The sequence below is a fragment of the Theropithecus gelada genome, chromosome 1 (genome assembly GCF_003255815.1).
Source record: "Theropithecus gelada isolate Dixy chromosome 1, Tgel_1.0, whole genome shotgun sequence".
NCBI classification, from domain to species: Eukaryota; Metazoa; Chordata; class Mammalia; order Primates; family Cercopithecidae; genus Theropithecus; species Theropithecus gelada.
The window spans coordinates 167,799,120-167,871,208 of NC_037668.1; the positions used below are offsets into that span (position 1 = coordinate 167,799,120).

The 72,089-nt window shown below is 40.8% G+C and overlaps 2 protein-coding genes across 6 annotated transcripts; both read right to left on the minus strand.

The window, feature by feature from the left end:
• Positions 1-26,809: 26,809 nt before the first annotated feature.
• LHX9 (LIM homeobox 9) lies at positions 26,810-48,830 on the minus strand. 4 transcript variants are annotated; one of them, XM_025403970.1, is made up of 8 exons: positions 48,693-48,830; positions 48,483-48,596; positions 48,168-48,238; positions 42,711-42,829; positions 40,534-40,736; positions 39,040-39,395; positions 32,914-33,116; positions 30,570-31,698 (listed from the first exon to the last, which is right to left on the minus strand). In XM_025403970.1, the coding sequence occupies exons 3-8, from the start codon at positions 48,193-48,195 to the stop codon at positions 31,441-31,443; spliced, it is 1,167 nt and encodes a 388-aa protein (XP_025259755.1). In that variant the 5' UTR covers positions 48,196-48,238; positions 48,483-48,596; positions 48,693-48,830; the 3' UTR covers positions 30,570-31,440. The 4 variants fall into 4 exon arrangements, with proteins under 4 accessions (XP_025259762.1, XP_025259755.1, XP_025259753.1 ...); XM_025403965.1 differs by lacking the exons at positions 48,168-48,238; positions 48,483-48,596; positions 48,693-48,830 and adding an exon at positions 37,774-37,777 and having other exon boundaries at positions 30,576-31,698; positions 39,038-39,395; positions 42,711-43,309; XM_025403977.1 differs by lacking the exons at positions 30,570-31,698; positions 48,168-48,238; positions 48,483-48,596; positions 48,693-48,830 and adding an exon at positions 26,810-28,794 and having other exon boundaries at positions 42,711-43,309.
• Positions 48,831-53,401: 4,571 nt separating this feature from the next.
• C1H1orf53 (chromosome 1 C1orf53 homolog) lies at positions 53,402-58,321 on the minus strand. Of its 2 annotated transcripts, none has more exons than XM_025357251.1 (3): positions 57,966-58,321; positions 54,858-54,959; positions 53,402-53,619 (listed from the first exon to the last, which is right to left on the minus strand). In XM_025357251.1, exons 1-3 carry the CDS (start codon positions 58,164-58,166, stop codon positions 53,548-53,550), a joined length of 375 nt encoding a protein of 124 aa, XP_025213036.1. In that variant the 5' UTR covers positions 58,167-58,321; the 3' UTR covers positions 53,402-53,547. The 2 variants fall into 2 exon arrangements, with proteins under 2 accessions (XP_025213036.1, XP_025213026.1); XM_025357241.1 differs by having other exon boundaries at positions 57,903-58,321.
• Positions 58,322-72,089: the final 13,768 nt, after the last annotated feature.

Consider the following 72,089-nt stretch of genomic DNA (forward strand, 5'->3'; position numbering starts at 1 on the left):
TACCTTCCTCTTTTACACATCTAATCATGTCCCATCCTCTTCTCACCACATGAAGCATACCACCTTGAAATCATATACTTCTTCCTAACGGCTCCCTTCTCATACTTTTCAGATAGGATTTTGTGAAAATGTTTCTGTAGGTACCTATTACGGCAGTAAATCAGGTAAGTTTGAGAATAATCAATCTTTGTTCTCACTTCTCTCTTGAATTTGGGACTATTTAGGCCCCTTTATTAAAAGGAATTTCCTTTTAAAATCTACTTACCTTTAATCAGAACCAGAAACATACCATCAACAGTTTGCAGTAACAGTAACGGCAATAGCAACAACTAAGAAGCAGTTGTTTTTCCCTCCACTTTGATTTCTGGTTAGTCTGTCTGGTGTGCGTGTTTCCACGCTTTAAAAAATAAAGAGAAAAGACTTTCTACCTGACTTTCCATATTTTTTAATGATTTAGCACATTGACCTGCCAAAAAGCCCAAGGCTTAAAAACCCTAATAAGGCCTTATAATAATAGAGTTTCTCCTCAGAACAAACTTCCCCTCAAGAGCACCTGAGTCAGCTGGTTCAAAATGTAACAAGTTCCCTAACAAGCCCTCCTACTCCACATCTCTGCAAAACCAGAAAGGAGAATTGTGTTCCCAGGCACAAACAGGCAATCAGAGAATTCCAAGTACAATTCAAGCCAATGCAAAGAATTAGCAAGGAGACAGCTCCAAACTCAGAAACAGTATGGACTTTAAAAATATATATATATTGACATTACAGTTTTGGAAACATAAATTGTATCTTTTTTTCAGATGTGGGGCTCACAGTTTTTCTGGCTAAGATGTCATGCTATCGTTGTAATTACATATAAAGGTCTCTCTTTTTTTTTTTTAACATGAAGGGTGGGACATTTCCATCTCAATGCACATTAACCAATTTTTTTGTCTCTTGCCATTAGAGGTCTTTCGCTACCTCTCTTCCAGGTGAAACCACACACCAAATCCGAATTTAAAATTGCCTTCTAATGTTAAGGGTTACTAAACAAATAATGTTGACCTGCTCTTCTCTCTCTTCCCTAAAGAAAATAAAAAAGGACATAGGATTTTCATTCAATACAAGTGTTTTACAAAATCTACAACCCTAACAAGAGTGCTCGGCAGCAAATGATCAACTCACCTGGGTGGTGGCATTTTCTTCCCCAAGATGTTCAGAATTGGTGGGAGAATGTAAAATCATCTGAACTAGGACCTCTTGAAGTTGCTTCCAGGCATGTGGTTTTATTATTCATTAACTTCCAGGAATACAGTAACATTTTTATTAGCCTGCCCTCTGCTTGTGGAAACAGTAACAAACAGAAGTTGCAGCCATGGGGGCACTTTTAAACTTTAAAACTCTCATTAATTAATGGATTTTACCTGTTAGTCAAAGGCCTTTCTGTAAATTGAATTTGAGGACTCAGGACACAGTGGCTACAGTCTCCATGTTAAGAATTTCACTTTCTGGCCTCCACCTCCTCTCACACCAGCTCACTTCCTCTGGTACCATGACTCCAGCAATCCTTTGCCAGCCCAGGGAACCTCGATCTGTTGATCCGCCACCTTTTCAAGGTCCCACAGCCCCATCGTGTCATCGCTCTTCTGTAACAGCTCAGCCTTCGTAGTTCATCATGATAATTGCTCCCTTGGTTAGACCCTTCACTCCATGGGCCCTCTCTCACCTTGTCTTCCTTGCTTGGCAAAACTCCAGCTCTCTGCCTAATCCATGCCTGCACCTGCTCAGCTGATTGTGGCTGGAGACAGGCCGGTCTCTGTTTAAATTCACAACCGTAACCTTAAAGGGGACCCTTCCAACTGGCAGGCAGTTCAGCCGTCGTTTCTGAGTCCATGCATTCTTTCTTTCCCAAACCATTGTTTCATATCTTCTTTTTCATCAAACCTCTCACACCCCCTTACCTATTTTCTCTCTCAGCTGTCACCTTTCTTCCTTTTTCACTGAAAAACTGAAGTAGTCAGTAGAGAATTTCCACAAGCTCCTAAACATCACATTTACCCACCCCCTGCATCTGTGCTACAAACTCCACCTTTTTCCTGTTAGTTTGAATAAATGCCTGAGTTTTGGGAGGGACACCACATTCCATCTCCTCTCACCTATTGGAGAATGTCACTCCAGCAAACCTCTCCTCTCCTTCTCCACTATCAGTTTTCCCATCTCTGAGGTATCTTTCCCACCAGCAGACACACATCATGTCATTGATTCCATCTTAACTACTGCTTACTATCTGCTCACTCAACATCTCCCCTTGAATATCAAATACATATTGCAAACTTAATTTGTCTAAAGCCAAGATCCTGGTGACCCATCCCCCAACCCCAGACCCTTCCTCCCACAGCTTCCCCACCTCAGCCGATGGCATCTCCATCCTCTGGTTGCTGAGTTTACAATTTTTGGGATGATTCTTAATTCCTTTCATTCACATCCATATCCAATCCTGTCAACAAATTGTTTGAATCTTACATTCAAAATACATACAAATGTGATCACTTCTTGCCACCGCCATTACTCTAGCCTGGTTAAATCCACCATCATTTCTCGACTGGACTATCACAATAGTCTCCTAAAAAGTTTCTCGGCTCCTCAGACCTTTCTCAACACCACAGCCCAGGTAATCATGTTAAAATGTTAGACATTAGACATATTGGATCACATCTTTGCTGCAACCCCCCCAGGCTTCACATCCCACACAGAGTTAAAACTACAGTGTGATGAATGCCCTACAAGAAAGACCCCTCATCATCAGCTTCCCCTGTACCCATTAAGGCTCTGAGCTCATCTGTTCAGGCTGTCACCCTTCCACCACGCTGACCTGCTTTCTGTTCTTTTCTGTTCCCCAGGTGCACTCAGGCCATCTCACGACAGGAATTCTCATTTCACAGATAGCTACCTGGCTCTCTCTCTTTCCTCTTCCAAGTCTTTACTCAACTGCCTTCAATTGTCATCGAATACTATTTTTATATTGTGCTTAGGTTGGCATTTAAGCTCTCTTTGACCATAATAGACAATAAACTAGAATACAAGCTTCATGTAGTCTGCCTGCTATCATATCCTAGCACATGGAATGGTGCCTGACAAATGGGAGACCCTCAAAAAAAAAAACTTGTTGAATAAATCAAGAATTATGTGATAGCTGCCAGGTTATTTACTACCCTGGCTTGCAGTGCATCCGTGTTTAGGTGGCACCCTTTTGTTGCCTTTAAAGCAAGGATAATTAAGAGTCACTCTCACTCTCTCACCTTCAGGCTGGTAGGATGCAGACTAATAAAAATGAGAAGAAAATAGAAGACAGCTAATAGAGATCAGATACGGCAGATTGTATTGGTCAGTTCAGGCTGCCATAACAAAACACACAGTTGTTGACTTCAACAACAAAAATCTATTTCTTACAGCACTGGAAGCTGGAAGTTCAAGATCCAAGTTCTGGCCAATTTGGTTTCAGATGAGGACTCTCTTCCTGGCTTCTAGACAGCCACCTTCTTTCCATGTCCTCATACGACCTTTCCTTGGTGCATCCCTAGAGAGAGAAAGAGAGCCAGCTCTCTGGTGTCTTGTCTTAGATATCAACCCCAAAGACCCACCCTTATGACCTCAGTGGATTTAAATTACTTCCTTAGAGACCACATCTCCAAACACAGCCACACTGGGAGTTAGGACTTCAACATATGAATTGCGGGGGTCACAACATTCAGTCTATAACATGACCCAGTTGAATTATCTTGCCTCAGGCTGAGCACAAAGTAAGCCAACTTTTATTTTTCTTCATGAGTATAGCATATATGGGATTCAATTCCTAGAATATCCTTCTGTTTGTCCTCACACATGATATTGTTTGATGTTGCATGATTATGCTTTTCCTTCCTGATATAATTATTGTTTAAGATACACAAATCTGTCACACTATCTCATCCACGAAAACAAAATAAAAGCATTACTTTAGTACTGACTTTTAAGGTTCTACTCATTATCTGATTCCCTAGTAACTAACAAATGGTCCAGAATTTACAAGTGCTTTTCTTAATTCGTTAATCTATCTATGTACAAGTATTTGCAATGCTCAGGTACAGGTACAGGCCCCAAAGACCATGAAAGAAGCATCTGGTGCTGTCCCCAAATGGAAGGAGCCTCCAATCTTAGGAGAAATTATTTACACAGAGCACACAGCACTAAAATAATAAAATACATGATAGAGTGACATGACAAGGTGCCACAGACAATATATGCTGTAGAATGTCAGAAGTTTTCTGTGCACTTTGAACTAAATAAAGCCTCTTGGTGGCATTTCTAAGTATGAAAATAGTGTTGGCTCATCCCAGTGAACTTTAATCAAATATGACAAATGAATTTCCAAAGTGAACACGTTGAAAGCCATCCTGATCAGGAGAAGAGAAACACACCACAACTCTGCTTTCTGATAGCCAGGGAGGAAAGGATACCTTCTCTTCTGACACTGGTCAGATTTAAGGGAGAGGAGGAAAGGTCGAGATACTGGTAGAAATGATTGCCTTTGAGTGTAGGCTCATTGCTTTTTAAAATCAAGACACAAGTGGCAGTCACCAGAAGGAATTTACACATAAGACAAACTGTTATCCTGAGGAGTAGATGTGTGGGTGGAAGAGAACTTCTTCTTAAATATTGTTTTCACACTGGTGAATGGATGATGAAGTGTTTGCATTCTTTTAGGGGTAAAAAATGTTTTCTCCTACCTAACTTACTGGAATGAGCACAAAACATTTGGCAAATTTCCTAGCAGAATGTTACTGTGTAACCAGCATGAGAATGTGAAATATAATATGCCTAAAATTATCTAATCACATTTTTAAAAAGCCCCAGACTTATTTCAGTTCAATTTTGTGAAATTTAATTCTATATCTATGGAGTATTCTTTACACAAATGAAGGGATACAAAATATTTTGATAGTTTGTTGTATTGAAAAATATTCTGTTTATAAAGAGACATACTCTAAAACAAAGAGTTTCCCCTGCATAGAAAATCAAGAGCTGTGTTTCTGTGTGTTTCCTGGTTGTTAATGAATATTGATGACAACTGGACTGTGCCAGGTTTGACACTCTGTCACCTGGTGTGAGCACGAGGGAAAGTCAGTCACTTTCAAGGCACAGTACTTCCCTGTAACTTAAGTCCTTATACTTTGAACAGTGCACATTCTATTGCAGCTCTGAGTATTTTGCAATTTATCTCTGAAAAGGATTTGATGCAACGGTAGTTGTAGAATCCTTTCAGACAATAGCGATGTTTTCGGCACCTTGCATTTAAAAAGTAGAATCTTAATGGGCTATGATAACTTGTTCCAGGACCTGGTTTTTAATCACACAAAAACCAAACATTATGAAAATTTTGACACTCTTTGTCCTGCTATTTGGGCTTTGTCAACATCATACTAGAGACTGTAGTGATAGAAATGGTGTAACCCCCTGACGGTTTCTTCCTGCCTGCTGCACAAGTAAAGACCACAGCATTGAAGTAAAGGAAGAGTTTAATTGACACAAGACCAACCACATTACGCGGGAGGCAGAGTTATTACTCAAATGAATCTCCTCAAAGGCTCACAGGTTAGGGGTTTTTTTTGTTTTTGTTTTTGTTTTTAGTTAGGGGGAAGGGGTGGGTGCTTAACTGCTGATTGCTTGGGGAGAACATGAAATCATAGGGAGTTGAAGCTGTCCTCTTGCATTGAGTTGCTTCTGGGTGGGGCCACAGAAAAGTCATTGGTCAATGGGTCCAATGGTGTCAGACATGCAAATGAGCCATGCGTGTCAGACATGCAAAAATCCTGAAAAGATATCTCAAAAGGCCAATCTACATAGTGAGGTTATAAGCAAAGGTAATTGGGAAGTTGCATATCTTCTGACCAGTCTACACCTTAGCAGAATTCAGATTCCTCTCCTCCCCACAGCCTGGGGGTCTTTCCTTAGCTTACAAAGTTGAGTTTTATCATTTAAACTATAACCTGAATGTCTCTCAAAGTTAGCTAGGCCCAAAAGCCCAGGAATAATTGAGGAACAGGCAAGATAGAGATTGGGTTAGATCAGATCTCCCCACTGCTGTAATTTTCTCACTGATACAATCTCTGCAAAGACAGTTTCAGTGGAGCACATATTAGTTTGGAATATGTGCTGCTGTACAGGAGGAGGCTTTGGTATTTCCCAGAACCATTGTTTCTTTTAAAATAAGACAGATAACAGATAAGGAACAAAGAATCAATATAGATATAATTTCATCCCCCACCTCCAACACACACACACAAATATTACTAGCCCACCACTTTTTATACTATTGCTCTCATGCTCAAAGCTTTCCTTTTTTCTCTCCACTTCCCGCCTAAATTTACATTCTTCCTTTGCATGAATCCCAGGTTCCAGGTGAATGAACTTATTCTCTTTATCTTCAGGCACATTGCTTGCTTCCTCTCCTTTGTACTATTGCTCTGTTAAAGCGAACTAAGTATTCCCCGAGAAGTTCTCCGAATTCCTATATTTGAGTCCTTGTGGAGGAATCTCAACCTAGCTTAATAGGTGGACAAGATTGAAAACCTAACTTAGAAGTATGTGCCTGCAACGATGGCTGAGTCTTGGCCAATCCCAGTGGCCATACTTCAACCATTCATACACTGCTGAGTGTTCAAACTGTGTTCAAATAAGGCAGACACCAACCTGTAACCAATCCAGCCGTTCCGTACCTCACTTCCGATTTCTGTACGTCATTTCCCTTTTTTTTTTTTTGTCTATAAATCTTCTTCCACCATGTGGCTGCGCTGGAGTCTCTGTGAATCTGCTGTGATTCTAGGGGTTGCCTGATTCACAAATCATTCATTGCTCTATTAATTTGAGCAATTACATTTAATTTGGCTGAAGTTTTTCTTTTATCAGCTCTAACTGTCCCTTTTTCATATATTTATTCATCCTACTCCACCCCGAGAATTCAACCCCTCAATTCTTCCTAAATTTCCTTTAAGACTCACTTTATATCACCAACTAGTGATATAAACATTTCCAAAACAACAGTTTTCCATAAACACCAGTAATAATTATTGGCCATAAAATTAATATAGCCATCAATTATGTGCATTGACAAGAGGCAAAATCACGTAATGCCTTTTCTACTTCTGGCTGCCACAATTTTTAAATACTGTATTTTTTACTGAAATTTCTCCTCTCTACTATTTGCCCCCGTAACTGCTCAACGGGTTCAATTTGTCCACTGCCTAGACAGAGCCGGTTTATCAACACAGGGGAATTGCAATAGAGAAAGCGTTTAATTCACAAAGAGCTGGCTGTACAGGAGAATGGAGTTTTATTATTACTCAAATCAGTCTCCCCACACATTTGGGGATCAGAGTTTTTAAGGATAATTTGGTGGGTGGGAGGCCAGTGAGTGGGGAGTGTGGATTGGTTGGGTTGAAGACGAATCACAAGGAGTTGAAGCTGTCCTCTTGTGCTGAGTCAGCTCCTGGGTGGGGGCCACAAGACCAGATGAGCCAGTTTATTGATCTGGATGGTGCCCGCTGATCCATTAAGTGCAGGGTCAGCAAAATATCTCAAGCGCTGATCTTAGGTTTTACAATAGCGAGGTTATCCTGAGGAGTAATTTAGGGAGAGTCAGAATCTTGTAGCCTCCAGCTGCATGACTCCTAAACCATAATTTCTAATTTTGTGGCTAATTTTTTAGTCCTGCAAAGGCAGTCTAGTCTCCAGGTAGAAAGGGATTTTGTTTTGAGAAAGGGCTGTTATTGTCTTTGTTTCAAAGTTAAACTATAAACTAAGTTCCTCCCAAAGTGAGTTGGGCCTATGCCCGGATATGAACAAGGACAGCCTGGAAGTTAGAAGCAAGATGGAGTTAGGTCAGATTTCTTTCACTGTAATAATTTTCTCAGTTATAATTTTGGTTTCAAACCCAGAATAAAATTGTAAATTTCTTGAAGATGGTGACCGTATCATAGTCATATGTTTAATTCCCTAAAGCAATGGTTCTCAAATTGTGGTCCCTGGACCAGCAACATCAGTATTACCTTGGAATTTGTTAGATGTAAATTTTTATGTGACACCCAAGACCTTCTGAATCAGAAATTCTAGGGTTGAGGCCCAGCAATCTGTGCTTTAACAAGCCTTCAGGTGATTCTGACGCTAAAGTTTGAGAATCAGTGCCCTAAAGCATCCAAAACAGTGCCCTGAACACTTATTCAATCCATATCCATTCAATAAATATTTATGAAGTGCCTACTACATGCCTAGCATTATGCTAGAAATACAGTGCAAAGCAGAAATGGTCCCTGGCTACATGAGTTTGTAGGCTAGTGAGGGAGACAGACATTATTAAGTAATCTCACAAATAAACATAAAATGGCAGCTGTCATAAGTTGTATAAAGGAAAGGCACATGATGCTCTGAAAGCTTATTGTGGAAAATTGGTCTTGTCTGAGGTGTGCTTCTGAAAAAGTGTCACTTAAGCTGGAAATGAAGGATAAGTATGTGTTATAACAGGTCAAAAGGGACCAAAGCACATTCCAGGCTGAGGGAGCAGCGCTGCAAAGGCCTGTGTTGAAGGAGAACGTGGCCAGTGTGGCTGAAGCCCAGGAAGTCAGGAGGAGCATAAAAGATGGTGCTTCCATCTCAAATATAAAACTCTGGCCTTTTTTTTTTTTTTTTTGTAAAATGATGGAGAGCAATCTAGGAAGGGCTTAAAGCAGGATGACTGGGGTGGGGTTGGGGTTGTAACATTAGAGTTACGTTTTGAACAGATCACATAATTTGCAAAATAAGTTAAATGGGTCAAGAGTAGCTGCAGCAGGACAAGTTAAAAATGTTTGCTGTAGTCCAATAAAGGAAAGATGTTAGCTTATACCACAGCAAAGGGGGAAGTGAGTTTGAAAAACGTTTAAGAAGTAAAAATGGACAGAATGTGATGACAGATCTGATATTAAAGAAAACTAAGTGTCAAGGATGACTCCAGGATTTCTAGTTTGCATAAAAGGAAATCATGGGGTCATTCCTTAAAATAACAAACACTGGATAGAAAGTGGGTTTACTTGAGTACATACGGGCACAAAGAAGGGAACAACAGACACTGAGGCCTACTTGAGGGGAGAGGGTGGCAGGAGGGTGAGGTCCAAAAAACTACCTATCAAGTACTATGCTTATTTCCTGGGTGACAAAATAATCTGTACGCCATACCTTTACAACATGCAATTTACCTATATAACAAACCTTTACAGGTACCCCGAACCTAAAATAAAAAACAATTTTTTAAGAAAAATAACTCTACTTTTTTTTTTTTTGAGATGTAATCTCACTCTGTCACCCAGGCTGGAGTGCAGTGACATGATCTCGGCTCACTGCAACCTCCACCTCCTGGATTCAAGTGACTCCCCTGCCTCAGACTCCCAAGTAGCTGGGATTACAGGTGCCTGCCACCAAGCCCAGCTAATTTTTTTTATTTTTAGTAGAGACAGGGTTTCACCATGTTGGCTGGGCTGGTCTCGAACTCCTGACCTCAGGTGATCCTCCACTTTGGCCTCCCAAAGTGCTGGGATTACAAACTTGAGCCACTGCACCTGGCAAAAACCTGCTTTTTATAGCAATTTTGAAATATTAAAAAAAGAATACAAAAAAGTCTTTACTATTTTCAAAGAAAAATTAGTATTTCTGAGAGCTATGTATGGAATTATACTAATCATTTTGGACTAGAGGAAGTTCAGTGATAAAATCTACTACCTTTGAGGGTAAACATCTATTGTTGGAATTATCAAGTCCAACATAAACAGAGGCGTAGTGGGGACAGTGGAGTGGCTTAATGGTTGTGTCAGTAGTTCATCTGGGTAACCTTTAGTGTTGTTTCCAGTCCTGAGATACAAAGTAACAATCTTAACTGGCTCTTTAAGCGTCATAAACTGAAGTTTGCAAAAATGTTTTGAAATAGAAAATATTATATATGAAAAAAGGAAAGAAAGTGGGCTTTAGGGACTGATTTGTTTCTCCACCCAAATCTCATGTCAAATTTTAATCCCCAATATTGGAGGTAGGGTCTTGTGGGTGGTGATTGGATCATGGGGGTGGATTCTTCATGAATGGTTTAGCACCATCCCCAGTGATGTTCCTGTGATAGTGAGTGAGTTTGCATAAGATCTGGTTGTTTAAAAGTGTGTGGCACCTCCCGCCTCTCTCTTCCTTCTGCTCTGGCCATGTGAAGTGCTCGCTGCTTCTTTGCCTTCCGCCATGATTGTAAGTTTCCTGTGGCCTCCCCAGAAGCAGAAGCCGCTATGCTTCCTGTACAGCCTGCAGAACCATGAGCCAATTCAACCTGTTTTCTTTATAAATTACCCAGTTTCCAGTATTCCTTTATAGCAGTGTGAGAACAGACTAATACAGGGACAATGAGGAGATCAGTTGGCATACAATACAAAAGATGAATAAATGGTTGTACAAATTTCATGAAAAGGCTAAAGAATGTGGGTCCACAGATGGAAGGGCGTGTGTGTGTGTGTGTGTGTGTGTGTGTGTGTGTGTGTGTGTGTGATGGGGTCTCACGAGGTTGCTCAGACTCAAGGGATCCTCCCACATACCTGGCACACTCCACTGCACACAGCTTAGATGGATTTTGCCCTCCTTTATTGTGACAGGAGGGGAAACACTGACTTTTGATGTGGCTAAGTTGGTATGTTTTAGCAGAAAGTTGATGCCATTCCCATCTAATGGATTCTATTTCCTAGGAAATAGGCCAGGCCATTTGCTTAGAATAAGTGGAACATAGGATTGGTGGTATTGTGGAGAAGTTGGTGTTAGAGGTTTGAAAAGAGTGGAACAACTGAAAAGTAGTTGCAGAGGGTACGGTTAATCAGAGAAATAATAGGTAGGATTGCCAGGAAATATTGAGGTTAGTATTGTGAACTTACCATAATACCCATCTGACCTCTCGTGCAAAGTTCTCTCACAGAGGCAGTTGTTTTACTGTGGTCATGAAGAAAGTGTATAGTTAGGTTCAGACAAGTTTTACTTTTTGTCATTCAAATGTGCAGAAAAGGTGGAGTGAGAGGACTTGGAGTATAACAAAAAGTGTATAGATGAGTGAATGAATGACAAGAGATGAATGAATTCCATTCTATAAATATTTTACTCAGGTCCTTAAAATTCATGTATGAAAATAATCATTGCTAGACCACTTCACATATGACTGCATATCATAGTGACCTTAGAATACTTGTAACCTTCCTTGAAGGCTGCCCTCATGTAATCATTCTAGCATTTGCTTAGGATTTTGGCCGTCACCTCCCCTCTTCATTTGTTCCATCTGATGAGCCCAAATTGTAGTGAGCTTGACGGTAACATCAGGGGCTGACCCTGGGGATAGGTTCCAGGATCTCATTACTGGTGACCTGATTGAGAATGAAAGGGCTTGAGTTCTGCCTGTGGCATTGATAAAAGCCACTGTGTCCCTTCAAATGCTCTCTAGCAGGGGTTGAAGCCAGCCTCTGTCTGCCTCACCTAGGTGATATGTGTCTTCACTCTGAATCAGATAAAAACAGAGATACGGCCTTTAAAAAGTTTTTAAAAAGGGAGTTGGGCAGGGATGGGGAGTTCAACAGGCTAGGAATCATCTGAAAATCCATTAGGAAGTTACATGAAAGTACAAAAATTATATCTATGTGTATACTCTGTCCTATCGTCCCTTCCCTTCTCCACTGATTTCTGGATTGTGAATAACCAAACAGAAGTCCTATTAATGAGTCACTTCAAATGAATGCAAGGATTTGAAGGTATTCAGCATTCACCCTACAGCTTTCAGGCTCTGCAGTAGCGCTCACAAACTGGCCCTTCATTTGAGTGCATCTTTGGGTCCTATTGATACAGATCATGCACTGATCTGGGCCCATCCTGGCCCTTTAAAAAAGAGTAAAACATAGAATAACCCAGAAAAAAACTTCCATCTCTTTTCTGTGGGACCCTTCCAACCACAGTGACTATATAATACCAGTCATTCCTGCATCCTTGTTTTGGGAATCTTTTGAACACAAAAGATTCAAGGCAAGGTGGGTATCATCTCTTTCCTTGAATCTGGGACCTCCCATATTGCCTACCACCCTCATCTCAGCCTCCAATCCTCTGCTCCATCCCCTACATTACATTTTTATTTCCTTGAGATATAACAAATGTTCTATCATTTTATTCTTATATAGAGCTCCTAAAGAGTGCCCTTAATTGAAACAAAACTCAGAAGAAGTTCTGAATTCTATATAAGAATAAAATGCTAGAGAGGGAATGAAAGGGAATGCTGTCACAGGTTCAAATAAATCAAATATAAGAATTCAAGGAGTATAGCAGAATGATCCTTTTTCAAATTGCTGATGGCTCTTCCTGATGGACCTTCATGTAAACAAATGAGGACAGAAAAGGAGGGAAGTTCAGGAGAGTAACACCAGCAACCAGCCTCTTTCATGAGGTAGTGTGGCAATTCTGGTAACAATTTAGAACACCTGTTCTCAAACTTTTTGGTCTCAGGATCCCTCTCCACTCAATATTCACTGAGGATCCTGAAGATATTTGTTTTTGAAGTTTATTTATATCACTATTTATGGTATTAGAAATTGACTCTCATATCTGGTTCTGCTTTCAATCTAAGACATTATTTTGGTTCTACTATATAAAGAAAAATTGGCCTTATAAGGATATGTAACTAGAAAAGAGAGGAATATTTTAAGAGCCAGTTAATTGCCAATAGTCTTCTTTGACACTACACCAAAACATGACAATGTTTTTTAAAGATCAGTTGCAATATGGAATCTGGAAACACAACAATAAATTTCTCATACTCTGAATATTCACGAGAAAATATGAGTGAAAATTACAAATGACATCTTAATACTACTATACAAATATTTTTGACCTTATGGAAGCCTTAAAAGTGTCTGGGGTACGCACAGCAGAGTCAGGACCATACTTTGAGAACGGTTGCTTTAGAATCTCTACAAGGAGTTTGCATGACTCTGACATGGAATAGATGGATTCAATCAGAAGACAACATATGAGGTATTATCACATCTTTCTCTAAAAGTATGTTTTTCACTGACTGGAAACTATAATAGAACCATGAAACCTTAAAATTGATGAAAACATTGAGATAATCTTATCTAAATCACTTATATTTAAGATAAGGAAACTGAGTACTGAACAAGGTAAGAGGGGAGTTATATGTAAACCTGAAACCATCCTGCTCATTTGGGAGAATCAGACTCATAATTCCACTCGGCCAGGCGCAGTGGCTCATTCCTGTAATCCCAGCACTTTGGGAGGCCAAGGGAGGTGGATTATGAGGTCAGGAGTTCAACACCAGCCTGATCAAGATGGTGAAAACTCGTCTCTACTAAAAATACAAAAATTAGCCTGGCCCAGTGGCAGGCACCTGTAATCCCAGCTACTCAGAAGACTGATGTAGGAGAACTGCTTGAACCTGGGTGTCAGAGGTTGCAACGAGCTGAGATAGCAGCACTGCACTCTAGCCTGGGCAATAGAGTGACACTCCATCTCAAAAAAAAAAAAAAAAAAAAAAAAAAAATTTCTCATTTGTGGATTGTAGAAAGAATACTGGGAACCTGTGTGGAATATTTAACTGCTTCAGTCATTCTTCTTACATAGACCAATGAGAAAACACCATACTCAGGTATTACTAGTTCTCTAAATACTGGAGGAACAAATGTTTTGTTTTATTCATACTATTTTCCAGCTATACCCATTGGTGTATGTCTGACCTTAAAAGACGACATATCAAACACTGCAGGCTCTCGCTTATATGTAGGGGATAAATAATGTATACACATGGACACAGAGTGTGGAATAATAGACATTAGCAATCTGGAAGGGTGGAAGAATGGGAAGGGGATGAAGAATGATAAATTACTTAGTGGGTACGATGTGCATTATTTGGGTGATGGTTACACCAAAAGCTCAGACTTCACCACTATGCAATATATCCACATAACTAATCTGCACTTGTACCCCTTAAATTTATATAAATAATTTTAAAAAGAAATTTTAGCAGTCTGAATAGCAGGCAACCTAAAGGAATAATTACAAAAAAATAAGAGGAACAACTTTTTGTAATCATTATAGTCTCTGAAAATAATGTCTTTGGACTTGTGCAGTGCACAGTCTGTGCAGCTGTATTTGACAGCCCTGCCCAATCTTCCAATAGTGGAAGAGTGGTTACGTAAAGTACCTACATGATGGCACAGTATGCAGCCATTACAAATAATAATTATGTAACCATGTGGAAAATCCTTATGATATAATAATAAAATCTTAATGAAAACATAAGTATAGCTTTCAGATGATCACAGTGCTATGAAAACGTGATGTCCCTGTGTGGTTTGTCCTGGAGAGACATATTCCCCAGTCTTACTACACTGTGTCACTTACCTCAACCCAAATAAAATCACCATGTTCAAGGGATAACCATATCACACCTTTAGCTCTTATTGAGCCTGTCTGGTACTAAAATTGATTGGATTTTGTTCCCATATGTGCTACTTAGCCATCTCTTCAGCCTTCCTGTCTCTTTCTCCTCACATTCACTCTGCCTGCCACCTCAGAGCCCAAGAGATTTCAAACTGTGTTTTACAGAAAGCCCTCAGGGGCCATGGAGAGGGGTGAGGAGGAGTAAGGAGTGGGTTCCCAGAGCCTCCATTCCCACTTCAACCAGAACACGTTTTTCTTACATATGAAAATGCTGGCAAGATTTTATTTGATGAAAGTATTCCATGGTAGCAGAATACTATGAAGCCATAAAAAAGAATGAAATCATGTCCTTTGCAGGGACACAGATGAAGCTGGAGGCCATCATCCTCAGCAAACTTACACAGGAACAGAAAACCAAACACTGCATATTCTCACTTATAAGTGGGAGTTGAACAATGAGAACACATGGACACAGGGAGGGAAGCAACACACACCAGGACCTGTTAGGGGGTGGAGGGTGATGGGGGGAAACTTAGAGGATGGGTCCATAGGTGCAGCAAACCACTATGGCACACTTATACCTATGTAACAAGCATGCACATTCTGCACATGTATCCCAGAACTTAAAGTAAAATCAAAAATAAATACATAAATATAAATAATTTAAAAAAAAAACAGTCCATGGTAGAATAAATGTAAAAGTCACTACTACAGCTCATATCTATACAGGTGGAGGTTAGGACCTACATGTAGCTTTATGTTCTATTCCCACTAAATTTTATCTGTTAGGCTCAGATCAGCATTCCAATCTCTTTTTAATTCTGATTTTGCCATCCACTTTATTTTCTGTCCCTCCCAGCTTTGTACCATCTGCAAGTGTGATTAGCTTGACAGCTCTGTCCTCAAACTAATTCACTAATAAAAATGTTGAAAAAAAGTCCTTGAAGAAGCCCCTAGACACATCCCACAGGGTATAGTAAATCATTAATAGGTACTCTGTGGGATTTTTTTTCAAATCAGTTACCAATCTATATAACTATACATAGTGATTCTCCAACCCTGAGCCTAAATTCAGATTCCAATACGTCGAATCAAGTCTGGCAAAATGGAGACCTGACAAGAGTGGATTTGCAGGTGTTAGTTGTTTGACGACCTCTTTATGGGAATAAGTGAGGAAGGAGGATTGTATATGGCTGCCTGGGGTGGAGTGGAGTTCAAATGGTATCTCTCCCACACAGTCTTCTGGGTTGATATCAAGGTCTGCGGACAGGAGAAACCAGAAGAAGTTGAGGGAAGGACTCTGTGACAAGGGAGTTCCCACAGTGTTGCGTGGATCCCAGGTGACCTGAAAAGTGCAACAGTGAGTGGGGAAGGAGTCGTTTCCCTTCTCTGAGGACATTTAAGGAATAGCAGAACCTTTGATGCAAATAGTGCATTCTTTTAATGGGCACCCTTACACAGCTTTATGAGAGGAAGACATCCAGGGAAAATCAGAGCTGAAGGGGAGAACATGAAGTCACCTTGTATTTTGTACTCGAGAGATATACCCCTAGGGACTTTCACATGTTTCCAGTAGGGGGTCTAAGAGAACAGTGGAATTTGGGTGTCTGAAGTTATATGATGCCCTCTGGTACCCCAAGATAGACCAGGCCTGGAAAGATGCAGAGATATGTATGTTATTATTCAGAAAATATTTTACCCTAAAAAAACTCGTGAAACACTTTAATAGCTTGCTGAACTCCAAGCACTACCTTCTAATGTACACCCTAGTTTTTGCCACTTTCTAAAAGTCTCCTGACAGCTGTTTGGGTAAGTTCTCTGAGAATCAGACACCTTTGTGTAACTGCCATTACTCCATCGTGTTTAAATTCCTGCTTTTCAGAGCTGCTCTACCCTTACTAATCTGAGGAAAAACGTTCCTGTCCTACAGGTTATGGAAAAACTCAAGGAATTAAATGGAATCATCAAAACGTTAGTGCTGAAAGTAAAGAGCATCTGATCCAATGTTTTCCCAAAGTTGCCTGATCACTTGGGGTATATTTATGAAGAAAAAGAAAATGATTTCAGGCCTCTTATATGGAGGAGAGTGAGGGCCAGAAGACCCCCTCCCCCCTTTTCCTTTAGCAAGCACTCCAGATAAAACTTCAGATCAAGTAAGTTTTGGAAGCTGAGTTAGGGCAGCCTCTCCAAGGCCAACACTGTTCAAGTGATTCACTCGAGGTTACAGCTTTATTTTGTCATGTTTACCTTTTCCCCATATAATTGACTGCCACAAGAATATCACTTTTGTTCCTTTATATATCAAAGTCTTTGACAGGATTTTAGGTTTGGATCCAAAGTTGTGATTTCTAAAGTGTTCACTTAGAAGTTTCCAGACTCCATCGCAAGACTTAAGGTGTTGGAGACAGAATGGTGGAACCACGGCTTTTTTTTTTTTTCCAATGCTCTCTTCTCTCCACCAGAATAGCCTTATTCTTATCTGATTTATACATTCAGTTTTCTGGAAAAGTTCAATGAGCAATGTTTGTTGCTTAAAAGAAGAATTTGAGAATAAGTGATATAAAATGTTCTCATCTGTAAGCCTGATCAACTTAGAAGTTCACCTGTCTCAAAAGGAAAAAGTGTTCCAGAGCTCTTATTTCAAAGTTGATTCAATGTTCATTAATCCTCCTGCTAGTAACATCTGTGTATACTTATCTAAAGGCCATATGTATTTTATTAATGTAGAGATAGCCAATTATTGGTCATTGTGCATCTCAAATAGTTCATACTTAATAAGGACTTAGCAACAATTTGGTAGAGGAGTTTAATACCTATTTTCTAATGTAAAAAATACAAAATCTACAACCAACCTTGGAAAATAATAAACACCAGTGAGCTGTAGGCTCCTGGGGAGAAACCAGCACACACCTCCTTCTTTTACAAAGCAATTCTTAACCAGGATGATGCAGCCATGGAAGCATGGCGAACACTTCCCAGCTATGCTGTGAACACCTCAAAGATTTGATGCTGGCTGGGCCCGGTGGCTCATGCCTATAATCCCAGCACTTTGGGAGGCCAAGGCAGGCAGATCATTTGAGATCAGGAGTTCGAGACCAGCCTAGTCACCTGACCAACATGGTGAAACCCCATCTCTACTAAAAATACAAAAATTAGCCGGGTGTGGTGGTGGGCGCCTATAATCCCAGCTACTTGGGAGGCTGAGGCAGGAGAATCACTTGAACCCATGAGGCAGAGGTTGCAGTGAGCAGAGATCACACCACTGCCTGACAGAGCAAGACTCCATCTCAAAAAAAAAAAAAAAAAAAAGATTTGATGCCATGCTTCGACTAATGTGCAGAATTTATTTCTGCTCTGAGTTTATGTATTGATAAGATAACGCTGTTGGTTTCAGGTCATATTTAGTCAGACATGCTTGGTACCAGCAACAGGAGAAAATGTAGTTTAACACTAATCTGGCACCAAAGAAATATTTATGCTTATTGAAATGTGAGATTTTGCCTTATGGATATATAAGGTCTTCTCAGAGCAATACACATTCTTACTCAAACCAAGACTCAGAACTCAAGGACAGATAAGTGAACAGTACAACTAAATGCCTGTGTCGTTCATGAAAGGCATTATGATTCAGTAGTAGCGATTGTGTGGTCATCATTAGTGGCTTGTTCAATGCTCCTTTGAGTCTCTGAATTCCTTTCAAGTGTGCCTCCTGAAACTCTATAGTGGTAACCTCTTACAAAATAGAAAGAACTACCACAGTAACATAACCAAAAGATTTAGGGCAAAAAGATTTTATCCTTCCCAATCAAGGCACCAGGACTGGTCCCTGGAATGCTCCCCTTATGAGAAATTAATAATGATGCTGGGTGTTGTTTGCTCCAGAATAGGACGAAAATAGTTAGCACTCTGACTTCCATTCTCGAGAGGCTAACCCCACATAGCACTTACTGGTCTCAGAGAAGGAAAGTAAGACTTGAACAAGTCCTGCTGGGTCCACATCATTGCCTTTCCCCAACTGACATTATGAAGATTGTTAAGTGCCATCAGTAGCTCTTCATAATGAAAGCTTCTCTTTCCCCCAGAATTCTAGACAAAATGTCTTATCTATGAAAGAGTTACTGCTTCACAACTCAATTTTTAAAATGCTTGTTGAACAATTACTATTTTCCTCATACCTTTAAAAATACAATAGAGGTATAAAAAACCTCTTTTCTCAAAAATAGAAAGGTATGTAATATTTGGGGAAGACATAGGACATAACTAGACTTGTGATATGTATATAATAAAGGCCTAATATTCAGGTCAAATGTATGGGACACACAATGAGTGCTATGGAGGGGTCAGAAAGGAAGGCATCAATTATGACAAGAGTTGATAGAGGGAATTTTCATGAAGATACTACAGAATAATGTAAATAATTGATGGCTTTGAGATTCAAATTCTATTACCACTTATTGAGTATTTACCATGTCTCAGATAGCAAACTATGAACTTTAACAAAATTATTATAATTTTGCAAAAAATACAAAGACTGGAAGAAAACTTGAAAAAATGTGTATGGACGATATATGATGGTTTATCATCATGATGGTGATGACCGGTGATGATTTTATTTCTTCTAAAAGTTTTTCTTTGTTAATATTTTGTATTGTGCATGCAATAAGTAATGAAAAAGAATTTGTAAGATTTGGGCATATAAGAAGTAATGAAAACTGTTTTATAATTGGAGAAGATATGGTATGCAAAAAACATGACAGATAATTAATACATCATGTGCTGCAGACAACGGGGGGTTAGAGTGAGACAGGGTCATATTACAAGAAACCTTGACTGTTTCACAGAGGAGTTTGTGTTTAACCATATCTACAATGGGAATCTCTTAAAGTTCTTGAGATGAAGGAATCATTGAAAGGCAATATTTAGAAAGATTACTCTTGCAACATACAGTGAATATTTCAGCCAAGAGAGATTAGACATAAGAGAATCACAAATAAAGACTGAAGTATGAGGAATGTGAGCAACTGAAGGGTTGAACTAGAATCACAGTGGAAGAGGTAGAATCTGAACCCAGGTCTGCCTGTCTGTCCAAAGCCCATGATTCTTCTGCTTTTTTTTTTTTTTTTTTTTTTTGAGACGGAGTCTGGCTCTGTCGCCCAGGCTGGAGTGCACTGGCTGGATCTCAGCTCACTGCAAGCTCCGCCTCCCGGGTTCACGCCATTCTCCTGCCTCAGCCTCCCAAGTAGCTGGGACTACAGGCGCCTGCCACCTCGCCCGGCTAGATTTTTGTATTTTTTAGTAGAGATGGAGTTTCACCGTGTTAGCCAGGATGGTCTCGATCTCCTGACCTCGTGATCTGCCCGTCTCGGCCTCCCAAAGTGTTGGGATTACAGGCTTGAGCCACCGCGCCCGGCTTTTTATTTTTTTTTATTTTTTTTTAAGAGACAGGGCACTGCTGTGTTGCCCAGGCTGATCTTGAACTCCTGGTCTCAAGCAGTCCTCCCACCTCAATCTCCCAAAGTGCTGGGATTATAGGCATGAGCCACTGCATGGGCTGATTATTCTACTTCACATACCTGTCACATTTGGAACCAGATGAACCTTGATTCTACTCTACTCCTTCCCTACTTCTCAAACTCCTCCACCAATTTGTTCCTGAGAACCTGGGGCACAATCTTAGGATATCCACCTGCAAACCAAAACTTTCTTTGAAGTAGCAGATTTTATTTTTACAATTCAAGCAACACTTTTATTTTCTTATATTGTGTATTCATATTTGTTTTAATATAAAATTAATATTTAGAATTTTATTGAGTAAAATTAACAAGTACGATCATGCACTGTGCAACATTTCAGTCGATGATGGACTGCAGATATGAGCTATCTTAAGTGATTCCTCAAAACTAGCAATTTTACTACATACATAGAGAGAGTTAAAAAAGCAGTGTTACTATTCACAATAGAGAAGACATGGAATCAACCTAAATGCCCATCAATGATAGACTAGATAAAGAAAATGTGGACCGGGCGCGGTGGCTCATGCCTGTAATCCCAGCACTTTGGGAGGCCGAGGTGGGTGGATCACAAGGTCAGGAGATCGAGACCATCCTGGCTGACATGGTGAAACCCCGTCTCTAATAAAAAGACCAAAATTACTGGGTGTGGTGGCATGTGCCTGTAATCCCAGCTGCTCGGGAGGCTGAAGCAGGAGAATCGCTTGAACCAGACATTCAGAGGTTACAGCAAGCTGAGATCGCACTGCTGCACTCCAGCCTGCTGACAGGGCAAGACTCCATCTCAAAAAAAAAGAAAAGAAAGAAAGAAAGAAAGAAAGAAAGAAAGAAAGAAAGAAAGAAAGAAAGAAAGAAAGAAAGAAAGAAAGAAAATGATACATACACCATGGAATACTGTGCAGCCATAAAAACAATGAGATCATGTCTTCTGCAGGAACATGATTGGATCTGAAGGCCATTATCCTTAGCTAACTAACACAGGAACAGAAAACCAAATACTATATGTTCTCACTTATAAGTGGCAGCTAAATGATGAGAACACATGGACACACAGAGGGGAGCAACACACACTGGGGCCTTTTGGAGGGTTGAGGATGGGAAGAGGGAGAGGATTAGGAAAAATGACTAATGGGTACTAGGCTTAATATCTGGGTGACGAAATAATCTGTACAACCAACCCCTATGACACAAGTTTATCTATGTAACAAACTTATACTTGTACCCCTGAATTTAAAATAAAAGTTTAAAAAGAAGATTATAGCATTTTTACCTTACCTTTTCTGTATTTAGATATGTTTAGGCATTGTGTTACAATTGCCTATGGTATTCAGTATAGTAACATGCTATGCAAGTTTGTATCCTAGGAGCAATGAGCTATATCATACAGCCGAGGTATGTGGTAGACTATTCTAGCTAGATTGTTTAAGTACACTCTATGATGTTCACACAATGATGAAATCACCTAGCAATGCATTTCCCAGAATCTGTCCCCACTGTTAAGCAATGCATGACTGCATATTCTATTCTAATTATACATGGGCTGAGAAAGCTCTCCTTCAGCTACTGCAAATAAGTGATAATCAGGCCCTTTTTAAAAATTTATTTATTTATATTTGGAGACAGAGTCTCACTCTGTCACCCAGGCTGAAGTGCAATGGTGCAATCTTGGCTCGCTGCAACCTCGACCTCCCGGGTTCAAGCCATCCTCCCACCTCAGCCTCCCAAGTAGCTGGGATTACAGGTGCGTGCCATCACTCCCGGCTAATTTTTGTATTTTTAGTAGAGATAGGGTTTCACCATGTTGGCCAGGCTGGTCTCAAACTCCTGACCTCAGGTGATCCGCCTGCCTTGGCATCTCAAAGTGCTGGGATTACAGGCGTGAGCCACTGCAACTGGCCCAGGCTCTTTTTAAATCCCCACAGAGAATGATCAAAATCTTCTAGATCATATGAGTCTATGTTAGTAAGAAAGTTATTTCATATAGTTTAGATATAATCTTTTTAAAAAGTCTGATCATTGGTTCTACTCTTATAGGGCTGCAGAGAGTGGAGATGGAGGAAGCAGCACAAAATCTGAAACAACTCATATGATGTCCTACAGAGAATATCTTCCCACCAATTAAGAAAACTTGGTTCTAGTGAGTACAATGATCAGGAGGATGTCAAAAATAAAATAAAATAAAAGAGGTAGATGAAGACTGAGATTAAAGACATAGAATGAAGAAAGGATCAACAGGATTTGGTAACAGAATGATACAAGATAATTTTAAAAAGAAAAAAATAAAAGGAGAAGAAGTCGATGGAGAAATTGATGACTCCCAGTGTAGGTGACTGGGAGAAACTTCAGTAACATCTTTAACAAAAATGGCAAAAAGTCCAGAAGTTTGCTGAAGAGACAAAGTGAGTTCAATATTATTTATGGTGCCCTTCAAACAATAACAGAAGTCAGGTGGAAATGTCTCAAGAAATATATTTGGAGTCATCACTAAAATGTTGAGCCTTTAAGATAGAATGTTGTTTCCCAGGAAGCAAGCAGTGCAAGAGTGGAGAGGAGATTTTGAAGCTGGACCGTGATGTGCTGGCTCTGATTCAGCTGAACCCCAGGGAGAAGCAGCAGGTGCATGGCCTGCGAGGAAATCATTTTGGAGAGAAGCAAGTAATAAGGAGTGTAAAATCTGGCACAAATGTAAATGTGAATAAAGACAGGGGAAATACCAAGATTTGGGTAAGAAAAAGGTAATTGCTAACTTTAAGAAAAGTGGTTTCAATAGTGTAATGGGAATAGAAGTGATATGAACGAGAATTTAGGAGAAATGGTGGTAAGCCGCTGATGGGTAATGGAAGCTGTGAACATTTATAGAAAATTCAATGAAGTAATAGCCATCAGTGTTTTATAATAATCGTAATCTATCTAAATGAATTGCAACTTCCAGTAACAATTCAGGAGCAATATATAAGAGGTATCGATAGTGCCATATTATTGCAATTACATTGTTTCAGCAACGGTTAAAAAAAAAACGTGTAAATCCAAATGGAAACTCTTGATATACACATTTTTCTGAGGAAGGCCAAAAATTGTCTCTGAACTAGAAACAATACACATCTGTCTGGGTGCTTTCCATTTCAACTGAAAAAATATGAGAATTTGAACCAGACAATTTAGTAACCCTCTTTCTGGTACACAGAAGGATTCTATGCTTTTATCAATATCCAAGTCTAAACAGAAACAAAGTCCATGGTGAGAACTTTTATTAGTGATAAATTCCAATACAAGATACTCTGGAAAAACAGAAAACATCAGTGTTGGTACCACAGGCTTCATAATCCAACACTTAATAGTTAGGTATTCAGGATATTGAAGTTGCATATGTGGTGAAGTCTCAGGATCTAGCTGCATTTATTACATAGGACGCACATTGAGCATGACACTTATGTACTTACGTGTGCATAAATATGGATTGATTGATAAATGTATAGTTGATATTTACTAAGGAACTCATGGAAGTCCAGCCACTTTAATAGACCCATAATGTTGAAATTAAACCAAAATAGTCCCTTTGATTTGTGAAAGAACCTTTTGGGCTTTTTTGTTTTAGAGATGGCATCTCGCCATGTTTGCCAGGTTCATTTTGAATTCATGGTCTAAAGCGATCCTCCCGCCTCGGCCTCCCAAAGTGCTGGGTTACAGGTGTGAACCACTGTGTCTGTCCTATATAACCTTTTGTTTCTGCTGTGCCTCTTTTAGTAAATGAAGTAAATTATACTGTTCATTCCAACAAAAATTACCTTTTTTGATGTGGTTGTTTGTGTTGAACTATAAGCATTTGCCAAACTTTGTTGAACAGAGACGTTCAAAATGGCAACACAATTCCAGTAAAAAGCAAAGTTATGGCCAAGCTCAATAAAGAAAGTAACCTAGAAAGATCCTCTACTGCATTAGCAGGGAGACTTTGGGGAGCGCAGCTTTATGTTAGGCTAACAGAAAGTAGGCCTATTACAATTACAATACCTCAGCTGAAGAAAAATTGCCATTACTTTACCTTTTTTTTTGGCTTTCAATTAAAAACTGGCTTTAGAAGAGATGAGCCTTCTTTCTTAAAAATATATATATTTCTATGGGTGTTAGGATGAAAATATACAACACACACACATACACAGGCTAATGATGCTGAATTTAAGAAGAAAACTAGGGAAATATATCAGAACCCTTGGAAATACAAACATCTTGTCATTAAAATATCCAGATGGAGGTGGGGCATGGTGGCTCACGCCTGTAATCTCAGCACTTTGGGAGACCAAGGTGGGTGGATCACGAGGTCAAGAGATGGAGACCATCCTGGCCAACGTGGTGAAATCCCGTCTCTACTAAAAATACAAAAATTAGCTGGATGTGGTGGTGCACACCTGTAGTCTCAGCTACTCGGAAGGCTGAGGCAGGAGAATCACTTGAACCCGGGAAACAGGTTGCAGTGACCCGAGGTGGTACTACTGCACTCCAGTCTGGTGATAGAGTAAGACTCTATCTCAAAAAAAATAATAATAAATAATAATAAAAGAAAAAAATATATCCAGAAGGAGACCTCAGAATCTGCACTCAATAAAGTAACTAGGTAATTGTATTTATAAAATAAACTGTCTCAATTTATACTACAAAAATAATCATCACATAATTACATCCTAACATTTTGGAGGCTTTTATAACTCTTTAAAATTCATGTGCAGTATTTGGACCAATCAGGTAAAACGTTACAAATATTATATTTACAATTACTTTCCACTATATTTTTCTTCTGAAAAACTACTCTGTTTGCAGAATTCAAGCAGCTTTGGCTGCTTGAAATCCTGAAATACCTTTGTGCTTTCAAAAATCACACTTCATAAAGGGCATTTATTCTACAGAATTAAAGTTTACTGAATAATAAATATACTTTAAGTGATGCAAGCTGTCAAAACCCTTGAATGTTGAAGTTAAAGCTGATAGCCCTTCATAATTTTTGTTGCTTTGGAAAAGGAAAAGAAGCAGAATGAGAATGATTAAGTAAAGGCAATTTCACCTTCCAATTTCTTCATCTTTGTATATTTGTCATAAATAACAATTTAAATATCCTCTAAGGTTAATATTTTTTGATTTGATATGAAAGTACAGAAAAAATTAATATATTCAGGCATAATATGAGGCAACAGAGACTGAAGCATCTTATTTGTAGCAAATTTTATTTTCAAATAACCATAAAAGTTATCCAATTACTCTTCAGGTTAATTTATAAGATCATGCAAAATGTAAACAGAAAGTTCCAAAAGAAAAAAACGTTCCTGACAATTCTAATATGTGAGGGAAAAGTACACAGAAATGCACACCAGGAACTTTCTACATATGGCTAATATCTGGATCTTTATTCTTGCTTGCTTTTTGTTCTCTTAGCACAAGATAAAATGTAATGCAAAGAAGCAAAAATTAATCCAAGGGAGGATAAACTTATTGATGTAACACATGATAAGGGAGGGTTAACTATGTTAATATTCACAGAGAAATGTTGCAAGTAGGGAGTGATGTTAGATAAAATTATCTTATTCTGCAACACAGTTAAACAGAAATTTAGTTGTGGCAATAATGTTGCTACTTACATCATAGTCATAGACTTTTCCTTGAGTATCATGCACAGTTCTGAAATTTCCCTCTCCCAACCTCACCCCCCACCCCCAACTGCCAGGGAACCTCATAAAATAAAATGGAAATCTTCCCAGAGGGCATTTAAAATAATATTTTAAGTTAGAATTATAATTTATTTTTAAAATAAGGTAAATCATAATATTATTCTGAAAACAAACTGTTGTGAGGGTAGAGCAAGTATTATTAAAATGTTTAAAATCAACAGCAAACCATTAAACAAAACTTCCTATTTTTGACATTGACTGGAAGCAAAGGGCTGTGGCTTTACATTAGAGGCATTTTATTTATATTAATATTGAGAGCTTGTTCCCAATTACTAAAAACAGAAAATATGTCTAAAAGGCCAATCCAGAGTTTATCTACATAGGTGGTTTCAAAGAAAATTCAATGATATTTCTTCAATTTGGACTAAGTCCTACTGTGCTTATTTTGCCCTGTTGTGGAAGAGACTACAAAATGTTAAAGCTATTGAATGAGCTCAAGAGTACATGCACTCTCTACAAGTAAAGCTAGCTTTGTTTATAACATAGTTAAAATTTAAATAGCAAAACTTCATACAAAATTAGGTGTTTATATTTATTTTTTACAACAGTATTATCCCTAATATTCTCTTTAAGAGCCTAGAATGACATGATTCCAAATTTCCATTCCAGAGCTTCCCAGTTCTAATGCTTTCCACCACAACATGCCTTGCAGTCACACTGCAACAGAAAATGAGATGATATTTATATGTGACTAATAAAAAACAATACTTTGACTCCCAAAAAGGGTTATTATAAAAGAATGTATGGTAGATTCCACTGGGATTTTGCTTAATAAAGCTATTTATGTTTTAGGTGATGAAAAATCACCTAAGTTTTAAAAGTGTTTGCTTTGGGTCCTTTATTATGGAGTTTTATCCTTATTTGAGGTATCAAAAACCTACCCACTATGTAAGTCAGTATTAAGGTGGCTATTCAACCAAAGTGCACAGACACTAACTCTCCGTGAAGCTTTTTGCCCAAGATCAATCTGCCAGAAGTTAGACTAACCCAGGCAATTGGGAGGTAGAAGCTATGAAAATTTAGTGCCCTGCTCTCAACTAAGAGGTCCACATTTTTCTATTCCACACCAAACAGTAAGTGTGCAGTTGCTCAGACTCAAAGACTGCTTTACATCACGGTAAAGCACAATAGACCTTACAACTCTGCCTCACACGCTTTCTCTTCCCACTCACATAATTAGTACTCCTTTCTCTCTCTCTCTCTTTTTTTTTTTTTTTTTTTTTTTTGGTTTTAAAAAATGTGCCTGTTTCAAATTTGTATTATTTTTTTCAGATGTCTAATTTCAGTTATGTTCTTTCCCTCTCTGGTCTCTTCCTGCATTTCACATACCAGACAAATATTTAAAGGTCTGTAAAACCAGGCGAAGTTCCAAAATACTTCTAAATGAAATTGCCATAGGTGACAGAACAGCAAAAGAAGGCAAGACTGTAGGGCAAAGATTTGAATAAACTGGCTGGAAATGCATTGGAAAATCTATTTAAGCTGCTATAGCTGTGGATGAGGTTTCAATGAGGCATAAACATTCAAGTTACTGACAAAACCAACATGATTTGTGATCACTCAAAATAGTCTACTTGTCATGGTGCATTGCTTTTTTTTTTTTTTTAGTAGTAAGTTGCTCTCTCTTCTTTAAAATTTTTTCTTTTTAGTATTCAGGAAGTGAAAGCATTTAAGAAAACATTCAAAATTCTGAGAATACATGTAAGTGAAATATTTAATGTCTGTCATTCATAAAACTTACATCATTTACATAGGGTTCATTTGTATATAATAAAAATTTCATCATAATGAAAAATTTTCTGGAAATTATATGTTAGTTTGTTTAACATATGCTTTGGATATACAGCTAAATAGGAATAGCTAAAAATTTATTCTTCAAATATTCCCTTTAACAATTAAAAAAACCTCATTCCTAAATATTTGTCTGTCTTTCCATTTGCTTTTTTGTTTGTAATAATCATATGTAACTTGAACTATGCAAAGATTGGATCTTTTTATAGTTCAGAATATATTTGTATACTTCAATAAATTTGTTCATTGCATAGCAAACATGTAAACTCACATAGGATCTATAAATTTTACCCTAGTAATCTAAAAAAGTTGCTGAAATTTTACACAATAGTTTATTCTAAGATTTATTTTGTTGTAATTTGGGTTCACTTTATTTTTTATTTGTAATACATGTGGCAATTGAATACAACAAATGAAAATAAGTCATGAAAAGGTAAAAACCAAGTAATTTTATCCTAGATTACCAGAATTTAATCTCATTATGCTGTTTGTATTTTTTCATTAGTATAACAAGTTGTAAATGTACTGTGCTGCCTCTTTAAGGGTTCAAAATTAATTTCAACAGCGTGTGTTTAACATAAAGTTAACTATGTTTGCATCAAATAAATGTTTATTAATGAAAGCTATTTATCATACAAGAAACAGCAAAGATAAGTCATCATACAGAGGTGTACACTAGAGGTGACATATGTAAAAGTGCATGCAGAGATTTCTGTTTAAAAAGGAAGTAATAAACAATAATACTAAAATTACTGGGGTTTGATCCCTATACTCTTAAATGGGTGATAGCTTTTCTTTGAATTTACAGTTGGAAAATGCCATTAACAGGACTAATACACATTAGCAAGCAGGTGAAATGAACGTTTTGGACTTTATTTTACAACTATTTGTGCTTGACAAATGTGTGAAATTTTTTTCAATAATAATTTTTTTCAAATATGGGGTGGGCATATTACTGCCAGGTTGCTCTGGTTTTGTACATGGTTTATCTAATTTTGTTTAAACCACATAATGTCAGGCCTTCAGTTGTGTTAGACACCATAAAGAACACAAGTTTTGTTAACATTCAGTAAATGACATTTAAGTCTCTCTCTCTCTCTCTCTCTCTTTTTTTTTTTTTTTGGCTCAATAAATTTTTTAATGTATGATTATCATAACCTAATAGTGTCTTTGTCTTCACTGCAGTGGATTTCCGATCAAACTTTTCCCCTTCTTTTAATACTTTAGGGAATTTTCAAACGTCGGGATGTTTGGCTGTAATGCCCCAAGATTTGTTCTCCCTGAAAAAAATCATAGTGACAATTTATTAACTACAGAGCAACTTGGCTTTTAGGGGTCTGCAATTTCTATTTAGATTTACAAATATCCATTTGTGCTCAATAGACCTAACATGAAATCTTAATCATATTTAAGGTTTCTTTCCATGCAATTACTTTATATGCTAGTTAGCCTTTTTATTCTAAAAATTGGACTGAGTCAAATCAATGGGGCATTACTTTTGTTATAAGCAAATATATTCAAAGGTATTTCTAGGTTGAATTACATTGCATGTGCAACAATGTGTAACATTTCATATGAATCAGAAGTTTGGAAATCTAAAAACTATTTGTATGTTTAAATATTTCTAAAAATTTTGTATTACCATTTGAATAGCTTTTATATAGATGCTGGAACACACTAGTACGGTTAAAACTTAAATAAAACTGATGGGAAAGAAAACTCCTTAGATTCAAAATGGTTTATTCACACAAATTTAATAGGATATATCACAATTGTTTGGTCCATAAATATTTAGGGGAAATAGTTTCTATACAATGCATTTATCAATAAACAAAGAAACATGGACAATTTTGCTAGACCACTTACTGTACTATAAACACGAAGCTCAATATATAAGATTATTGAATTTATCAACTATATTTGAAAGAGTGCACAACTGCTTTCTATGACATGTTTGTCCCCTCTAACAGGATACACCATAAAAAGAGTTTCAGAAATAAGAGGTAAAACAGTACAAAACTAGTGAGGTGTCAAAAGGGCTTAAAACAGTTAATTTAACAAACAACACATATATCCTGATTTTTCACAAACTTACTTCCAAGTTATATCATAAGGCACATAGGAGAACTGAGTTATAATTAGTCTACTTAATAAAGTAGATCTGTAGTACCATATATTGTTCTGTCAAAGAACAAAATTTATAAGTGTCAATATTTTACCTGTAAAAGTGTATTAATAAGATCTCAGCCTTACCAAGGTTGTTTGGTCTGGTTAGTGGTAAATGCCCAAAATGTAATAGAAATATGAAAAGTCAAGATTTAAGCTCCATATAAGATGATAACCATACTTGCTAAATATATAATGGCAATCACACCTTTCTTCTGTTACAGTGTTAACTTATCTTCCATCATCTTTTTTTAAAAAATAAGCTACTTTCTGTGCTAATTTTCTAAAGACCCTGAGCAAAAGTTACAATAATGCACTTTAATGTGGGCAGTGAACTGTCAATATGTAACCACACATTTATACAGCCAGAAGGACACCTTTAACATCTATTAAATAGCCACTTCGACCACCAAAGGAGATTTAAGGGGTCCAAAAAGTGGAGAATATGTGCAAAGTTATTCTTAACAATCCACTAAAGCAAGACATATATCTTGACTTCTTTTTTATTTTTTTTAGGAAATCCACAATCTAATTGGTATTTAACTACAACAGAAGCGTAATAGATGAACATTCACCACTGCCCAGACCATTAAGATTTTAGCTTAAATTAAAAGGAAAAAAAAATACTACTGTAAACTAGGAAATATATTCAGATCAGCATCCACAAGGCTTCTGAGTTTATCTACTTTAAGACTAATAACTTCAAATCTCTACTATCAGAAAAATTATTTTCAATACATAAGTCAACCTATGTCAAAATAAAATAAAACAAAACAAAACCGATTGTTGGTATAAGTCTACCAGGCTGGGTATTTTAAACATTATTCATATAGAATGCCAGATACAATATCATGGTACAGCTGAAGCCAATTAATAGAGCTATTAATTAAATTATACTGATTTTTTTACTTCTTAAAACATTATATTTTGCTTATTTCCATTTTCCCTGGGAAAAAAAGTAACTTAGAAAGAATGGTTAGCTTTAGGAGGTTAAAATAATGGAATGTCAAAATCTATGCAGAATTTTCATGGATACACAGGGAGCTTAAGTATTTTTCAAATGTTGAAAAACAAATAGTCAAGTAAAAAGTTTTTAGAGATGTACACCCCTAAAAGAAGGAAAAGTCACATTCCTGTAATAGATTTCTCACCTAATTAATCATTACTATTTTAAATGTCTGTAGTTAATGCTTTTATTTCATCATATTCCTCACTTGAATTAGCAGTTCAGCTAAGAAATAGAAACACTAAAAACAAGTTTTCAGTTTTAAGATTTAAAAAATGTAATGTTTTCAAAACTCCATAATCACACATACAATTGCAAGATTTAAAAAGTAACTAATTAATTATCTGGTTCTTTATTAACCTAATCATTGAACTGGGAATATGATTATTTGCCCATAATAATACCACTCTTTTTTTTTTCTTCGAGATTCTGGAAATAAGTAACATACAATTTTAAGAGGCACTTATTAGAATTATTCAAAAACTCTCCTTACCAACTGAAAGACCTAATTAATATTTTTTTTAAAAAAATCCAAATACACTTTGTAGACAAAATATATTCACTTAAAGGAGACAATACTGTAAACTCATTTGCCAAGTGGCTGCAGATGCTACACACCAAGCTGTTATTTTTATTCCCCAAATATCTTGTGGGTTAGAAGAAAAAAAAAGGTCTTGTAAATAATAAAATAATAATAATTAGAATAATAATAAAAAGAAGAGGAAGAATTAAAAAAAAAAAAAAAAAACCAATGTTAGAAAAGGTTCGTTAAGGTAGTTTGTGAGGGGCTTCCGGATTCGTGGCTGTCCATGTTAGAGGTCACGGATGTCACTACAGTGATAGTGGGATTGGTCAGGTCTGTTAAAGTGGTCGCAGTGCCGGGTGGAGTGAGAGCTCCGCTGTCTGCTGAGGGCGGGGCCGGAAGCGACGTGCCATCAGCTTTATCAACACCCCCATTCTCCTGCCGCAAAAGGTTCCTTCTGAATTTGGCTCGTGCGTTTTGGAACCAAACCTGCAAACCAATCCCAATTGATTTCTTTACCGATGTTCATTTTTATATTTCTTTTCTTTCTCTCTTTTTCTTTTTCTTTCTTTCTTTCTTCTTCTTCTTTTTTTTTTTTTTTTTTTTTGATATATGTTTCTCCTTTTAAATATAATTGTTTGTTTTTCTTAGGAGGAAAGGGGCTTTTTTTGCTTTCTTTTAAAACAAAGTTATTCAAGTAACACTACGGATTTATTCTCTCTCAAATGCACTTATTCCACCCTGTAGCATTAACGAGTGCCACTTGGAACAACTGATGCTTAAGCGGATATACCATGAAAATGAATACATGGTGATAAAGAGGGGGAAATACACGATGATTCCTCAACTGTTACAATAACTGTTGAGAAAGGGCAGGGCCATTGAAAGTATGGCAAAGTAAGAATCACTCATATGAAATGGACATTACTGAAACAGACTTCACGCCATTCGTGAGCCCAAAACACGGTGTATATTCTTCACACAGAAAAAACTCCCAGGGTCACAGACCTCAAACAGCCTGAAACTGTTTAGCAGAATTTAAAATGCATGCTATTTGTCACCAAGAAGTGAGAGAAGATCACAGGTGACTTACAGCAACCTATTATAATTTCATTACTTATATGTTCTGACCATGATGAGTTTAGGAAATCAATTGGACAGCAGAACTAACTTTCAGTATTTTGTTTTTAATTATGGTTTGTTAAGGCAGGAAAATACTTGCTCCAATTGGTTGCTGAAACACTAACCATACTTTTGGCTTTTCAGGAGTAGAAAAAGGTTCCACCTGAATTTGGAAGGTGAGTGAGGCTGCCAAAAGTTTGCCGAGTTAACACAGTGCCAACAGGTCCCTCTCAAGTCTGTTCACTGAGCATAATATTAATGGAAATCTATAGAGCCACGGCCTGTGCAAATAACATCACTCGCATTTGCACAGCAGTGAGTCAAGCTGTGCTGCCTTTGGAGGGCCCATCTCCACATACGTAGAGAGAATGTGGCTGTATTTAAAAAGACACTGGGTCTCTGTTTGGGAACCCTCCAAGAAGCCCCTGCAAAATCTCAGAACATCCTCTAGGGAAATAGCTAAGATAAACTAGTAAGAAGCAATACAGGAAATAGCTGCATCACTCCAACCAGGGAAGAGCACTATTTTTACTGGCAAGGGGAAGGGAAATGTATGCACAGTCAATGATGCACGTGTCTTACCTGCAAAACTCTTTTGGTCAGGCCTGTTTTCTGGGCAAGCTGCTTGAGGTCCTTGGCATCCGGATTGTGGTTGATGGCAAAGTAGGATTTCATGGTCCGGAGCTGGTGATGCTTGAAAGAGGTTCGCATGCGCTTGGTCTTCTGTGAGGGTGGATAAGGCTGCTGGTCCCGGTCCAAGTGGTCTGCCTCATTCTCATTACAACCTGTTGCAGTAACAGTGAACAAACAACTGCTCAGTGGAAATTCTTGCATTAGCTGACATGATGGCAGGCTGTAGGACACTGCTATGGTAATAAAGCAGCAGTGAAAAATGCTGTCAACCCAATTATGAGTAGTATCTAGACAAAAAGAAAGAAGATCATTGCTAAAGTAAGCTGAACTTGTCTGTTAATGCAGATACAACCAAAGTTTATGCAACAGAAAAATACTGGTTAAATCCTGTCTTTTGCTTAATGGTTGCTAGAAGAATTTGAGAATATGAACAAACCCTAAGTAGTAAAGTGGGAGTGAGAGAGACCTACGAGAGTGAAAAGAAGAAACCCTTTTCTAATATAGTTATTTGTACCAGCTTCCCATTGCCTGCACTCACAGTGTTTTAAGACTCTACCTTTTGTCTGTATTTCTGGAATGAGACACACTGTCTGAAGGTACTGCTTCTTGTCATGAGACGTAGAGAAACAAGTATTACCACTCTCTCAAGTCTGAAAGTTTCTGAGAGCCCGCCAACTAAGGAAGCATCTAGGTCAGTTCTAATGGTTAGCCTTTTCTCATATTCCTAGAACTCTCTCAGTCAGGAAAAAGTTAGAAAAGGCTGAAAAAGGAGGAGAAGTTAGAAATTTAAAATTTGTGAATTTCTTACGTAAACATAAGAATATTATTTGTTTCAGCTTTTAGCTATGACTGGTTAACGTGGAGCTATACCAGAAAGAAAATATTTTTCCCCTGGAGTGATTTTAATAAATATTTCTGAAAGAGAATGAGCCCAGACTTCCCTTCACACGGTTCATGCCTGAAGCGCTCCCCACAGCTCACAGTTGAGAGACACTGATGGTGCTTATTTCTAGGCTCAGATCTTAGTCCCTTTTGCTCCAGATGTGTGTGAGTGGGATGTGAGCTGTGCCCCTGGCTGGCCTGGCAGAGAGAGGGCGGCATTTTCTCTCCCCTTACAAAGACTTTCTTAGCACCAAGGGCAAAACAACCCAGTCTTTGAAACCAGCCAGAAAGTCATTATCCCCAGGATGTAAAGCTGCACATTTAAAGGGTCATTTCCAAGAATCTACTGGCTCTGCATAGGAAATACAATTGTAAAATGAAAACATTTTGTGAAATATTTACACAACCAACTTCAGCCAACTTCACACATTAAAGTGCATGGCAATTTTTTTTCTTTAAATTCTTCCTTCAGATAGTTATATAAATTTAGATCTAATCATCCTGCCTTGTACTGCTTTATAATAGAAAATCTAAAACCAACCTGATCATGTCATTCCAGGGAGAAAGAAACCTGAATCTTAAAAAAGGGAGGCATCCCTTAATATTAGCTCTTCCAATCTGCTTAATAAAATGTTATCTGCCTGGTAGGCTCTGTTTATAATAACTTTTTAAAAACTATTCAGCAAATCAGCATATTTACAGAAATACAGAAGTTTTGTAGTCATCAACCAAGAAGTCAGACACATATAAAACTCACTTAATAAGAAATTCCTCCTAATGTGATAAGACTAGATACAAACAAATGTCTAGTAAGTAGGAAGACACACTTGGCAAAAGAACAGGTGAGTCCATTGAGGGAAATGACTCTACCATATTCACCTTTGGACTGATTCCCTGAGTCAAATACAGGGGCAGGAGCTCAAGAAGCATTCAATCAAGACGTTGGGCCCTTTGTTCATCAGTAAATTACAAGTGGGTATTAATGCAAAATTAAATCAACTTGAAGTAGAATCCAAGTCAGATATACACATTTGAATGTAAAACATAGGCTTATTAAACTCCACCAGAAAGGGTACCATATGTCCAGAGATAACAGAAAGAGTATGCATTACATTTTATCCCATTTTGGCCCAGTGGGGATATGTCAAGTTCAAATATTCGACAGAATTGCAGTTTCATATCCTCAAATGGATGAAACAGCATCTCTATGACCTACTATCAAACTATACTTATCTCCAGTAAACTGAGCCATATTTCATAACCAGATTATAAATATACCCACAAAAAAATAGTCAAAGAGGCACACGTTAGTCATCGGAGGGTTCTTCAAGTAAGATTTCTTTCCTATCATATGTAACATGTAACCTTTCCTGAACAACACATCAAATTGAATTTTACACTTGGGACAGAAGACTTGGTGTTTAAATAATGCCCTTGGCCATCTTTCCCCCACTCCACACCAGGGTAATATATAGAAATGAATATGATTCCCAACATGACTATATAATCATTAGTTCCTAAAATGAAATTTAGGAAAAATAATTATAGTAAGATTTGATGAAATTTCTTCCCTGAAAACACATTCTATATCCATTATTGCTGATTAAAAACTCAGCAGAGCCTTTTAATGTGTTTTAAATACAGTTATAGGCCCCATTTCCACACAAAATACATAATCCAATGTGTAAGGAGATAGCTTGTTGGGTCTTTATTAAACAGATATTACTATATATGATTTTCCTGTGACGCATTATCTCATATTATGCAACTTAATCGAGAAACCTATTTCTTCTACAGAGTAACAGTGCATTATCTGATATTATTTATGTTTAACTACACATGCATTATATAACTTGCAAATGACTGTTTCTCCAAGGCCTGTTTCTATAGCTGTAGGGGATTTCCCCACTCCCCGAATTATGAGATGAAATGATAACTCTTAAAACTGTCTTAAATATCTACCTGTAAGTTCACATATAGTATTACAAAGTTAATGAGAAGATCTAAGTATTTTATTTCCAGTCACTTACGTGATGGTCACCCATCCTAAAGTGAGTGTCTGCTGTGAAGGTATGTAACCTTCTGAGAATTAACTGATCCCTGGAAGACCACTAGGGGTCAGTGCCAGGCTAATTTAACCACCAGGAACCTTAAAAGTTTGGATAGGAAGAAAGGACTTAAGGAAAGGATATTTTGAGAAGTGGCCAAAGTTTAATCTCTCAATTAATGTTTAAATTACACAAATAAGAGCTCCCTATCCTAAACTAAATCTTCTTCTCATCCCTAGAGGGCTTTATTTCAAGTTACCATTTCAGGTAAACTTTCCATGTCTCTTTCTAAAATATTTGCCTGATTAATTTGCACAGAGGTATAAACGAAACTAGGGACTTTCTCATTAAAAGGCATTTGCCCTATGTCAAGCACTAGCTGGCCTTTGCCAAGTTTCACATCTTCTCTGAGATTCCTTGAATCACAAACATGTTTTCTGCACATTTTGAAAACATATTATTATGTAAATTATACTTAGTTTAGTATCAGTCTTACCCTTTATGAGACTTGTTTACATTTAATGTTTACATTTAATGAGAGATGGCAAGATAAAATCCAAAGAAGGCTAAAACAATGAGTTAAAACTGGATTTATTTTATTTTTTTACATTTTAACACGTGTTTAATTTGCTGAAGGGTTTCTTTCCCTAGTTTTGTAACAAAGTGGCATCAGATTCACAAGCATTGTTTTAAATGATGGTCTGATTTCTGGTCAGGAATCTTCAAACCAATTCCCATAGATAATTTTAACCTAATCTTTAACATATATAATATTTACTAGTATCTCTGGGAAAAGTCCAGAAAGGATGGAGTAGATGTTAACTAACAGGCATCCAGTTTATAGTGATGCAAGGTACAAACTCTTCGGGCTAAGGGGGCCTCAGCAATTTTTCCCTCCTTTGGGAGCAAGACAAAAGTGACCTTCTCCACAACAACTTGTAGCAGCATTAATTTGCAAACTAAAGACCTAAGGGGCTCCAAAGGATTCTTTTATTCTTCCTAAAAATAAATTTGTACACTCTAGTTATTTTCAGAGAAGTAAAATAATCTAAATGCTACTGTTCTTAAAGTTCCTTGGATCTAACATGAAGTAAGATCCAAGGCAAAATCAAATTTAGCTAATTAGATTAAATAAAGAATAAAAAAGTCAGGCTTGCCTACTGTTTGGCTAGAAATCTTCACCCTTCTGGACTTTATCTGGGCTGAGAGATCCCTTCTTTCCAAAAAAATCTCGCTAGTTGTGTATGAGTGGCACTCTCTCGCTCTCTCTCTCTCTCTCTTTCTTTCCCCCTCTCATTAGGGCATTAGGGCCTTGGTGAGTGGCTTGAGATTCCAATGTCATCTTCTATTAATAAAGAACAATTAGTGCCCTGCCTGCCCTGCCCTGGGGACCACGCATCAAAGAAGATGAAGTAAGCATGCTGGGCAAAGTGGCCCCTAACCAAATCTCCCGCCCCAGCACAGCAGGGGCCAGTGTGAGGACACGGCCACTACTGAGGGTTGCCAAAACCTGGGGCTTCTTCACCCGCTGCCCTCATACAGATTGACCGACCCTGGTGAGATTTGCAGTGAGCCGGCAGGTCCTTTTCTTTTCATCCGGCAACCCTGGTATGAACCCCCTAGGGACAAGTGCTGCCGCACAGTGTTCCCCATTGCTCCCCATTGCTCCCCATTCTCCCTGCAAGGCCACCTGCTGTGCTTGCCCATAAAGGATTCTTCTCTTCTGTTAGATCAGGCGGTAGAGAACCCCAGGAGAGAGCCTAACAGAGGTCTGAGAGAGCAACCACTCATCCTGTGTGGGTTCTCCTGAAAACTCTAAACTCAGAGCAGGACCCTTAGCTCCACATTCACACTGGCTGTGTGATCTTGGGCAAATCACTTAACTGGCTGGACACTGTTCTTTACCTTGACTAGCAATATCAGGCACCATACCAGGCTCTGCGAACTGGAAAAGAAAAACAGGCAAAATCCTGTGCTCTGGGGTGCCCATGCGTGGATCTGGGGGCATTCGGAGTAATAGAGTGGGGTTGCCATAATAAGGTCCTCAACGTTCCTTCCAACAGAATGGTCTCCCCTGTCCTGAGCATCAGTCTGCTGAGATTCTCAGCCAGATCTGGGCCAGGGCACTGAAAGCCAAAGCAGTTAAGTTCCTTAGGCTCCCCAAAAGTTAGCCAGGCCTTTCTAATACCTCTTTTTTCCAGTGATTGGGACTCACAAAAAGAGCTTCTGTTCTGCTCAGAGTTAGAGTATCATCTGCAGAGTGGATCACCATCCTCACCTGGAGGAGGGGAAATGGGGGCCCACTATCAACAATGGGAAACTGATGCATGTGAGATTGACACATGATAGGCGTGTCCCCCAAAGCAAGGAAGAATGTGTTCTTGACTTGTTGCCTGTGGGTTGTTTTTAATGAAGAAAGTGATTGAGTATAGATGAATGGTCTGAGATACCGTTAAGCTTCCTCAGGGGGCCCGATCTGAAGGTTCTTTCAGTTGGCCAGGGGTCTGGATGTCTGGATGGTCTATCACACAGGGAATGAGACGGCTGGATGAATATCCTGACTTAGGAAAGACACAGGCTAGCTCAGCTGTGGAGAGTGATTCCCACCCCTACAACTGCTTTTTGCCAAGATCAGGGATTAGGTTTTTCAACACTCTTGCCAACCATGTTCCTGATTAACTTTGGGCTGGTGACCACAGCCTCTGACCCCTCTAGACAGACTGGGGTTGGGCTCTGAAGACTTTTTTTTTTTCTTCAGTATTTAGGAAACCTCCTCCAGGATCTATAATTTGGCCTCCACAAAGAAATTGCCCTGGGGCTGTTTTGCTCCAACTGAGAGCCAGAAACTAATGGGCTCATTAACTAACAGGCAACAACGATTTGGCTCTGCCTGTTTGCGGGAAATCACTACAGCCCCATAGTTATGGATGTATTTTTTGCCACAACCTAAATAAAGTGTTGCCTCTCCCTCCCCTCCCTCCTCCTCCTCCTCCCTCTCTCCCTTCCTTCAGAGTGACGGGGTTGTGGTGAGAACAGAGGCATCGGGCAAAACACTCTTGCAGCAAGACTTTGGACGGGGAAGGAGCTCTATGAAATTTCCTCAGGGAGGCCGGGGCTGCGCCGGGGGTGAGGATAGGGGGCACACCTGAGTTGTAATTGACGATGTCTACTCCCAGCGCTGGGCTCTTCCGCTTCCGGGGCCGCCCCTTCTGCACGGTGCCCGTACCATTGAAGTAAGGCAGGGCCAGGCCGCCGCTCTTGGCCGCCAGCTCCGTGTAGCTCAGCTGCGGTGGATACTCTCCTTGCAAGAGGGTCTCGAAGTGGGCGCGGCAGTACACCAGGCTGTCCTTCATGCCGAAATGGTCGCCCGTGGTCAGAGTCTTGTTGCAAGTGGAGCAGGTGAAGCAGCTCAGGTGGTAGACTGAGTCTCGGGCGCGCATGACCATCTCCGAGGCGGAAATGCCAAGGTGGCAGCGGGCACATCTCTGCACAGAGAACCTTCTGGAAGGAAACAGTGGAGTCAGGGTGCTAGTTGAAGCAAGGCAAAGCCATCTCCCACCCGCGACACCTGGGCTTGGTCTGCAGTGGCCTCAGACTGGGACCTGGGAGGGTTCCAGGAGGACAGGACAGTGGGCATTAATTTTATTTGCCCATCGACCTTTTCTGATAAACCAAGACAAAGGATCCTTACATTAAAGTCAGAAGAATCGGGCAACTAAGTCTTAGTTTTCTTCTCTGTAAAGTGAACATTAAAACAAATTTTTTAAAAAATTTTAAAAAGCAAACCACTAGTTAGAACGATCTAACAGTACTAGAATATTAAATTGCCATGCCAAGTAAAAACAGTTAATCAATTACAAAATATTCTATGAATGAAGGAAGATATAATTATTCCTGGATGTGCGAGTGTGCGGGAAAACATGCCGACACAGTCCTGGAAAATGACGATTTTGTAGAGGAAAGGTTATTATTTTTTTAACCATTTATCTTGTTTGGGCTGAGAGCGGAGCTAGGTCATCTGCACATAGTTCTGTCTTTCCCAATCCAGAAATATAACTGAGAAGAATCAATAAAGACGCCTGCTGCTGACTTTTCTCTCCAATCTGGCGGACATGGTTGTAACTAGCGATAAAAGGAACTCGGAACCGAGTGGCTTGGGTTTTGGCAATGGCATTTATTCCTTTTCATAGTCATTTACAGAGTCTCCTGCCACCTGCGAAAACCTAACACTCTGTTGCTGCTGCCCGAGCCACTAGTTCAGTTTCAAGGCGCAGAACTTGCCCAATTCGTAGCAAGCGGAAAACAAAAACCCAGTCAAGTCTCAGTCGACGGAGACCACGTCCATTTACTCTTCCCCAGATTTCCCCAAGTTCCTCCAGCCAAGCTGAGAAGTGATGGGAGCGCGTGATATTCGCTGATAAAGCTCTAGACCTTGAATGTCCCTCCCACCCACCCTCACCGTCGGTCAGGGAGATTGCAGCTTGAAGGCATATGCAGTGGGTTTCCCTGGTCTCCGAAATGAAAACCGCACCCAGAATGGGGCAAAAGGTGGGAGACGGAGAGGGGATTCTGGGCTCAGGCAGATAACCCCGCCAGGTGTACTTGGGCGGGCGTAAGAAGTGGGGGTGTAGGGGAGTACCTGTAGTAATCCTCCTTGCAGTAAATGCTACCGTCCTTGGCAAAGCAGGTGAGCTCGGACTCGAGGGCCAGCTTACATTCACAGCACTTCAGGCATCTCAGATGCCACTGTTTGTCCACAGCCAGCAGGTAGTACCTGTCCGAGATCTTGCCCCCGCAGCCGGCGCACAGGGCGGGCTTCTCCGGGCTAAGCGGGGGCATGCCCTGCAAAGAAAGCACACCGCAAGGCTGAGGAGGGCGCGCGGTGTCGCCGCACGACGCGGGGTTCTCCCCCAGGAAGACAGAGCCCAGGGCGTGCAGGGAGCGCGGCAGGGGCCAGGGTCCACTGCACAAATGCAAAAGTCGGGGAAAACATTTGTGATTTCTCTCTTTGCGTCTCGCTCGCTTTCTTCCGTATCCGCCTAAACCGGCATTCGCGTCCTCCCGGGACTATTAGCCTAAAGACATTCCGGCCATCAGAAGCCTCGCTTAAAAAGGACTGGGAGAATATTGACTATAGTTTGGGGGTCGTTTCCGAATTCAAATAAATACAAGCTAAAAATTGTGGCTTTCGACGCACACAAAATAAAACAACGGAAATGATTGGGGAGTGAAATGGAAATTTCAACGAGCACAGGTTATTTTAAACAAAAAATATTACAGTTCGATTTCTCTAAATTCTTATAAGCAGCATTGAAATCAAAAGCAAAGGGGAGATTATTGGACCTGTGCTCATAACTTGGTCGACTTTGTTTTGATTGAGATATATTTGGCAGACCCTGCTGTTCCCTAATTTTCAGGACTATTGGTCCCGTTCCCAATAAGTGTGTAAAGTGGCTGTTCCGAAAGAGGGTCCGTTGTCCAGCCCGCTCTATACAGTCCCCTCTTTCCCTAGCATCAACAGGCGTACAAACAAGACCTTTGTCTTGAAAATCTGTTTAGTGCCCAAGTTGCGCTTCCCTTCTGGGTCCCGCTGACCAGACTGAGGATGCCCCAGTGACCCCACCTTGAGGAGCCCAGCCCCACTGGAAAATTTGGGTTTGGGTTGCTACTATTTGATTTAAACGTGATGACCAGAAAAAGGGAAAAGGAGTTAACCTCCGGACATTTCCCTCACGACTAGCAGAAATGGGTTGAACTTCCCCATGAAATTTCAGTGGGCCTGAAAAAGTAAAGTTTAGCCCTTTACTCTGACCAAGGGCCCTGGCACGGAATGAGTGTTACAAATATAGATACGTTCACCAGTTGGGATACTTGGCCGGACCCAAAACCCGGCTGACAGGGCTAGAGCAGTCTCCTGATTAGTTTGGGCTACAAGTCCTACTGTGGTACCAAAGGATCTACACAGCTATGTTTGGCTGAAATCATTTCCGGAGACTTCTGTAGTTTCCCCCGCTCCAGTTAGTAATCGGGAAAGGGAAGCACTTAGATAAGTAATTGGTTTTCTTTATTAGGAGGACATAACTTTATCATTATGGATAGTAGAAACAGTGGTAGTTGATTAGCTTGTTTAAGGGTTGGTTATAAAGTTCATGCGTTTCGACTGGGTGCCGCGCTCCTCCGTATGTTTTATTTGATTTCCCCCTACACATGACACCCGCCCGGTCCCGGCGCTAAACGTAGTGCTGTCTCGTTAGAGGGTCTGAGTCAGGATGCCAGAAACCCTGAGATTCTCTCAGTTAGGGGTCCCAAGACCTGAGCGTCTAGAGAACTGGAAATGACCCAGTCGCGTCCGAATCTGCTCCAAAGGTCCGGTCATCAGGGCCAGAGACTAAGGCCACCTGGGCTCCCGCTTGGCTCGGACGCCCGGGCAGCGCGCCGTCCTCTTATTGCTTGCGCCCAGCTTACTCTCGGAGCTGCGGATCCTCGCCGGGGAGACTCCCGCCCCGGAATCAAGGGAACCTTGAGGTCTGTAGAAGAGAACGCCGCCTCCCCACTCCACCTCCTCCCAGCTCCTCTCCCTGCTCTTTCGGAATCAGCTGCGACAGAGGATAGCCAGCTAATGAAGACATTTCAATTCAGAAAAACGACGATTCTTAGCCCTGCAGACCTAGGTGGACGGGAGAAAATCCACCCGCCAGCCTCAAGCGGACGTCTCTACGACCCGCCGCCCCCGATCTCCTCCGGCCAGGGAGTCTGCTTGGCTTAACAGAGGGCGCAGGGGTGCCCGGCTACCGCCGCTGCGGAGCCCTTCCTTACCGCGTCGCGGCCGTTGAGCTGGGCGCCTTTGGCCAGACGGGCCTCAGTCTTGGATCTGCGCTCCATCTCCTCCATGATGCCTTGGATGTGGCCTCCGGAGATCCCGTGGAAGAGCATGGCTGGGGGGCGGAAAGGACACGAGTTGTCTTCTGCTCGGCACCCCACTATTTCCATATACACACGCCCGGGGCTTTCAGCTCATCCGAATGAGGGAGGCAAGGGACCCGAGAGGGCTGCGCTGTGGGAGCGCAGAGAGGCTCGGGGATGGAGGGAAAGAGGGAGAGAGAAGAGGAGAAGAAAGAGACAGAGTGGAAATCGGTCTGCTTGGGGGGCCTGGGGGAAGCAAAAAGAAGTGGGAGGAGTGGTGGGGGAAGCCTCAGCGGCTCCCTGAAGGAGATGTGCAGAAAACAAACAATTCGGGTGGAGGAGAAAAGAGGCGTAGAAGGCAAATCTTACTGCTCTGAGAGATCGAGTTACTAATGGGAAACAACTGCAGCGGGGGGAGGAAAACAAAATCTGGTGAAGAAAGAAAATAGTTTTGAACACAAAGAAAGAAAAAGAAGTGCTATTTTCAGCGTTCCCTGACTGCTTGCAAGTTCCCAGTTCCTGTAGGTTGGGTTGGGGACTGCTCCTGCCTGAGCTGTGTCCAATTTGTTAAGAGACTAAAGCCAGCCCATTTTTGATAATTTAGTAGGAGGAGTTCTCTCCCCGGAGCTGCCACGGATTTTTATTCAGACAACAAAGACCTGTCATACTCCTCTCAACCCCCTGGTGATGGGCAAGCAGGACAAACATTACAAAGGGGTGGGGGGATAGAGAGCGGGGAGGCAGGAGGAGGGGGCATTTACCTCCCCACAAAACACACACACACGCGCGCGCGCGCACACACACACACACACATCCAAGAGTTCCCAGCAGTCATGTTTTAAAGGGGAAAAGGAGCTCTTGTCCCCGCCCTGGTGCAGGAGGCCTAGAGCCCGCCTATTTGATCTGAGTTCAAGATCAGACCTTGGCTCAGGACACACAGAATATCAACTTCAAACTTTGGGTTTGCTCCTTGTGGACTTTTTCATCCCCAGCCTGCAGGACTGTCACCAGAAATGCATAAATATTGCGCAGAAATGTAAGCACTTCACTGAAGTGGAGATAATGTTGGCTCCTCTCCTCCCCATCCCATCTTCCTCAATCCACTTTTAAAAGCAGCTGTCTGACAATGCAGGTCTTTGCCTCACCTGCTTGAGGGCTGGAGACCCTACTAGGTACGAGCTTCATCCAAAGTGGAAAGGGCGTTTGGGGCGTCTACATTTCGCAGGGTTACTTTTGGCAAAACAATTTTCTTTGAGAAAAGCAGAGTGTATGGGACAGGGCATGGACTTGTACACATGGGTAGGCAATTGAGCCTTGGCCATAAGGCGGCTTATTCTTTTCCCAGGTTCAGGTTTGAAGGAAGGCTTCCGGAGATTCTAATGTCTCATTTGAAACTTGCCAATATAGGAAGCTCCCGGGAGCTTGGCGCCTGCCCCGCAGGACTGGGCGCTAGCCCCATCGCGTGCTGCTCCCACTACCCTGGCAGGACAGGGGACTTGTAAAACTGGGCGCACCCGCACACTCAGAAGGGTGTGAAAGGGACTCTTTGCCTTGGAGGAGGGGAAGGTGAGAATGGACAAGCAGAATGGCAGACCTGCTCCTCACAAGAGGTGGGATTGTTCTGTCGCCCTCTGTTCCCGGTAGCGGCGGCCCCTCCCCGGCCCCATTAAAAAGTGTCCACAATACTCTTATATTGTCGATTCATTCAAACGGCCACAGGCCCCCTAGGGGTCCGAAGCACAGCGCTGTGGCAGCAACCAGCGTGGCTTTACCCAGGGAGGAGGACGCGCGGGCCGCTCTCTGCTCCTTTCGTGCAGGTCATCAGCCTGCGTTCCCCACTACTTCCCGCCGCCTTTCCCAGGACTGCGGTGCCTGTGTCCTGGCACATCCTAGACACCTCAGAAGAGCCGCCCAGCCGCAGACCCGCTTCCCTCCGCCCGGGGGAGCCCGACAGGGAACTGTGGCCAAAGCTAGAAAGACCACGGGAGAAAATCCAGGGAAAGAGGGAGGAAGGGAGGGAGAGAAGAAAGAAAGAAAAAAGGAAGGGAGAGGATGAGAAGAAGGGAAAGGAAGGAAGGCAGAAATAAAGCGAGGGAGGAAGCGGCCCCTGGTGCAGCAGCCTGACTTCCTGTCCCAAAGCGTTGCCTTCTGAGGCTGCTGGAGTGGCCTCTTCCATGAAACTCAAGACTCTACTGCTTCCCCTCCTTTTTTCTCAGGGTCAAAAATAATGTTATTTGCAGACTGGACGCAGTTTAGGTCCTCCGGGTGCCAGAATGCAGCTCATAAAACACAATTTCACACAAAAATGAAGCCAATCAAGTGAACTAAGCTGGAGACATCCCCCTCCTCCTTACTTTGGCAGCTATACCTGACAGCAGGGCTGCTATTTACTGTAAGTAATGTAATTAGCCCCTTTGGATGGGAATCAATGAGCTTTTCAAACCCACGTGCACACAAGAAGGGCCCTGAGGAGGGGCTGGGGGCAGCAGTCCTTTCAGAGACAGCAGGTCCTCTCACAAAGGGGCAGATTGCCTTCACACAAGTCAGAGGCTAAACTGACTCAGAGCTGGAGGAGGAGAGGGAGAAAGAGGAGGAGGAGTAGTAGGAGGAGGAGTCTCTGAGAAATCCCCTCAGTCAATTCACCCAAGGAAGCTCCAAGCAAAAAGTAAATACAGGACTTCAACTGACTTTGTCTAGTTTCTGTGCTAAACCCTCTCCCAATGCCCAAATGGGGATATTTGAAATTAGTTTTGGTTCTTGTTGCATATTGCCCTTACTCAGCAAAATCAACAACAAAGAACGCAAGAATACCACTGTTTCCTTGCAAGAGATAAAACTTTGGAGACTGCATGCAGGGAAAGTTAAACAACTCCAGGAAAAAGCCAGAACTTTACAGAGTCTCCAGGGAAGCCAAACACAGAGGTTTTGTAAGCCCTCCAATCATCCATTCATTCTTCGATTCCACACGTATTTGTTAATCATCTAGGTACAGGCAAGGCAGAACACCTTCTGCAATCAGTTTCCAAGTTGAATCCTAGCTATTGTTGCTCTTATAAAACTCAGGTTATAAGTTCCTGCATTCAGTGGCATTTGCTACTTCCTGTAAAGAAGCAAACTGCCAGGATTCTTCCTTCGCGGCAAATGCAGGAAGTCTGGAGAAAGCTGGGGGTGGGGTGGGGGTCTGCTGGAGTTTGGGAGGTCCTTGTTAGCTCTGCAGAAATAGGTCCCCATGGGTCCAGACCTGCCTCCTCTCATAGTTCCTAAGGAGGAAGCCCATGAAGAGTGGGAAGGAATGCCCTCAAATTGGGTGTGTGACCCTGGGTTTTCTACTTTTTGTCTTGGAGTCCCCAAGAGAGATTGCCTAAGAGCTCCCCGCTCCTCATTCTCAAAGGACGTTAAGCACTTTAAATAAAGAGAGCATCTTTGTACTCCTTTCACCTCTCCAGCAGAGGGGCTGAGGCCCGGTGGCTGGTGAAAAAAAAAAAAAAAAAAAAAAAAAAAAAAAAAAAATCCCCCTTCTCCCAGCTCTAGTCTGAATGGCCCGCAAGTGTTCTATAAAAATTAGAGTGTTCATTTTTTCAGTTCCTGGGCTGCGCCACTTCCTCACTTGATGGGACAGGTGCATGTGGTTCTCTCTAACCTGCATCGGGGATAGGATCTTAAGTCTCCTCTAAATTCAGAGCTCTACCAGGAATAATGGGGCAGGTCCCTTGACCAGCACTACTCTCCCTCACAATTGAGCACACACAGTCCACTAAGCTTTCTTTCCTTTCTATTCTGACAGCACCCATCCCGCTACTGTTGCCACTTTTAGGAAAGTGGACAGCCAGACTATAGTGGAGCATAGTAGGTGGAACTGAGAGTTCGAGATCTTAGAATCTCTATGAAGGTCAAGAAGACTGCAGCGCCCTTGTCGCAGGCTCAGGTGGGTCTACCTGGGCAAAGAACCTGAGCCCAGTAGAACTCCCCAGGGGAGAGGAAAGGGAAATCAAACCCACAGGACAGTTAGGGTTGAGAGGGAAGAAGTAACCCGACAAACGTGCATCTTTTGAGAGCAAAGGTGACTTAAGGTCTCTTTCTACCTGAATTTTGGAGGCCATGATTCTGTGCCTCTAAGTTTGCCCTTTAAAGAAGGAGGTGTTACCTTTCCTCCAGACCCTGTTAAGCTGGTTAAGGAGCCCCTTTGGTTTGAAAGGCGAGACTCTTAAAACAGTATCCAGCTTCTGGCAGTGTCCTGAGCACCCCAAGGCTCAGTGAAACGTCAGCGTCATCCTGAGGCTCGGAACCATGCGTTCAGTGCCATGCCACCTGTCCCTGGATGCCCGGGCTGCGCTGGATGGAAGGTGAGAGGATGGCCAGGACACGCTGGGGCCTTTCTCCAGATAGTGGAGACTGAAATACTCTATGTGTAAAACTTCCCCCTACACCTAGGTGGGCAGATCTATACTGAGGCTGCTACACGGGCGCACTTCTGATTCAGTTCTACTAGAGGGGCCTCCCTCAAGACAAATGGAAGTGAGCCAAGCAGAGCTGGGACAGGCGGAGTTCGGCTGCCTGGAAAGGGGCACCCGAGGCCACGCTCCAGCTGCACACCTTTGCCAGTCTCTCGCTGGGCGGTAGTCCCCGGCCAAGGCCCTGCCCCTTCGCACGTTCTCTGCCTACCCTCACCCTTTGTGACAAAAAGCCTCTCGCCGACTTTTGCTTCCTTCAAACCTCTATCCTCTATAGCCCCGGGGCTCTTCTCCCCAAAGGGGCGTGCGCCAAGTTTAGAATACAGCGCTTCTGAAATCTGATGCTCTTTTACCTGAGATTTGTTGCGCCGCCTGCCCTCAGCTCCGCAGAAATAAAGGGAGAAGTCCCGCACTGCGTCCGCTGAGATCCGGCGCAGAAACTGCTGCGCTAGGTTAGGACTGAACAACAACAAAAGAATGTGGGTGAAGCCAGTTTCCAGTTAACCCCTACCCGGGTGAGAAACGGTGTCTTCTCGGCCCCCCTTCCATCCCTTCCAAGAAAGAGACATCCCCAGCAGCTCAGGGGAGGGTCGGGAGCGCGTCCCTTGCGCCACTGACTACTGGAGGATCAGTGGAACCAGGACCTCTGCCTGGCGCCCCGGACCCTGATCCTGAGGAAAGTCGAAGACAGTCAAAGAGAAAGGCAAAAAGAGGGAAACGAAGGTTTCAGGAATCCTATCAGGAGACTCTGACAACGAATGTGTTTTTTTGAGCCTACGAAGCGCGGTTTAATTTTTAAGACAAACACTCCTCTTCGTTCCACCCAGCGAAGGCGCACACACACGCACACACACTTACATGACATACGCACTGGCCCAAGGGGCAGAGAACATCGCAAGGAACCTGGCACATAACTCACCTGCCTCTAGAGTGGTACCGTTCAGCATTCTTGGAGGAAAAGGAGTGGATCACGCCGTAATGGTGGTTGCACTGGCAGAGAAAAGCCGCGCGTCAGCCGGGCTGTACGGCCCGGCTTCCCCAAGCACCTCCTCCCATCCGGTGGGGCGCGTCCAAACCGCTCCTCCCGCGGAGACCTCAGGTAGGGACTCGGCTTGGAGCAAAGCCGGACCTTCCTCTGGTAGGCTCCCAAGACGTCCCTGAAACTCCCGGCCGTCCGGGCGCACTCCGAGGGCAGAAAACTGCTCCGACTAAAACATCTCCATCAGGGTCTTACCTTGAGGTCCAGATGTCAGACGTTTCCCCCACTAGAACTCGGTTCTCGGCGAGGAAAGGCGGGAGGCGGCGGCCAGAGGTGCGGGTCAGTCCTCGAGTCTCGCTGAGGGTCCCTCTGTTAATCCAAATAAATAAATAAAGCGTTGGATGAAAATTAATTTCTCCCTTCTCTCTCTCCCCCACCCCGTTGGAGTTGATCTGATTCCCTCACCTCTGACCCTTAGCTCTCTCCACCTGTCTTTTATTTTCTGTTTATGCTTCCAAATCGGGAGGGGGAGGAAGAAGGGGTGGGCAGAGGGCACAGACGCGGGCCGGTGCCCAGAGAAACGCTCTGAGGCTGCGTTCAGCCCTTCCAGCCTCTCAATAATCAGAGGAGGTGTTAATGGAGGACTCGGCGGTAACTCAACCTCATAAAGCCCAGAGCATCTTGAGGCTGGGGCGCAGCAGGGGGGCTGGAGTCCCGCGGCGTGCCCTGGGCTCCCGGCCCCCCAGCCAGCTTTTGCCTCCCTGCAGCTTGTACCTAAAAGATGCTGCCGCCAGCTGGTGCCTGCATAGACGGTGGATGGGCGGTAGCTCCTGCGGGGAAACTAGGCTAAGCCATTGATTGTTCACCCACCGCGTCCCCGCCTTCCCCTCCCGGTCCCTCCTTCACTCTCCGCGCTCCCGGGCTGGGTATCAAGAACCCAACACTCTGGGGAGTATTCTGCGCTCGAAGTCGGTGTTTGCGGCGGGGTCAACAGGAGAGCCGGGGCATCTCTTCCTCCCGGGCCCCGGCTAGGGGATGGGGGTGGTGGTTAACCTTCCGGGAGAAAATCCGCACTTGGACCCGGGCAGGCAAGGGTTCGAGGGGATGCAGCCAGACCTGGGACGGGGTGGAGGCCACATTACCTGGTGTCAGGTTCCCGAGGGGCTGCGTTGCCCGGCGCGCAGTCAGGCAGCGGGAAAGTGGAGGGAGAACCGGGAAGCTGGGCCTTGGGCCAGTTATTTACCCATTCCCCCACCCGGTGCGCCCCTCACAGTCTGAGATGGGGAGGCGGGGGATTACAGCAAGGCTCCCACACGGGTGGGGAGGAGAATATGAGCAGTGAGATTGGCCGCTCCAAGATGCTGGTCCGGGTGATGGTGCCGCCCTGCCTACCCGCCCCTCCTCCACGTGCCACCATAGCTACTCCTTGGCGGTGCGTGGCTTGGGTCCAGGGCGCAGTGGGCGGGGTGGGGGGACCCCCGCTTGCCTCCAAGCCGCTTGCGAAAACCGCGTGGGATTGCGGCTGCACGTGGGGCACGTGGGGGTGGACGCCGCCTCCACGCCTGCCCCACAAGCTTTGCCATACATTTTAGGGTCGGTAAGGAACAGACCAGGAGCTGGGAACCCGAGCTCCCTGGCTTTCTCTTTTCATCCCAAATCCGGGAATGTCGCTCGGAGTACCTCCTACAAGATCTCTCTTCCTACCCAAACATTTGGCTTCGCTAACTAGTCCCACCAGCCCGGTCAGTCCCACCAGTTTACCTTTCAATCTCCCCCACGCCTGACTTTCCTCGTTCCGCCCTGGCCTCCTTAGCTCTTTCTTCTAGAATATCCCCTATATCGGTCAGGTTTCGCAGCCAGGAAAAGACAGTCCTCCCGGGTTCATCTTCTATGCTCATCAGCGAGGCCATCGAATGTATGGACGGCGATACCCACCCAAAAACTCTTGGGTGCTTTCAACTCATCCCTGTCTAAAGCAACCGGGCTTAACCTCTTTGCGGTCCAATACCGTTTTAGGTATTTGGTAACGACATCCATTCTACACACACACACACACACACACACACACACACGCGCACTCACACTGAAACACGCACCGAAGCTCACACTTTCGAATACAAATTTCTGCTTGGAGGATGTGGTCGTTAAAGCTCTCCCAATTCCTCTAGCGTCCACGATTCCTTGGTTAACACTGTCTTTTATGCCTGCAGTGCCAGAAAGGAAAGCCACGTGAATCTGTGCGTTTTGTGTCATGAGCCCAACCTCGAAGCTGTTTATGGGGACAGAGGTCAACCCAGTGCCCTGGGCACTCCAGCACACATCAGAGCATCCAGAGGTCCAGGGTACGCTGGACATTCCAGGGATAGCTCAGTCTCTGGCTAAAGATAGTTACGGGTTCTTCCACAACCTTTTTCTCAGAAATCAGGCTCTTCACAGAGACTGGCGAAATAGGATGTAGACTTTCTCTGCCCTCCACCCCCGACTTAAATATCTTACTTTTTAAATGAGGGGAGGGGATAGTTTTGGCATCCAGGATTATGTCTTAATTTTTGCATGGTAGTGAAAAAATAGCACCGATTTTTCACTCCTCCACCATAGACATCCAATCCACAAACTCAAGCCATGGCTTGAATGTTAGAAAAGATGAAATGGCAGGTGTCAGCAAGGAGTGGAGGGCGAGGTTCCTTTTGCACTAGCCAGGGGCTATGGGATCTCAAAGTGCTCATAGGAAGACAACATGCCAATTGCCATTTGTCTGGTAGTGAGCTCTCTTCCCCAGTCTTGCCTGGAGACAAATCTAAGATTCGCAGATTTCTGACAGTGGAACCGTGTGTGTGGAACAGACTTTGCCAATGCCTTTGGAGAAGGGGTGCTGCTCTGGAACAAAGACATGTACCAGGCCCAGAGAGTGCCTCCACTTCTAAGGGCGCTGTTTCAAACACACCCTGTTTGGGAACCTTAAATTTTACTTGAAAAAATAAAAGCCCTTCTCTTCCCTGCTCTGTATAGACAGTGGGGGCAGTGCTGCTTCTTGAAGAGAGAGGAGTGTGCATCATGATCCACCTGCTGCGAGAACCAACGCTGCAGGGATCTGTCTTCACATCCCACCCTGATAACCTTCACAACAAGATTCCCCGGTTTCCGTTGGGTCGTTCCACATACGAAACAACCTAAAAATCAATTTCCCTTGATTTGTTGCACCCTGGGGCAGAAGGAGTCTCCAGAAACCTTGAAAGTGAAGCAGCACCAGAGTTGATTTAAACTCTAAAGTCTCTAAGTAAGTCTCTATTTCTTGGCATCCACATGTGTTTGTATATATACACCTAATAAGAAACCTGAATTTCACTTTACAATGTGCGAATACAATATAGATTAAAGCTCTTACAGGAGACCCATTTATGTGGCCATATTGTATTTAATGTGGAAGCACCCGCCCCCGCTGCCACCCCTAACATGTTGTTTACATGCATCACTCTAGAACTACAGCAAACTTCAGCCCTCCTTCTGGATCCAGGAGCAGGGAAGACTATGAGCATCTCTCTTCCCTAGTCCCCGCCGCAGCCCCCCAGCGGCTCCTTTGCTGTTGTTGCCCTTAAGGCTTGAAGTTCTGCCAGGAAGAATTGCCGAGAAGAATTACAAACGTCCCATGTAAGGGTCCTCCGTGATGAACATCCTTTCTTTTTCGGCCAGTTTCCTACTACAGGAAGAGCACTGGGAAGAGGCAAGAGCTGCCAAAAGGAAGGAGGCATCTTTCCACCTGCTAAGGGGCTTTCTCAGAACAGTCTTACCTCAGACCCCTTTTCAAAATGAACTTCCTTTGTTCGTTCCCCTATTCTCCAGGAAGACGACATTTTAGACTCTTCTGTCTTGGGGGGCTGCTAAAGAAACATTATCTATGCCCCACACAGAAAATGGCCTTGTTAATCTTCAAATCGAGCAGAAAACATGGAACTGTGGTTGCTTCTTGACCAAAAAATGGAAAGGAAACTGGCTCCCAGGAAGCCCTATGCTTTTCTGGAAAACTGTTTCAATGATCACAATGCTGATCACCTTCTCCTACTCCTCTGAAAGTAGTTTCCAGATAGGACAGTACCAGTCCACAGACACCACTCTTTTACATCCTGCTGTTACCTCTCAGCGCTCATGGGCAGTGTTACTGAGGGCACCATGGTTAGAGCACCAGTAAAAGTAGGGCACAAAAAAAAGGCAACAATTTGGGGAGACATTTTAATAGTTGACATTAAAAAAAAAAGACATAATCAAGAGGAAAATTAGAACCTTATTGGGCTTCTTCTCGCTTATTTCACGGTTAAAAATGGCTTTTATTTTGAATTGAATGTGGGAGAAGGTACCAAAACATTTTGTTTGCTTAAGATTTCTAAAGCTGTTATTTGGGCCACAGGCAGAACCTGAGGCAGACCCCTGAGATGTCCAAGAACCTTTCAGATTCACTGAGGGAAGGCTGGGAGTCAGCTCTGGGCAAAGCCAGTCTTCCAAGTGGGCAGCAGCCTCATTTTTCTGAGCAGCTGCAACTGGTTAGGAAAGGGCTTCCTGGGGACTGCTATCCTCATAGGAAGCAGGGAAGGTGTGGAAAGAAGCTCATGTAAGCTCCTGACTCAGGCTGGAGACTGATGCCCACCGGCATCACCGCAGTGAATGAAAAGTGTACAGCTAATAAAATGTTCAAAGATAGGTTTGCCTAGGAAATGCCAAAAGAAATACAGGAGGAAAGGGTGGGGGACAAAATAAAGGATGGTCTAAGTGACACATCTTCAGCTGCCTAACCCTCAAGTCAAAATGATTTAAAGTTTTTATTGAAAGAACAGATGGAAGATGAGAGCATTTCTTGATGCAGGATGGCACTTCTTGGGCATTCATATGCTGCACGATATATTATATCAATCTCCATATAGCTCAAGATATAAATAAAATGAAGAATATATTAAAACTCTTCTATTTGCCAGCAACCTCCCTTGGATTGCTAACACTGAATGAGAAAACAGTAGGAGAACGGAGGTTAAGAAAAACCAAGAGCTACTAATGTGACCCGATTGCTACTATTTATTTAGTGGAACAGCCATTATTTTCTTTCTTCAACATATGTGTCTGATAATGAAGCAAAAAGAAAGGAAAATAACTATCAATGTGCCATTTCAGAAACACACAAACATTTGTTAGCTTTTTCATTTTATTGATGTTCTTTTAATATATGTATTTAGGATTAAACTAGTGTTCAAAACTAATAACCCAGCAATTCTGAATTAGGGCTTTATTTTTTAAAAAATACAAGCACAGTTAGAGAACAGAGATGAAATTGTTGTCAAACATAAAAATATGAATTGAATTGCTTCTTTTTAGATGGATCTTTAACATTGACTTGACCATACGGACACTGCAGAAGAAATAAAACAAATTATTACTAAATATTTAACAATCATCTTGAAAAAGCAGACTTCTCATGGTGACAAAAAGAGACTGTTAACAATTTTATATAGATCATTTGATCTATCAGGTCCTGCAGACTAAGAGAATATTGGCAACCTCAGGCAAATGGTCCTAATTAGCATCCAAGAACCATTTCCTAAATTCATCCTTCCAAATTTAAGAATTTTACTGTCAAAAAAATCCACTTTTAGAAAATCCTCAAGTCCTCAATTTACAAAAAGCTCTTAGGCATTTGATTAGAAACAGCTAAGGGCACAGGAACATACATAAAATGGAAGGTTTAATTTTTAATCCTGGCTATAGTTAATACATGCATTTAGTGTCTATTCTTTAATTATAGAGTGGCCAGTTAAAGGAAATTACACCTTCTTGCACCAAAACATACAAAGTATTCTGTAAACAGAGGTTGTTACTGTTTATAATCTTGACCTATAACAATTTACCTCACCACTTTGCCTTTAAAAAGTAATAGTGAAGAACCCATTTCCATTTATTTTTTGCTTATAATAGGGAAGGAGAAGTTAGTTTATCTTAATTAGTGAACATAGAGAGGTACCTATTGAAATAAACATTTTAGGAAATGTATAGGCACTACATGCAGTACAATCTTGTTTCACAGTTATTTCAAACACAGACTGGAAAAAAGCCACAGAAAGAACCAGAGAGAGGAAGGGTGGGTGGGGGGGAGAGAGAGAAAGAGAGAGAGAGAGACAGGAGGAAAAATGGGAGGGAGTGAAGGAAGAAAAGAAGAAAAGAAAAAATCATTATCTGAAGGAAACCTACCTCTCAATGCTGGGTGAGTTTCTATTTATTCAACTAATAAAGAAGAGGGATCTAGTTTGCAACATTCTAGATTTCTTTTCCTGCCCTCTTTGTACTTGCCTAATGAAAACAACTTATTTGAAACCCCATGAAAAGTTTCCTTGTAATAAAGAGCTCCCATGAATTTCAAATCACAGCATTTCAAGGAATTGATGCTCACAGTGAAATTTTACAAAATTCCATTAACTTTAAAGGTCCTACGTTGGTACTAAGGACTTCATTGTCGTTGGCTAAAGTAGCTTGTAAAAAGTGCACTCCAGGTCTATTTGGCTTTTTTATTTGACTTGTTGTTCAAATAATAGGTATTTACGAAGTTACAGAAGCACCGCAAACTGCTGCTGTAATGCGAGAATTGCTACTCACATGTCTGCAAGCAGAGCCACAACATTCACCTCTTTGCAAGTGGGCAATCTGTGTGAGCACCACATAGCCAGTAGCTGGATCCACATAGTTTAGCTGGCCAGCCTGAAGTGCAATAAAATGAAACAATTCATTAATCTCAATATTCATCATATCTCCTCACCATTATGTCTACTCATAAAATACTGCAGAAAATTTTAAACAATATTAAACTTCTTCCCAGCAGTTTTAGTGGCACTTGCAATTAAAGACCAAAAGCACTCCAGCATTATATACAATCCAACTTTATGTGACATAAGGAGAAAATATACAGTTTGAGAAAAATGAGAAGTTGATGGAAAAACAAGAACTCCTCTGTACCTAATAACTATGTAGCCACTGCTCTGATATTTTTCATTTGGTTTCTAGGTAACAAGCTTAATAACAGGTGATTTAAATGATTTTAAGAGCTTAAGAGGCTGAAAATGAACTTTCACTCAGAAGTTGCAGTTGGAATTTCAGTACTTAAAATATGTGGATAATGATTTAAACTTACAGAAAAGGCGCTAATCAAAACCAACGGTCCTTATAGAAAGGTATTACCTTTGCTATTATTGAACACTTTCTTTACCTTCATGTGTTACTTCATTGCACATTTTATACTATTTTTTTTTTTTGCTGGTGTGTTATTAGTTGTATTTTTAAGTGAAAAAAAGTATTGTTTTAACATATTAACTCTCACTGCTTTGACAAGTTTGATCAAAAGAAACTTTTATTGTACTATTTCAAATGTCAAGGAAGTATATTCTATCTACATTCAAACATGACTTAAAAAGGTGTCTCAAGTACTTTGTGGGAAGGGAAAAGTAAATAACACAACCTTTTCTGTGGATTTGGGTCGTGTGGATGATATTACTTAGCCTTGGGTTTTTGTAGAGGAAAGTTCCCATGCACTTTTTATATAACCTTTTTACCACGCAGTAACTCGGTGTGTATCAATCTTGTACAGAGCCTTTTTCATTAAAATACACATGAAACTTGCATATCTTATGACAAACACATTTTTGTATGAACCACCAACAACTTCTTCAGTGTCTTATTTGATGGCAGAATATTTTATTCTGGTTGAGGTTTTAACCCAATATGTTTCATGAATAAAGTGTGTAGCAAAAGGACAGGCACAGTTAAGTCTAGTCTCACCCTAAGGCATTCCAGCAAAGGTAGAGCAGGGCAGGGCAGCAGAAATCCAAGCAAGTCCCAAGGCTGGTCTGAGAGAGGCTTCCCAAATCCAGTGGGACCACAGAAGCAGATTACAGGAAATCAGGAGCACTCAGCACTACCTTAGAATGACCGATTGTCAGGACCTCACTTCTTTATTTATTTACAAAGCTCCTGTTTGGAGACTTGGAAGAAAAACAAAAAAACACTAGGAACTCTGTAGCAGGCTTCTTTTCACTTTTCATAGCTTCTGGGAGTCTTCTGAGGGCAATTATCTGGCAACCTGGAAGCCTAACAGATTGCTCCTGCGCATGCGCCTGCTCTACAGCTTTCCATGTTGATTGAGCACCTCTGAGCTTGCTGGCTGCCCACACAAACTTAATTTGTCCTCAGTAAATGAGCGTCACGTAATGGTGGCCACAGACAAAGATGAGGCAAGGGTGCTGACAGTTTGACTGGAGAGCAAGATGTTCAGTGATGCGCATCGGTACCCAGAGAAAGGTAAGAGAGCTATCTGCCTTGAGGCTGGAAGAAGGACCATCGTGAGGGGGCTCTGATTTGTCGAAAAAGAAAAACAAGCAGCTTGTTATTTACTGGGCTTACTTATGGTCTCCTGGTTAGTCATTTAACCTGTGATACTGACATGATGAAACAAGTGTGGATTTCCCGAGTGAGAAAAAGTTCCTTTCCTTCCCTAGGCTGATTGAAAATTTCTTCACATGATACTGGTGTTTGCTCTAAAGAGAATGAAACTTTTCTTTAATATCCACCATATCTATATGGTGAATTATGAGAACAAATTACATACTTTTTTTGTTGTTGTTGTTAAAGGAGAGCATAACCAAGAACAATCAAAAGCTGCCAGTCACTTCCTGATGAGTCTTTATTCAGTTTCAACACTTGAACGGGTCAGACCGACATGGATTCTCAGGGCCTACTAACTGTCATTACTGAAATAAGTCAATTTGAGGTAAGCTCCGAGATTTTCTTCTCTACCCCTTTGGCTTAAGTCATACCATATAATATTAGTCCCATCAAGTACTGGAGGCACACACACACAGCTTATTAAATGGTTTCATTTCATACTTCTTTTCTATCTTTAGTCAGTTTCTCTTTTTTTCTGTTTCTTTTGTAAAGGTAATAACATAACCATGCTGCCTTTAAACTCACGCAGACTGTGTTAGAAAGCGTAAAGGGAGAGAAGTTTAGATACTGGTACTAACAGGCAATTGTCAAATCCGCAAAACAGCTCGAGTGTCTACAAACGCCAGATTGTAGTTCCCTCTGCTCCGCCCGCTAAGAGTCAAGAGAAAGGACAAGAAGGCAATGGAAAAATTAAAATAAATGTGTCAATGTCTTATTTTTTTCATTTTTAAGAATCACTGGATGGCTAAGTGTTCAACTGACAATGCAGAAAAACACACATTTTTGTTGTGACTTCTGTCTCTCCACTTTCTCCATCAATTCCTTGACACCCCCTTCCGCAACACACACACACATACACCACAAAAGAGTGCACCGGCAGTGGGTCCTACACCGCGACCGGAGTTTAGCTCGGACGCTGATTGGAAAACCAATCACACTCATACTCAAGACAGATACAGGGTAAATAAACCCTTTGTCTAGAACGCGAACTGTGGCCAGTTTTCCCGCGAAAAGGTCGGAGCTGGAAGCTAGTGTGCGTGCGCGCGTGTCGCCCGAGGCAGGACAGCACCGGCGTCCAGCAACTCTTGCCTCTGCCCGGCGGCCTTCGGGTCCGGAGAGGCCCGGGATGCGCAGGCGCGCCGAGCCCCGGGCGGCCGCGGCGGGGGCGGGGCGGGGCGGGGCGGGGCGGGCAGGAGGGGGTCTCACCGCGCAGGCGGCAGCGTGCAGCTCTGCGATCCGTCGCTCCGCCACCGTTAACTCTTCGCTCACCGAAGGCCTCCCCGCTCTCTCCGGCCTACTCGGCGTGCCGGGCGCGGAGCCGCCGCAGTTTCCCTCGTTAGCAGAGTAGAGGGTTAAACTGAGCTGCTGTCGGAACCCAGCTCGGACCCAGAGAGGTGCTGGCGGTGGGGCGGCGGGACGTTGCCTCCAGAGCGCGGGACCCGCCAGTGCCCAGATCTGCCTGGCCGCCATGCCGCCGCCGGTCTTGGGAGGCGGAGCACCCGGCCCTGGGGCCCCGAGGGGCGACCAACGCGGGCCTGAGCCCGGCGAGCCGGTCTTGGGCAGCTCGTGGCCACCGCTGCGTGGGGTCGGTTTGCGCTGCCAGGGGAGCAGGTGGAGGCCCACGGACTGAGCCTTCTGCCTTCACCACCGGGCCCGCTGCGGAAATAAAATGGGCTTTTAAGGCAGCTAACGAGGCTCTAATGAGCTGCCAGGACGGGGAAGAGCCTGCTGTTTCCACATCTTTGGACTTGAATTCTAAGCTCTTCTTCTTCTCCCCCCACGCCCACCCAGCTGAAAGGTGGACATTTTTTCTCATGTCAAACTGCACTTGGGATCATTCAGTATAATCTCCACTACTGTTAAGATCCCAGGAAGTGATCAAAAGACCTGAGGTTTGTGAATCACCACCTTGGGCCTATCCAGAAAAGGCTGAGTGTTTCCAGGTAATATGTGATATGAATAAAGGTGGAAGTGGAGCCTTCTTTGCTTGGTTCTTTGGCCCACCCTAAAATAAGGGCCAAAAGTAAAATCGTACACTGAATAAGAAAAGGTGTTGTGTTCATGTTGCTGAATAGTTACAAAATCAAAACTAAAACCCTTTTTCCTTTCTGATAGTTGAAAGTTATCTTGATACCGTCACAGAATTGAATTTGAGAAAATTATCGCAAGCCCAGGAGGTAATTTCAGGTGTTAGCATTAAATTAACACCACCCCTTCTTCCTACCCCCAGTCTGGGTTTCAAGAAAAGGAGGGTTAAAGAGTACCAATTTTGTTAGTGCTCTTCAGTATTGAAGAACTGAGGGCAGGAATTGATCTTTGAGGACAAAAGTTGATTCTTCAGCTGTATAGGAGAAAGGTGACTAAACCACTATAGACCATCACTACGTGTTTTTTTGGTTTCTGTGTTTACCATGCAACCCTGTAGTCATATTGTCATTTTCTTAAATCTTAGCAGGAGCTGATCGAAACAATCCTATTGGTTCATTAAAAATCTCAGTGAATTAATAAATTGGAATTCTATTTTGCAAATTGGTTTTCTTTTTGTTGGAATAAAAAATTAGGATCTGGAGACTGTTTAGTAATCTGAGGAGAGTTTAAAATCTGGAAAGCGAAGGAGGGACCCTAGGGAAAGCTGCGGAAGAGTGGGACCAAACTTGAGATCACCAAAAATGAACAACTGTGATGTTACTCACATTCACCATAAGTCAGGTCCCCGCACCAACAAAAACCTGAAATTAATTTATTGCATTGTCTTTAAAATTAAGGATCAGGATCCACTAATAGGCCATGTCATCGATTCAAAGGGTAGAGACAGCATTTTACAGGAATGAAATAGACTAGACCATATTTAAATAGAAAATAATAGAACTATCTTATCTAGGAAGAGTACATATTGTTACATGAAATTCTTTTGGTGGAGATGAGAGGGTGTTAGTGACTGTAAAGGGCTTGAACAACAGAGATCTTGTGGGTAACAGAATAATTCTTTATCTTGACCATGATGATTACACAAATTTATATGTGATAAGATGCCATGGAGCTATACATACGTTGTTTTAATGTCAACTTCCTGGTTTTCGTATTGTACTGTTAGCATTAAGGTGTGAGCATTGGGGGAAACTGGGTGAAGTAAATACAGTACCATATCTGCAACTGCATGTGGACCTATAATTATTTCAAAATTTAAAAACTAATTTTATTTTTTTTGAGACAGAGTCTCACTCTGTTGCCCAGGCTGGAGTGCAGTGGTGCAATCATAGCTCACTGCACTCTCTAATTCCTGATTTCAAGTCATCCTCCTACCTCAGCCTCCCGAGTAGCTGGAACTACAGGTGTGTGCCACCATGCTTGGCTAATTTTTTATTTGTAGACACGGGGTCTCCCAGTGTTGCACCGGCTGCTTTTGAACTCCTAGATTCAAGGGCTCCTCCCACCTCTGCTTCCCAAAGTGCTGTGATTACAGGTGTGAGCCATCACGCCTGGCCTAAAAACAGCAATTTTAAAGAGATGTAGAAATGAATTTTGGATTATTTGGTAAAGCAGATTACTGAATTAACCAAAAACTTTTTTTTTCTGTCTTCTCCATTCCCATTATCATTTAGATGTTGAATAGATTACCTGCCCCCTTCAATTTTCATTTGATCTTCATACTTTAGAGTCCATGTCATTTCTCACCAAGTAACTTTCATTCATTATGTCTCTTGTTTTAGAAAGCCTCCTCAGGGCTTTACCCTTAGCTTATTCTATCATGTGCTTATTTCTCAGATTCTCTGTGCTCATAGTAGACGAAACTGTATGAAAGTGGGGTACTAAGTCCCACCTTAGAGTGTTGCATAAAGTTTGAACTTTATTTACAAAGTATTTACATTTAGATTTGCCCTAGAAAGAGTCATTTTGTGCCACAACTCTGTGTGTAACATGTAATGTAATATTTGATATATTTTATAACATTGATTATATCATTTGGGATATTTGTGTTAATATTGAACATGCTTGTTATGTTGGAGGTGGGGAGATCAGAGAAATGCATTCCCCTAGATTTCATTGATATTAATTTTTAAATAGGTATGTTAGGACTCTCTAGGTTGCAAGACACAGATTACACAACTCAATCGGGTTACAATAAAAGGAATGTGTTTGCTCATATAACCATGAAGCATGACTTGATTCAGGATTCAACAGGGCTTGGTTTTCATTTTTCTGCTTAGCCTCTTCAATGCTAATTCTCTTTTCAGGCAGGCATTTTTCTCATTGGTGAAATATAGCTGCAGACAGCTCCCATGGTTTCATCCTTTCTGGTCCTTGTCCAAGTTTAAAAAAAAAAAAAAGAAAAGAAAAAGAAAGAAAAGTCATGTTATGAAGCTCCAGGATAAGAGAAACCCTTTTTCCCTTCTGAAAGTCCTGTCAGCCATATCTTTATCATGTGCCCATTTCAGAACCAGTCTTTTGAGTATAGATTATACTTAAGCCAATCAGGGTCTATCCCTGGATCTGCCTCTGGGCAACCAATCCAAATCTATTGCTGAAAATGGCCTGTATTAATGCTGAGGATACAATTCACAAAAGACCACTATAGCGTGACTTTCAAAAGCAAAGAAAATTCCGCCAGCCCACCCAGTCCTTTTTAATATTTAGTATTTAAAAGTTCATTTTTAAAGTTTTTTTATGTTCCTCTGTCCCCTCTAAAAGCCTTCCTTTGATTTCTCACAATTATTTGTGCCATTTCAACTTTTTGTATTTTTTTGCATTGTTTTCCCAACAGGTCATAATAGGGAACATGTCATTTTCATCTTTTTATCTCCACAGCCCAACTTGTACTTCTGCAGAAAGTATTACGGTACAAGGTGAATAATGAATAATGAATTTTTGAATGGATAAATGAGTCAGCAGTTTTTTATTCTCAAATACATATTCCTAATTACTCGACAAAAATGTCATGAAATTTTAATATTAAATTTCTATACATAGTATTGCATATTTGAAAATATGTATTGTTGCAAATATTTCTGTAAAAAACTAAGTGAAAGAGATACTAAATCTGAAATCTTATTGAATTATATTATTAAATAAAATGACCTATTTTACTGACAAATAAGACAGATGCATATATTATTAAATGATCTGATCTAAGCCCTTGAGATGCTGCCTTTGACTTTAAGTGTTACCTTTTAATGAATTATGAATGTATTGAGCTGATAGTGGACAAATTATTGCTGGAACCACAGAGCTACCAACAGACTTCTTGTCCATTTACTGCTGGTTTTGCACACTTCCATTTGGACACTGATTATGTATTTGATGTTTTCTAAATACCCGAATGGTGTGTTATGACATGTCATGCTCCATGTAGAGTGGATTTTCACTCTCAATTCTTATGATTGAGAGCAAATGTTACATGCCCCTAAGGTTGCCTATAGGGAATCTTTGTTTCATTTAATCGGACATCCAATAGCACACTTTGTTTCACAGAGCTGGTCTTAGAAAATTCTTTTGGGAATTATAACCATTTCTATTTGCAAGTCCAGCAAATCTTCACAGTGGATGTGACTCCACCAGTGTTACATGCCTAGAGCACTGCTGCATTTGGCTCTCATCTTTCCATTTTGTTTTTGTTATCTTGGATGAGTATAGATGAGCTATATAATATGAAGTAATCTAGCCATTTCATCTCTTCATCCACTCAGTCATTCTCTAATGGAATGGTAGTCTGGCTTCTACCTGCACTGCCAATTTAAAGTGTTACTAAATCCAGTGCACTTATACAGTACTCCCCTAACTAACACTCCTTGTACTTTTAAGGTGGTCAGTTTTCTGCCCCTCAAAGCTATTCTCTTGACTTCTTCAACCCCAAATTCTTAAAATTTGCTTTTTATTTTTAGGATTATTCTTTGAATTTTTAAAGAGCCCTTCTTCTGTCCTCTCCATCCTTAAATGTTGATTTTCTTCAGATTTCTTCAGCAATTCTCAGCCCACTGCTCTCACTGTATAATCCTTCTCCAAGTGATGTTATCCATGCTTATGTTTTTAATCTATTACCATGTAATGATTCTTTATCATGTTCAAAGCTTTTGAGAGCAACATACCTATCTAGCCATCTGCCTGCTAGACATAGATGTTTAAAATCCCCAAACTCATCATGTCTAAAACAGACTTAATCACCATTACCTTTGAAATCTTACTTTTCCATTTATTTTCAATTTTAAAGGCATGGGTGCCCAATCATTCATCAAATTCAGAGATCTTGGAGTAATTGTACGCTTTTTCTACATCTCCCCATCCAGACTGTCACCAACTCTTGCCAGTTTCGTCTGTGAAGTCTCAAATTGTCTCCAATTTGTCAAAAAGTCTCAAGTTGGTCCTTTCCTTTGCTTCTATCATTGTTCGTTGTCTTTATCATTTCTTTTCCCTGACTACAGCTATAACAGAATGGTTTCTTAATGGAAATAATATATAAGGAGGGCTTACTGTGTATCAGGGCACTCTGATAAGTGCTGGAGATTTATTATTCATATTTTGCATCTGCTGTTTAGTCTGACAAAAAATACCCTGTTCTCATCACCTCAATCTTCAGCTCATGTCCTTAATGAAGTTATACCTGTATTTACAGCCTCAGCCTATGTGCCACCTTCTCTAGTAAGCTTTTCCTGACTGCTCACTCTACTCCTTGTCTCCTTTCCCCAGTCTTCTCTGCAGGCTGGCTCGGCACGCCACCCCATGGCTCCCATAATATCCAAAGCATGACTCTACTTTTGCACTTTCCTATTGTATAATTTTATGTTTATGAGTTTTTACTGCCAGACTGTGAGGTCTTTAAGGATAAAGATTGTCTTAATAATCTGTATCTCCAGTAGCACAAGTTCATAGGAAATGCTTTAAAAAATGCTTGTTTAAACGAATAGATGAATGAATAATGGCGGCAAAAACCTACATATGAGTAACATAGCAAATAAATTATACAAATGTATTTTTCCCTAATATTTTATGGTTATGAAGCAGTATTGGGTTTTGCCAATACATCAGTTGTTCTCTGGCTATTGTTTATGAGACACAATATACTGAAATAACAACATAGTGTGATTTTATTTGGCAATCCATTTAGTAAGTTTCCCCCAAACAGTCATTGAATTAATGGTAAGTGCAGTGTATGAGCTGCATTCCAAATGAAGTAAGTATATGTTGACAGTGAAGTGTAGCCTTGTTAACCCTGAACAATCATTTCAATTATAAACTACATGTATACAATCACTGTCACATAAAATATCCAGACTAATTACTTCTAGCCCTTTTGTTATACAAGTATTAGATATGAAACCCACTCTTATGTATATTTAGTATAACAGTGAAATCTCCAGGAACATTGTTAGAAAAAAAAGGAAGAATTTTTACATTAGTAAGATAAATGGATTAGTATCATGCTTTTAAAATTGCATGGGCAGCCACTGTTTTGTAGGATTTCCCACATATCAACACATTTGTAATAGATCTTAGTTAAGACCATAAATACAACATACAAATCAGAGCATTGTTCTCTGCACTCTTGTTGCTGCCTGAGGGAGAAAACCATGTCCACTGTTCCATGACTGGAATGAAAGGCACACTGAGTTTTAGGTCAAATATCCATGACATTGATGTGTATGACTAGTCTACTGAGTATGATACATGTTAATATCTTCCCAGTGGTGGGCACGAGCGATATGGCTCAGTGATCAACACAGCACACACAACCCCTTTAGGTTTTCTACAGGTGTAAATTTGATGCATCTTTGAAATCCTGTGGAATGTGATTCTTCAATGTGCAGTTAAACTGTACTATTGCTATGTGAGTTTTCTTCTTTGTATAATTCTGTAAGAATGTCATCAACATCAGTTGCTCCATCTGATGATATTTTTGATGGCACATTTCAGACAGCATTGTTATAAGCTAAACCTGTTTGCATTGCATTGTTGGACCAATAGAAACAGAAAAAGCAAAGTTTCATGGCTGACTGAGTGCTGCAAAATATTAAGTGCTATGCCCACCTTATGATTTCTGAAATGGTCAGTGGTACATTTGTAACATAATTTTTTAATTCGTATACAATCTAAGTTTTATGATAGAAACATATATTCTTCCTATCATCTTATTCCATTGTTAAGGACAGTGACTCACCCATAATTCACTGAATGAATATGTTCTTGAGTGGTAGCACGGCATGTTGAAAGAGCATTGGCTTTGAAGGCATTAGGATGTGAATTGAATCTTAACCTATTCACTTTCTAATTCTGTGACATTGAGATTATTTAAACTAAACCTTAGTTTCCTCCTCTGTGGAATGTAAACAGTATCTCAAAGCTGAATTATTGTGAAGGTGAAATAACATAGTATATATAAAACATCTGTCATGGTGTCTAGCATAGTGGGAGCTCATAAATATTAGCTGTTGTTACTGCTGAACTGGGAAACCACTTTTGTGCTTTTAGCCTTTTTGTATGTTAGCCTTCTGCTGCTTAATAGTTGTCTGTTTTACCATCAATCCTTAATGGAATGAGGCTTAGATTGTTTGAATAATGACTATTTTTTTATAAATGACAAGAGCTTGTTATATACCTACATAATCAAACAGATTTTTCCATTAATTAAAAGCTTTGTACAATGAGCTAAAATTATATGTCAAGATTCCAGAGATCATGTTTCCAAAGCATATTGACTGTAAGCATATAAATAACCTACTCCTTGAGTAGCCCTAAATAGTTATAGACAGTAAGTGATACAGGTATTCAGAATAGGGAGATATCTTTGTAAGTTTCTTGGTGAGAAAACGTTGCATGACAGAAGAAGAATTTGAACTGAGTATTAAAGAATGTTTATGATTTTGATAAGAGCTATGAATGAACACCTTATTTTAGGCAAGAAAAAGATTTGAAGAAGAGAGCTTTTGTGGATGCTATTAGGATGCTTTTGGTTACAAGTGACAGCAAATGGCAACTCTCTTTGCATAAAATGAGAACATTGATCATGTCACAAAATAAGAAGTCCAGAGATAAGTGCTGCAGGGTAGGCTGGCTCAATGGCTTTGTAGCAGCAGGAAGGACCGAAGTTCTTTGTCTTTCACCCTGGCATTCTGAGTGAGCCCACTTGATACTCTTATTGCTTGCCTTAGAATGACAGCCTGGCTTGCTACAGTTTCAGGCATCATATCCAGACATGGCAATGTTCAGGTGATATGGTTTGGATGTTTTGTCCCCTCCAAATCTCATGTTGAAATGTGACCTCCAGTGTTGGAGATGGGCCTAATGGGAGGTGTCTAGGTCTTGGGGGTAGATTCCTCATGAATGGTTTCAAGTTGTCCTCAAAGCAATGAGCGAGTTCTCACTCTGTGGGTTCATACAAGATCTAGTTGTTTAAAAGAGCCTGGCCCCTCCTTCCTTTCCCTCTCGTGTGCTCTCTCTCTCTCTTCTCCTCTTCTCGCTCTTGTTCTCTCACCATGTGACATGCTGGCTCCCCCTTTGCCCTCTACCATGATTGGAAGCTTCCTGAAGCCTCACCAGGAGAACATGCTGACACTGTTTCTTGTACACCCTTCAGAACTGTGAGCCAAAATAAACCTCTTTTCTTTATACATTATCCAGCCTTAGGTAGTGCTTTATAGCAATACAGATGGACTGTCACACCAGTGAAAGAGGAAGGATGAGTTTTCTTGTGCCTCTTAAATTTTATTATGAATATGTGAACACACATACAAATATGAAGAGAGTATAACCAATACCCATATTCCTGTTACCCAGTTGAAAACATTAGAAACACAGTTGTAACTCCCTGTGCATAGCACTCCAAGCATATTTATCTTCCCCACATTCTGAATTTATCATTTCTGGTGTGCTATGGCTTTATGTGTTCCTCCAAGATTTATATGTTGAAACCTAATCAATAATGTGATGGTATTAGAAGGTGGAGCCTCTGGGAGGTGACTAGGTCACGAGCACTCTACACTCATGAATGGGACTAATGTCCTTATAAAAAGACTGGAGGGAAGTAGCTAGGTTCTTTTACCCTTCCTTCCCTTCTGCCTTGTGAAGACACAGTGTTCATTCCTTTTTGTCTCCCTTTTTGTTCATTCCTTTTTGTCCCCTTTTTGCACTCATGTGAGGGTGCAGCAACAGGCACCATCTTGGAAACAGCAGCCTTCACCAGGCATTGAATCTGCTGGCACCTTGATCATGTACTTACCAGCCTCCAGAACTGTGATAAATAAATTTCTGTTATTTATAAATTACCTAGTATCAAATATTTTGTTGTAGCAGAAACAGACTAAGATACCATACATCCCTTTCACTACATGTATATCCCTCAACAATGTAGTATCGCTCCTCAACAATATAGTATTGCTCAACAATATAGTATCCCTCAACAATAGAGTATTGCTTTTTATGTTGTTCAACTTTACGTAAATGATTTCATACAGCTATATAACCTTATAAAACTTGATTTTTCGTCAACTTTGTGAGATGCACCTATGTTAATTCATGTAGCTTTAGCACATTCCTTTTCATCATGTATAGGATTCTATTTTGTAAATATAGCTAAAAGTATTCAACATTAATAATTGGGAATGCAAATCAAAACTATAATGATTTGTTATATCTATTAGGATGGTTATTATCCAAAAATAATAATAAAATGAAAATAACAAGTGTTGGCAAGCATGTGGAGGAAAGGGAACCCTTAACATATACTGTCAGTGAGAACATGAATTGGTACAGCCACTATGGGAAACAATATGAAGGGTTCTCAAAAAAATTAATAATAGAACTACAATATGATCCAGCAATCCCACTTCTGGTTATTTATCCAAAGGAATTGAAATCTGGATCTTGAAGAGATACCCATATTTATTGCAGCATTATTCAGAACAACCAAGACATAGAAGCAACCACAATGTTCATCAACAGATGAATGGATAAAGAAAATGTGGTATATACATACAGTGGAGTACTACTCAGCCATAAGGAGTAAATCCTGCAATATGGGACAACATGGATGAACCTGGGGGACATTATGCTAGGTGAAATAAGCCAATCACAGAAGGACAAATAACATGATACCACTTATATGGGAAATCTAAAGGAGTCAAACTCAAAGAAGCAGAGATAGAATAGTAGTTGCCAGGGATTTGGGGGAGGGGAAAACAGAGAGGTATTAGTCAAAGGGTACAAAGTTCCAGTTACACAGGATGAGTAAGTCCTAGTGATGTACTGTACATCATAGTACCTATAGTTAACAATAATGTATACTGAAACATTGCAAAGAGATTGGATCTTAAAATTCTCACCACACACAAAAAAAGTGAGGTGATGGATATGCTAATTATCTTGATTTAATCATTTCACAATGAATACATATATGAAAACATCACATTGTACACCATAAATGTAAGCTTCTGTCAATTCTAGATAAAGCTGCAAAGGGGAAAAAGTTTATTTTTTACTTATCCAAAATCCACTGTTGTTGTGTCTCATCAGTCATTTCTCCTGGACAGTTCTCCATTAAGTAGTAATCCAAGAAATCAGGCTCCTTTTATTTTTGGCTGCAATTATTTGTAAGACACATCCTTTAAGTTTGCTGAAAGATACATAACCTACTCAGCGGAGAAGTGAGTTTGCTTCACTCACCATTCATATTGCCTCATTCTTCAACTCTACTTTCCATTCCTGACTTACCACTGTAATCCTTTGCTCTTCATACCTTTCTTTAACAGGAAAATTTATATGTCCCTTCTCCCAGCAGTTCTTCTCCCAGCACAATGAGCTATAACAGCCTTAAGGAATAGAGACACACCTACTAGCTCCTGCTGCAGTACCCAAATTAAATCCTTACATATGGTCGAGATGCCCTAATAAAGATTTATATAGTCTTACATAATTTTTGAAGTACATTCAGAAACTGTAATATTTACATTCTTTTAAGATAAGTATTAAATATATAATCACCTCAATTTTACAAATGAGAAAACTGGTCTTTATCACACTATCAAATATATTTAAGGGCACCAAATACTTGTTTTTTTCTCCTCCCCTAACTTATCCAATATCCAACTGAATCACCAAATTCCATTTATTCTTCTCTCATAATTTGTCTCCCTTCCTTTGAATTCCTATTGCAATTTAACATGGTTTAGTTCATCATCATTTCATGCCTAAGTTACTGCAAAGTTTCCTAAATTATAATTACTGCCTCTAGTCTCTTCCCTCTCTAATTCATTGTCAACACTATTTACAAAATAGTACATTTTTATTATCATTTTCTGGTTCAGCAATCCTCAATATCACAACTGTACATGTAGGATAAAATATTAACTAATTACCTAGGCATTCATGGTACTCCCACACCTTCAGGCCTGACATACCTTTTCAGTCTTAGGTTCTGCTGCCTTCCAATTCAAACACATGGTTCTAGTCAGACAAATCTGCCCAGTCTCCCCTAAATTATCCATATTGCAGACATGCTATTTTTGTCTCCCCAAAAGCTATTCCCCCCATTCCCCAATTTTGTTTCATTGTCCATCACTTTCACATGTGTCCCTGAGGTAAGTCCTGACTAGTCTTTAATTAAATTTTGGAAACCACACTTTTCTTGCCACTGATTGATTTATGCAAGCAAGTGGCCAATGACACATGAGAGGAAATTCTGCAGGGAGACTACTGGGAAAGATTTCCTTATGGGAATTTTGGTTTCCAAGAATATGGCATAGTAGATACCCTTAAAATGGAAAAATAAAACTATATCTTAAAAATGTGTAGCTGAGCCTACATAAAGTAGAGAAAAATTGAAAACTGAGCTAAACATTAGAGAGGTAATTTGTCTCTGGCACTACTGTTGCCCTGGAGAAATTTGTCAGTCTTTGTAACCATGATGATTGGGTTTTAGCATCTGAATGGAGTCAGAAGTAAGAGCTTTGGCCTGTGCCAGGCAAGTAATTTAAGCCAAGATTCCTTTGTAAAATTGGAGCATTCAAAGAGCTCTACCCTTAGTCAGGCCAGGACTAGGGTGAAGCAAGTAAGGAACTTACCTTAGTCACAGCCCGGCCCTTAGTGGATGGGTGGACTATAAACTAAATCTACCTGCCAATCATGGGACAAGGCAGAACACTTGTCTATCTCTGTCCAAGCTCCCCTGAAAATTTATGAAGAGATGTCTGCTCACACATGAGTTTGAGATTAAAAGTTTATGTTTCCTAAGTAAAACCCACATCAGGAAAACCCTTGTCCAGTAAAATCCAATAACAAGAACTTGTCTTAGGTTGGTAAAATCCCTGGTTGCTTGAGAGAAGCAAAAAGAGAGAAATAAATTATTTCTAGAGAATTTACAAAAAAAAAAGAACCTTAATCCTTGTCTCATAAGATTCCTGTAGAAAAAGCCCTGCTGAACATAATCCCACAGCCCAAAATTACAAAACACATGAGGAATTTGGGCATCATGTAAACACAAATAACAAACAGCATAATTTGACAACCAAAATTTCCAAAAATAAAATTGCTGATGTTAAGAGAAAAACATTCGACAAATTTAAAGAGTTTACATAAGCCAAGAACAATTTATGAATTGGGCAGCCCCCAGAACCAGAACAGGTTCAGATAAACTCCAGGACTGCCACATGGTTGGATCACATTTATGGAGAGAAAAAAAAAGTTGCATACAGAAAACAGAAGTAAGGTACAGAAACAGCTGGACTGGTTACAGCTAGCTGTTTAACTTATATGAACCTTACATAATTTTACCTTACATGATTTGAACAGTTGGCTGCCTATGGTTGACTAAATTTTAGCTACTGTGATTGGCCGATACTCCAATACTTGTTACAAGAGTAGGTTACATTCTGCTTACACATCAAGTTTTGTTACAGTTTATTATGTACGCAGAAACCTTTAGGCACTTAAAATACATAAGGAGGCAGCCTTAGGCCAAACAATTTAATAGTGGATAGAGAATATAAAATAATGCTTTAAATTTGTAAGGAAATAAGAGTGAGAATTGGAACATTAGAAACAGGATAAAAGATTTTAAAAAGCCAGATAGATTTAAACAGCAACTAAATGAAAATTCACCAGTGAAAACAAGAATAGCTAACATTAAAAACTCAATGAGTGGGTTAAAGAGCAGGTTCAGCACAAGTGAAACAATAGTTAATTAGAATTAGAGAAACACGGAGTGGTAGCTTCTGCCTATAGTCTTAGCTACTCAGGAGACTAAGGTGAGAAGATTGCTTAAGCCCAGGAATTTGAGACCAATCTGAGCAATATAGTGAGACATCATCTCTAAAATAATAATAATAATAATAATAATTTGAATTAATCAAGAATTAGAAAAAATATTCATATACAAAGAAATCCAGAATGAAGCACAGAAAGAGCAAGAAATGTGAGGTTTTAAATGGGGTAAAAAGACATAGAAGACAGAATTAGAAGATCTATAGTATAGATCTTCTAAAAGGAGATAATGGAGGGAATAGGAAAGAGTAGCAAGAATTTTGTTTTGTAATGGCCGGACATGGTGGCTCATGCCTGTAATCCCAGCACTTTGGGAGGCCAAGGCAGGTGGATCACTTTAGGCCAGGAGTTCAAGACCAGTCTAGCCAATATGGTGAAACACATGTCTACTAAAAAAATACAAAAATTCAAAAATTAGCCTGGCATGGTGGCACATGCCTGTAATCCCAGTTACTGGGGAGGCTGAGGCACAAGAATCGCTTGAACTCAGAAGGTGGAGGCTCCAATGAGCCAACATTGTGCCACTGCACTCCAGCCTGGGCAACAGAGTGAGACTCTGTCTGAAAAAAAAAAAAAAAAGAATTTTGTTCTGTAACTGATAGAACACATAGAATCTGAGATTCAGGAGGTACACTGAATTCTGAACAGGTTAAAAATAAATAGGCACTTATGAACACTCATAGTGAATGTGTGGAACATTAAAACAAAGGGAAGATCTTTCTAAAAAGCCAGAGAGAAAAGGCAAGTTATCTACTCAGGAATTACAATTAGACTAACAGCTGATTTGAAAGCAGCAACAATAGAAACAAGAAGGTAATAATGGCATACTGTTTTTTAAAAGCTGTGAAAAAATCTGTCAACCTGGAATTGGATATCAAGGTAAACTACTGTTGGAGAATAGGGGTGAAAAATATTTTTCAGACAATAGCTTAAAATATTGATCAACAGTAGATACTAAAGGAACTCCTCAATGATGTGCTGCAGAAAGGACTGAGATGTGTGAAGGGAAGGTAAGCAGTGATAATTGTAAATTTGTGAGTAAAGCTAAACAAAGGCTGATTATTTGAAATTATGATCCTAATGTATAATTTATGGGATTTAAAAAACACCATTAAATAAAGCTAAAATAATAGTCAATAGTAGGATGTA

Excerpts from the sequence above, each read along its gene's own strand:
- LHX9 (XM_025403965.1), bottom strand. The coding sequence starts at position 42,884 with ATGGAAATAGTGGGGTGCCGAGCAGAAGACAACTCGTGTCCTTTCCGC. Across the intron at positions 40,737-42,710 it reads AGCTCAACGGCCGCGACGCG|GGCATGCCCCCGCTTAGCCC; the intron begins GTAAGGAAGGGC and ends CTTTCTTTGCAG. Across the intron at positions 31,699-32,913 it reads TGACCAAAAGAGTTTTGCAG|GTTTGGTTCCAAAACGCACG; the intron begins GTAAGACACGTG and ends ATTGGTTTGCAG.
- C1H1orf53 (XM_025357241.1), bottom strand. The coding sequence starts at position 58,166 with ATGGCGGCCAGGCAGATCTGGGCACTGGCGGGTCCCGCGCTCTGGAGG. Across the intron at positions 54,960-57,902 it reads TGCACGCTGCCGCCTGCGCG|GCTGGCCAGCTAAACTATGT; the intron begins GTGAGACCCCCT and ends ATTGCACTTCAG. Across the intron at positions 53,620-54,857 it reads GTGGCTCTGCTTGCAGACAT|TGTCCGTATGGTCAAGTCAA; the intron begins GTGAGTAGCAAT and ends TTTCTTCTGCAG.